Source organism: Apium graveolens, chromosome 8 (genome assembly GCF_009905375.1).
Source record: "Apium graveolens cultivar Ventura chromosome 8, ASM990537v1, whole genome shotgun sequence".
Lineage (NCBI taxonomy): Eukaryota > Viridiplantae > Streptophyta > Magnoliopsida > Apiales > Apiaceae > Apium > Apium graveolens.
The window spans coordinates 195,511,076-195,583,164 of record NC_133654.1 but is presented as its reverse complement, the minus strand read 5'-3'; the positions used below and the strand labels follow the sequence as shown (position 1 = coordinate 195,583,164).

The window sequence follows — 72,089 nt, the reverse complement described above, 5'->3', positions numbered from 1 at the left end:
AGGTTCAAGCATTAGATATCATCTTGCAGATTTTCGTCGGGGTGATGGCAGAACGTGTACCACGAAATCCTAAAGAAAAATATAATCATCTTCATTCTTCTTGCATAATGGTTATTGACGAACATTCGGGTGTGGAAAGCTAGATTTGCTATTTTGCAAATATGCCGATGTATATATAGATACGCAAACTGATATCGTTCTATCCACGATGGCGATTCATACTACGAAAATCAAATTGTAGTGGACAGCGCATTTCGCACGGCCGAAAGAGAAGTTTATTCCTCCGGATTCTACTACAAACTAGAGTCGAGAATCCGAGATAGATGAACTGATGAAACTGACTATGACGGTAGGTGTAATAACCCCATTTTTGAGAAATTTTGAAACCCTTAGAATAGTGTTTTTTGCTGAACGAGAAACTTTTCATGCCACGCTATGTAGGGGTTCTGTTATTGATCTTATGGGATATTATTAGTACTCTATGTGGTATATAAGTGTATGTAAAGATCGTCAGAATCCAATTCCGAACACTTTGATTTTTCCCGGAAATCCACAAGATACGGAGAGAATTGAGTATAAGGTAACAGGATAAAAAGGATTGAAATTAAAGGATTATAGGAGAGGATCATAAAGGAATATAATATATTGAGAAAGGTTAAGGGAACCTAAGTAATAAGATCCCGGGTATGATCCCTCAAACGATAAACGAGAACGAAAGATAAGCGAACCGTAAAACAAATAAGTGACCAAGAGACAAGCTTGTACAAGAAGCCAGGGATTGTGACATCATCAAACCACAAGGTGTGGACAAGTGGGAGCATAATGACATGTGCAAGGTGACACAAGCATGACATAGAAGGGAAGGAAGTGTGGTTGAATTATAACCACACAAAATCAAGGTTAATTAAGTCATTAACCAAAAACAACACAAAAATCAACCAACCAAGCAAATCATTTTCATTTTCATCAAACAAAACACAAAAATATCTTCTTCCCAAGCTAGCTCTCGGCCCATTTCTTAAAATTTGAAGATCCAAGCTCCACCACTACTATTTAGCAAGGTAATTATCTAAGCTTCCCCATGGATAGTTACATACTTCCTATAAGTTTAAGCTTCTAATTCCAAGCCAATCTTTTTCTATAAATCAAGGAAGAAGATGGTGAATAGTAACCTTCAAGAAATAACTTTAGTTTTCTTGAATTTTTATGAAAGAGTAAGGTTATACAAGCAAGGATCAAGGTTCTTTTAGGCATTCAAAGCTCTTGGGTTGTGTTAGGAAGCTTCAAGGAGGTATAAACAACTTTCACCTTTAACTTATAGTTGAACTTTGAGTTTTGATGAGTTTATGGATGGATTAATGTATATAGAAATATCCATGTATGTATAGCAAGATCCATGTATGATAGATGGTTTGGTTGGATTTGTGGTGATTTTGGATATGAATCTTGGTTAATGGTTAATGAACCTTAAGTTATGGTTAGTAGATCATGTTTGTGGTTGAATAAGTTGGAAAACCTTGAGATTATGGACTGACTTTGCCTTGATATAAGTTGTGTTTGAGGTATTGATGATGGTTGGGTGGTTTGTAGTGAATTGGTAAAGAATTGGAGTGGTATAAATATTGGTAATCGCGTAAACATAGTCGTCGTAACGTCCGATTTTCTTTAGACTGTTTTGTGCATAACATTAGGACCCGAGGACCCCCTGCTAGATTGTGACCACTGCCATGTTTAGGTAGCTCATGTTACGAGATTCGTTTTGATATGTAGTTCGTTCGATTCCGATGCACGGTTTAGGAGAAACGACCGTTTCAAGTAACGGCGTTTCGCGAATGAAACTTTTTCCCTCGCCTTACTTTGAAACATAGGTTAAGACCAAAAAGGGTTAATTAATGCATGAAACATTTATGGTAAGTGTTTTAGGCAGTTGGTAAGTCACTCGCAAAGGAATCGCTTTAAAACTCGTAAAGGTTAAATTATTAAAAATGGTGGAGCCGAGGGTACCCGAGTGACTTAAGCGAATCAGTAAGCGCAGAATAAGCGTTAGAGTCTAAGTTAGTTAAAGTATAGATTTACAAGTGACTTTGGTTTAATTCCAACTTACTTGTTGTTTATAGGTTACCAGACTCGTCCCGAGCCATTCGTAACCCCAGTCGCTCAGGCAAGTATTCTATCCGTTATACTGTTGTTGTGATGTATATATGTATATGCATTATCTTGCGATAGATGCATGATGTTTATATTAGAAAATGTTGCGATATATTGTAGCATGTGATATGGTATATATGCATGCCTGTTTCATATTCTTGAAATATATATCTGTTGGTTCAAATGCTTATTCGTTGCATAATACCTATGCTAAAGATAAGCGGTATTTGCGTATACCCTTAGTATAGGGACCCAAAGGTGAAAATATTTTCTAAAACCGGGAGTCGAGGATCCCGAGTAGATTTTGTATATATATGGATATGGATATATATATATATATATTTATTTATATATGGTTATAGTTTTCCAAACTATTAATCGAATAAGGTTTATTCGATAACTTTAAACTTTATTTATTATTGAATATTATTTCGAATATCATTCGAGGGCTTATGACTCTTTTATATTATTTATTGAATATTATTTGAATATTCATTCGAGGACTTATGACTCCTTTTATTTATTTATTGAATATTATTTGAATATTCATTTGAGGATGTATGACTCCTTTATTTTATTTAATGAATATTATTTATAATATTCATTCGAGGTATTATGACTCAGCGTATTTTATTTATTGAATGTTATCTGAATATTCATTTGAGGATCTATGACTCCGATTATTTGCTGAGGTATATTCTTTATTTTATTAAAGAATAAGGTGTAAATAATCAAACTTATTTTCGGTTATTCAAATAAAGATAATACTTTTATATAAGTATATCTTTGGTTATTTAATATTCGTTTTAAGTATAAGTTTTAAAACTTCTACTTCAATTATTTTTATAAAGATTATTCTTTATGGGAATATTAATTAAAATAATAATATTCAGTCATTTTCTAAAATATTCTGGGGACTGATTTACTTCATTAAATCAGCCTTACTCCAAACACTCTTTAAAGTGTTTTCGAGTCTTCAAATGATTTTTAAAAGTCAGAGCGGATCCCAAAACTCATTTTTATATTTAAGATCTTCCTTTAAGGGGATTTAAATACTCGCTCAAAACCTGGGGAATCCGGCTCTGTGGTGTATTTTATATTCGCAACAAGGTTGCAGATTTGGTAAATGAATTGATTACTTGCCCAACGTTCGGGAAGTAAGCCCCTCTCATTGAGTCGGCATAAGCGACAGGCCGGGGTACGGTCTATTATTGTGTAAGTGGCTCAGTGGGAGTCCATCAAATGCATAAGTGGCTGAGTGGCAGTCCAGCATAGGTCTTAATTATGACCAGGGTGATGACCAGTGGGGAATTCGTCCATCTACTAGTAGAAAAGGTTACTTATTGGTATCTTTGCCTGATCAGCGAGATATCGGGTTTATGCCAAAATTCTTTTCCTTTCCAAAATTCATTGGATGTTTCAAACTCTGTTCATACTTTACATAACAGAGGTTCCAGGAAATGTTTAAGAGATATATATATGTGGATATATATATATCGGGACTAAATAAAGTATCTCGTAACTTTATTTCATTCAATAATATTTCAAAGATTGAATCTATTCAAATCTTGTCTTGTAGTCTCATCTATGTGATGAACTTTTGAAACTGATTATAACTTGAACGGTGGTAGTTCAAGTAGTATTGGGAAAGATATAAGTATATTGGGGTATTTGGTAACCTCATCTTTTAAACTTATATCTAATTAATAATTGTCTTATGAATGACAAAGATTTTCAGAAAAACGTTGAGACAAGGTTAGATATATGAGATCACCTTGCAACGATATTTTTTTTATATATACAGTTATACACTGGGACTTTGTGTATATTATGCATGGAAGAGGACTTCCAATATTTTGAAAAGTATATATGTATATATACTGAATATTTTGCGACTTCATCGCATTAAGATATCAAACTTGGTTCATTTCTTTTGACCAAGACTTTCATGAGTATTATGAGTAGGCTCATATATTGTAAATCATTATACATATTATTTTGGTGGGCTTGCTGCTCACCCTTGCTTTATTTCTTCATCACACAACAACAGTTAGGAAAGATGGCCAGACTCCAGCAGACCCAGCGCAAGCGCGTGGGAAGCGTTCCGCGTCTTCCCGTTGATGTTGTAGCTGCTATAGCTGCAGAGGTAGATCTATTGTAGATCAGACCATCTACTTTTGAGAATCAATTATGTATAATTATAACTTGTGGCAGATAATGGCAATTAAACTGTAAATTTATCAAGTAATCATTTTGGGTTGTAATAACTTTTAAATTGTGGATTCAAAGACTTGTACTTATTTAAATTTCATCTCTGAGACTATAACGGGTTGTGGTGTGTGTTAGTGTGGGGTCACAGCATAAGGTTATTATTATTAATTAAGTGAAGTGATATTGTGGAAAGAAAGACCGTGACGACCCCGGATCTGGGGGTGTTACAGAAATGGTATCAGAGCTAAGCGTTATAAACCTCAGAGATGATGGGACGTAAAGATAATAAGTTCACTAAGATAATAAGAACTCTTGCCAAGTTCATAGTCGGACTACCTAACGTAGTACTGACAGTTAAAACCCTTATGGGAACCCTTATAAATGTAGCGATAGAAGCGTAGTTCGTTATCGTATAGAGTAGCGGGACTCCGAACCCTGAGGTTGAGGAGCAACAGCGCGATGATATTTTATTACTAATTGGAGATCGGATTGTGGATCCGATAGAGTGTCCTAATGCAGGACCGGATGATGTTGATATTAAGGATGTTGTCCTAGAAGGGATAGTTGCTGAGGAGGATCCCATGGAGGATCCTGACAAGAATGGATAAAGGGCCACTGATGAATTGATGACCATGGTTAGGTCAACTACCAGAGGTAGGATTGGTCGATCACTACCGGAGGTTCGTTCAAATTTGTAAAGATAGTAGCCCCCTTTAACGCGGCTTACTCATAAGACTGAGAAGTTCGAATAGACAGAGAAATGCGAGAACAGCTTTTAAGAACTGAAGCAAAGGTTGGTGACGGCCCCTATATTGGCGTTGCCGGATGGAAAAAGGAGATTTTGTGATTTGTAAGTGACGCTTCGCATAAGGAATTAGGGTGCTTCTTAGCGCAGCAAGATAATCGCGTCTGCGTCAAGACAATTAAGGTAATATGAAATTCGATATCCCCGCCCATGAGCTTAGGCTCGTTGCAATAGTTTTACCCTAAAGATTGGAGGCACTACTTGTATGGAGAGAAGTACGAGAATTACCTAAGCCATAAGTGCTCTAGTACATTTTCACGTAGAAAGAGCTCAACATATGCCAGAAGAGGCAGTTAGAGCTAACCAAGAATAATGATTGGGAGATTCTTTATCATTCGGGGAAAGCCAATATGGTGGCTGATGCCCTTAGTAAAAAGGAGAGACTCAAGATGATAATGCCTTTTGGAGAGTTTATAAGAGATTTTGAGAAAATGGAAATAGAAGTGAAGGTAACCGGAGCCGGTACCGAAAAGCTGTTTGAGATTGCAATACAGCCCGAATTATTGGAAAAGATCATATTGTGCCAGAAAAAGTTATGAATGAAGGCAGAGAGCCAACAATTAGATAAAAGATTAATATCGAGAAAGATGATAAGGGAATAATGAGGTATTCCTATAGAATTTGGGTTCCGAAAGTTCAAGAGTGTAAGGATAGGAACTTAGATGAGAGCCATAGTTGAGGAATAAGATTTAGAGCAAACCCTGAACGCGATAGTCAGGGAGGTCGCCATCAAGATAGAAGGAACCCATGACATAATGGAGTGGAAAATGAGGATTTTAAATTAAAAGATGACCCCAATTATGGGGAGTAGGATGAAACATTTCATAATAAGGAAACAAAAAGTCGAGTAAGGAAAGGAGACCCGAGATGGTACCCCTATACGGCAATTCATGGACCTGTCTAGACAGAACTTAGACTATTATCCCCAACCACCACCCTGAGGAGACAGTGCGGTGGGAAATTCTTTCATGACCTTTAAGTCGCTAAGCTCTCAGAGTTCCAAGGAACAAGCTGACCCAGTCGAGGCAAGAGCCTGGCTAAAGGAAATAGATGAATCATTTGAGATTCTAATTGATTGACGAACCACAAAAGACTGTTTTGTCACTTACCCTCCCAAGAGAGAGACCACCCGCTGGTGAAAGGCCAAGGAAGGCACGGAGCAAGAGATTATAATAAACTGATTAAAGTTCAGCCAATTGTTTTCGGGATCGTAATTCCCAAGGTTATGGAATAGTGTAAAAGCTTTAGAGCCAGAACAAAGGCAGACGAGTATGATGAATTATGAATCTAAGCTGTAAAAGTTGTTAAGATTCGTTCTGAAGACGCGAATCCAGAATGACGGGATATTTGAAATCAATGCTTATGTTGTGTTGGTTCATGAAATAATGATAAGAGAAAGGAAAATAAAAAGGAATTGAAGTGGAAAGGAATAAAAAGGCAACAGAGTTTGAGGAATGATAAGGGAGTTGGGTATGAGGAAACCCTAAAGACTCCTATTAATAGAAATAGAAAAGTATATGATCGTCAGGATGAGGGTGATTCACCATGAGTTAAAGTTGACGGTTGAAGGCATAAGAGATGCATATAGTTTATCCCCTGTAAGTTGGGAGGATTCGAGGAAACCTTGAGATAATTCGAAGGATAAATAATGAGACGCGGATAGACTAAGGGGATAAGAAAGTAAGAAATTAAGAAAATTGGATGAAGGAAGTGACCTTCAAGAAGGTGAAGTGTAAGACCGGTGGCATGATACCCAGAAAGGGAGACGCCAGATATGAAAGATATCCCAACATTGAGGTGACTGTTGAGATAAACAACAAAAGTAAATAAGGAATTATTAAGAAGAAGTTCACGTTGAACACGACCAATATCTTCCAGAACATCCATGTTATCGTTACCAGATTAGGCAAGAAAAGCGGATAACCGTTGTTATCTTTTGGAGGCCATTTTGATTAACCTCATTTTGTATACAGATGTTATTGTGAAATTAGGCATTTACTATCGAGGTGGGAATGATTGAATAAGATACCCATATCAGGGATATATGACTTTATTTATCCATGGAAGGATGCTTGTACCTTTTTAAAGGTGGAATTAAGGATAGAACATCGGTAACTTAAAACGAATCCTAGGGGAATGCATAAAGGTTGGCATTTCACCCTTAATAGGGATAGTATGAGTTTTGACAGTATGAATTGGAAAGGATTAAGGTAATAATAACCTTTAAGGATCAGTGGAGAAATTCTTCAGAAGTATATAGACAATGGTTCTACTATTAGTAAATGGTATTGTGATATGCCCTGTATCTAGGGAATACAGGAGGAACGATTGAAGGATAACCTTAGAGGTTTTATAAGGAAAAAGGTAATATTCAAAATTCTCAAGAATGGAAATGGGGATAAAGGAAATATGACGTAATTATAATGATGCCAAGTGGGGCACGTGTTAAACCACGAGAAAGTATGGATCAAACCAGTAAAGGTTGAAATTGTTCTAGGCAATTAGGACTTAAGATAAAAGATGTTCTAAGTATAGTTGAGAGTCAGTCGTGACAGTGATTAACCTCTAAAGACTGAGGCAATAACTTATGGAAAAATGGTGATTTTTTTTTATTCATCAGATTTTAAGGAATACATCTTCACATAAACTGTGATTGAAATGAGGTAGAAAATTATTTGGAGGTGGTTAAAATGACATTGACTGTAAGGAAATTGTACTATCAGGAAAGGCCAAAGAGGTGGCCGACACTTTAAAGGTAAGAGGATAATTATAGGCACTTGTGCCAAAGGAATACAGTGATGATGGTTAAAACTGTGAAGGTTGTATTATGGTTTGGAAGATTGACATTCCTTCTGATGACTGTGCAATACCCAACCGTAATAGTAGTTAGTAAAGGTTTAATTCGTGTAATCGCCATGAGCGGGCTATCTATCTCAGAAGATACTATCTTGAGATAAGCCAGGACCATAGTTCAAAAAGGACTAAACAAACCTTTGAGTTAAGTCTTCTATTGAAGGCATATGATTAAGAATGGTATTAACCTGCTATCGTTGCTTTGAGCGAAACTCTTCTGCAAATTTTATCTGCTTCATGTCATGAAAGTACGTCAGAGTTTGGAGTGTTCTTCATGAATTGTGATTGGTGGTTATGTTAACTCCTTAGGAGAATTAGATACGAGATGTATGGACTCCGTATGGTTAGTTATTAAGACTTCATGGAAAATGAATGACTACAGTAGGTCAGTGGTGGACCATAGTAAGGCAGTAATGATTCTGCGATTAATGAGCTGATTACAACCGTGAGAGTTGTATTGGAATGGGTGTTGAGATTGAGTACCACTAATCGGGTAGTGGTAGTGTATAAGTTATCATTGATAGACTAATTAAGTAGAGTATCTACCTAGTGAATAATTATTCTTTCTTATCAATAGAGAGTCGTATTATTATACGAGGAAGGATGCGGTGCAAGCATAGAATTCTAGTAACGATGATGTATAGAATGAGATCCCAGATTCGATTTTCGATGTCGAGGGAGTTTCAAAGGTGATTATGTATAAGCTCGAGGAAGAGTGTGGGTCCATAGAATGATGGACGGGATAGCGAAAATATTTAAGCATGCAAAATGCGAGGCTATAATGCTCGATGCTGATATAAATACGTATATGTTTTGTTCTCCTATGACAAACCTCTATAGTTCAGAGGTAGATTCCAAGCCAGATATTTTGTGGCAGTATATATATTTTTTTCATATATACAATTCTCTTCAGTTCGTTCTTTTCTCTTCTTTTCATTTCATGTAAGCTGAGAAGAACAACCCTTCCAGAAGGGGAGGTATTGCCGAATGACTATCTATCTTTGTGATAGAAGCCTAGTAGGATACCACATGTTGTTTAATTGCTTGTCAAGTACTAAAGGCTGGCCACCTTCTGTACTAACTATGCAATATAACAAGTGTTCATGATCATAGTGATCTCTCAACAAATTCCTTTACTTCTATTTGATTGATCAAATTTTGGAAAATAGAAACAACTGAAAAAGGAGTAATAAAGTGGTGGTAGTATGCGGAATGGGAACACATTCGTGATACTAAGGTTGACGTGGTTATTAAAAGGTTATAGAACGCTAACGAGCAAAAGTATAACCAGTATAATATTAGGAACGGAAGGTAGTAGCGATTACGAACTGGAAAAGAATGGGTATTGAGAAGCAGAAGCTCTAATGATAAAAGCTATAATGAGAGTCTGTGCAATAGACTTGAAAGAATTTGGAATGATCACTTAATTCGGATTGAGTTATCTTACGACAATAGATCATATGTCATTATCGAGATGTCGCCTTATGAGATCCTTGAGGGAAGATAATGTCGATCTCCCTTATGTTAGGATGAAGTTGTAGAGCGCAAGATGCTCGGACCCGCAGTAGTCCAAAGGACCAAGGATATGATAGATCTAATCAGAGGACGGCTGGTAGTAGCCCAAGATGGACATGATAAGTATGTTGATTTGACACGAAAGGATAAAGAGTATGAAATAGGGGACCTAGTAATGTTATAAGTATCCCTTGGAAAGGATTGATGAGGTTCGGAAAGAAATGAAAGCTAAGTCTACAATTTGTTGGACCCTTGGATATATTAAGACGTTTGGGAAGTTAGCATATAAGCTAGCCCTAACCCCGAATATGTAGCAAGTTCATAACGTGTTCCACGTATCAATGTTAAGGAGGTGTAATTCGGATGCCAGTCAAATAGGGGCATATGAGCGCATAGATATGCAACCCGACGTAACCTATATGGAGCAACCAGGAAGGGTTATAGAGTGAAAAGGAACAAGTGCTTAGGAGAAGGATTATCAAACTAGGCAGAGTTTGGTGGTAGAACCACAATGTGGAAAATTGACTCGAGAATTAGAAAGTGTAATGCTAAGAAAGTATCCCCATTTGTTTTCTATCTGATTCCGGGACGGAATCCTTTTAAGGAGGGGAGACTGTAATAACCCCAATTTTTGAGAAATTTTGAAACCCTTATGAATAGTGTTTTTGCTGAACGAGAAAACTTTTCATGCCACGCTATGTAGGGGTTCTGTTATTGATCTTATGGGATATTATTAGTACTCTATGTGGTATATAAGTGTATGTAAAGATCGTCAGAATCCAATTCCGAACACTTTGATTTTTCCCGGAAATCCACAAGATACGGAGAGAATTGAGTATAAGGTAACAGGATAAAAAGGATTGAAATTAAAGGATTATAGGAGAGGATCATAAAAGGAATATAATATATTGAGAAAGGTTAAGGGAACCTAAGTAATAAGATCCCGGGTATGATCCCTCAAACGATAAACGAGAACGAAAGATAAGCGAACCGTAAAACAAATAAGTGACCAAGAGACAAGCTTGTACAAGAAGCCAGGGATTGTGACATCATCAAACCACAAGGTGTGGACAAGTGGGAGCATAATGACATGTGCAAGGTGACACAAGCATGACATAGAAGGGAAGGAAGTGTGGTTGAATTATAACCACACAAAATCAAGGTTAATTAAGTCATTAACCAAAAACAACACAAAAATCAACCAACCAAGCAAATCATTTCATTTTCATCAAACAAAACACAAAAATATCTTCTTCCCAAGCTAGCTCTCGGCCCATTTCTTAAAATTTGAAGATCCAAGCTCCACCACTTACTATTTAGCAAGGTAATTATCTAAGCTTCCCCATGGATAGTTACATACTTCCTATAAGTTTAAGCTTCTAATTCCAAGCCAATCTTTTTCTATAAATCAAGGAAGAAGATGGTGAATAGTAACCTTCAAGAAATAACTTTAGTTTTCTTGAATTTTTATGAAAGATTAAGGTTATACAAGCAAGGATCAAGGTTCTTTTAGGCATTCAAAGCTCTTGGGTTGTGTTAGGAAGCTTCAAGGAGGTATAAACAACTTTCACCTTTAACTTATAGTTTGAACTTTGAGTTTTGATGAGTTTATGGATGGATTAATGTATATATAGAAATATCCATGTATGTATAGCAAGATCCATGTATGATAGATGGTTTGGTTGGATTTGTGGTGATTTTGGATATGAATCTTGGTTAATGGTTAATGAACCTTAAGTTATGGTTAGTAGATCATGTTTGTGGTTGCATAAGTTGGAAAACCTTGAGATTATGGACTGACTTTGCCTTGATATAAGTTGTGTTTGAGGTATTGATGATGGTTGGGTGGTTTGTAGTGAATTGGTAAAGAATTGGAGTGGTATAAATATTGGTAATCGCGTAAACATAGCCGTCGTAACGTCCGATTTTCTTTAGACTGTTTTGTGCATAACATTAGGACCCGAGGACCCCCTGCTAGATTGTGACCACTGCCATGTTTAGGTAGCTCATGTTACGAGCTTCGTTTTGATATGTAGTTCGTTCGATTCCGATGCACGGTTTAGGAGAAACGACCGTTTCAAGTAACGGCGTTTCGCGAACGAAACTTTTTCCCTCGCCTTACTTTGAAACATAGGTTAAAGACCAAAAAGGGTTAATTAATGCATGAAACATTTATGGTAAGTGTTTTAGGCAGTTGGTAAGTCACTCGCAAAGGAATCGCTTTAAAACTCGTAAAGGTTAAATTATTAAAAATGGTGGAGCCGAGGGTACCCGAGTGACTTAAGCGAATCAGTAAGCGCAGAATAAGCGTTAGAGTCTAAGTTAGTTAAAGTATAGATTTACAAGTGACTTTGGTTTAATTCCAACTTACTTGTTGTTTATAGGTTACCAGACTCGTCCCGAGCCATTCGTAACCCCAGTCGCTCAGGCAAGTATTCTATCCGTTATACTGTTGTTGTGATGTATATATGTATATGCATTATCTTGCGATAGATGCATGATGTTTATATTAGAAAATGTTGCGATATATTGTAGCATGTGATATGGTATATATGCATGCCTGTTTCATATTCTTGAAATATATATCTGTTGGTTCAAATGCTTATTCGTTGCATAATACCTATGCTAAAGATAAGCGGTATTTGCGTATACCCTTAGTATAGGGACCCAAAGGTGAAAATATTTTCTAAAACCGGGAGTCGAGGATCCCGAGTAGATTTTGTATATATATGGATATGGATATATATATATATATTTATTTATATATGGTTATAGTTTTCCAAACTATTAATCGAATAAGGTTTATTCGATAACTTTAAACTTTATTTATTATTGAATATTATTTCGAATATCATTCGAGGGCTTATGACTCTTTTATATTATTTATTGAATATTATTTGAATATTCATTCGAGGACTTATGACTCCTTTTATTTATTTATTGAATATTATTTGAATATTCATTTGAGGATGTATGACTCCTTTATTTTATTTAATGAATATTATTTATAATATTCATTCGAGGTATTATGACTCAGCGTATTTTATTTATTGAATATTATCTGAATATTCATTTGAGGATCTATGACTCCGATTATTTGCTGAGGTGTATTCTTTATTTTATTAAAGAATAAGGTGTAAATAATCAAACTTATTTTCGGTTATTCAAATAAAGATAATACTTTTATATAAGTATATCTTTGGTTATTTAATATTCGTTTTAAGTATAAGTTTTAAAACTTCTACTTCAATTATTTTTATAAAGATTATTCTTTATGGGAATATTAATTAAAATAATAATATTCAGTCATTTTCTAAAATATTCTGGGGACTGATTTACTTCATTAAATCAGCCTTACTCCAAACACTCTTTAAAGTGTTTTCGAGTCTTCAAAATGATTTTTAAAAGTCAGAGCGGATCCCAAAACTCATTTTTATATTTAAGATCTTCCTTTTAAGGGGATTTAAATACTCGCTCAAAACCTGGGGAATCCGGCTCTGTGGTGTATTTTATATTCGCAACAAGGTTGCAGATTTGGTAAATGAATTGATTACTTGCCCAACGTTCGGGAAGTAAGCCCCTCTCATTGAGTCGGCATAAGCGACAGGCCGGGGTACGGTCTATTATTGTGTAAGTGGCTCAGTGGGAGTCCATCAAATGCATAAGTGGCTGAGTGGCAGTCCAGCATAGGTCTTAATTATGACCAGGGTGATGACCAGTGGGGAATTCGTCCATCTACTAGTAGAAAAGGTTACTTATTGGTATCTTTGCCTGATCAGCGAGATATCGGGTTTATGCCAAAATTCTTTTCCTTTCCAAAATTCATTGGATGTTTCAAACTCTGTTCATACTTTACATAACAGAGGTTCCAGGAAATGTTTAAGAGATATATATATGTGGATATATATATATCGGGACTAAATAAAGTATCTCGTAACTTTATTTCATTCAATAATATTTCAAAGATTGAATCTATTCAAATCTTGTCTTGTAGTCTCATCTATGTGATGAACTTTTGAAACTGATTATAACTTGAACGGTGGTAGTTCAAGTAGTATTGGGAAAGATATAAGTATATTGGGGTATTTGGTAACCTCATCTTTTAAACTTATATCTAATTAATAATTGTCTTATGAATGACAAAGATTTTCAGAAAAATGTTGAGACAAGGTTAGATATATGAGATCACCTTGCAACGATATTTTTTTTATATATACAGTTATACACTGGGACTTTGTGTATATTATGCATGGAAGAGGACTTCCAATATTTTGAAAAGTATATATGTATATATACTGAATATTTTGCGACTTCATCGCATTAAGATATCAAACTTGGTTCATTTCTTTTGACCAAGACTTTCATGAGTATTATGAGTAGGCTCATATATTGTAAATCATTATACATATTATTTTGGTGGGCTTGCTGCTCACCCTTGCTTTATTTCTTCATCACACAACAACAGTTAGGAAAGATGGCCAGACTCCAGCAGACCCAGCGCAAGCGCGTGGGAAGCGTTCTGCGTCTTCCCGTTGATGTTGTAGCTGCTATAGCTGCAGAGGTAGATCTATTGTAGATCAGACCATCTACTTTTGAGAATCAATTATGTATAATTATAACTTGTGGCAGATAATGGCAATTAAACTGTAAATTTATCAAGTAATCATTTTGGGTTGTAATAACTTTTAAATTGTGGATTCAAAGACTTGTACTTATTTAAATTTCATCTCTGAGACTATAACGGGTTGTGGTGTGTGTTAGTGTGGGGTCATAGCATAAGGTTATTATTATTAATTAAGTGAAGTGATATTGTGGAAAGAAAGACCGTGACGACCCCGGATCTGGGGGTGTTACATCTAACACCAGCAGTGGTGGGTACAAAACAGGGATGGTTGATCAAAGCACCATTCGATGCTTTAACTGCAATGAGTTGGGACACTTTGCCACAGAATGCAGGAAGCCAAAACAAGTTAGGAAGAACTCTTATGATTCTAATCAGAAGAGTAAATCTGAAAGGGCTTACCTGGCAAAGGGAAGAAGCTGGGATGATACTGACAATGAAGATGAAGAAGTTGGGAATCTTGCTCTCATGGCTAGTGATGTAAACACCTCATCGTCAAGAAAAGAGGTAAAATTTACTGATGCTGAATTAGTTTATCATCTAGGAGGTTCCTTATATTGTGCTCATCCTGATAATGAAATGTTAAATCAATAAATCAAAGACCTTGAGAAAGAGGTCAATGAATTAAGACTTGTGCACATTAATCAAGATAAATTAAAAGAACAAGTATCTTTTCTAGAGAATAGAGTTAACTGTTATAGACAACTCGAAACTATTCTCAAAGACAAGATCACCGGTCTTGAGGCTAAGGTTAAAGCTTACTTTAATTCTTGTTCGAAGTCCAAAGAGTTTTACAATAAGCAAGCTGTTAATCAAACATCTGGAATAGGTTATGATTACAATGTTGCTATTGGAAAATTAGGCATAAACTCCCCTCCTCATGTCTTTGCTAAAGGTAGGGAAGTACCACATGTGCTTAAGGGTGTTGATGAACCCCTCTATAAAGAATCAATTGCTGAACCATTTGATGAGACCTCATTTATTATTCAAGAAGAAATCTGTGCTGAAGATCTTGCTAATGAGAAAGTTGTTTCCAAGTCAAGTGTGTCAAAGGTTCCAGTCAAAGTTGTGAAAGCAACTGAGACTAACTCAGACACATATGAGTTGGATAACACAGATGCCATGTCTACCATGCATAAGTTGCCTATTGTTAATCCCTCTAATAAAGCATGTGGTGTTCCTGATTGTATGTCTTGTGCTTTTAATTTGATGTATGCTTATTTTAATGGTAAACATGTTTCTAATGATAAGACTACTCCTCGTCAGCATGTGAATAATAGGAAGCATGATAGGTCTAAGACTGCTAGTCCTCCTAAAGCTAGAAAGGAGACATTTGTGCCTAAGCCTAAACAGAAATTTGTCAAGGCTGTTCACAAGGTCAAATGTCCAGTCATTGAGAAAGTTGAGAACATTAAAGTTAAGAATGTTGTTTTGCCTGATAAAGGCCAATTTTACAAGTATGCCGGACCCAACCAAGCTTGGGTTCCGAAGAAGGTCTAATCCATTTGTATTGCAGGGCATTAAACAGGTACAATCGGTAGTGTGAATTCTTGACAGCGGATCGTCAAGACATATGACCGGAGATAGAGCCCTGCTATCAAATGTGGTTGAGAAAGCTGGCCCAGTGGTTACCTTTGGAGATAACAGCAAAGGTTTAACTGAGGGATATGGCTGTTTGCTAGCTGGAAATGTTATCATTGAAAATGTGTATGTTATGCAAGGACTTGAACACAATCTGCTTAGCATTAGTCAGTTCTGTGACAACGGCTACAATGTTTTATTCGACAATCTGAAGTGTCAGATTCTGCACAAGAAAAATGAAAAACCCTCCTTGATGGGAATCCGAAAAGGAAATCTGTTCGTAGCTGACATGAACTCTGGAAGCAATCCTGAAGTTAATTGTTTCTATGTAAAGGCATCGTCAGATGAGAGTTGGCTATGGCACAAGAGACTTTCTCATCTCAATTTCAAAACAATGAATTCTCTTGTCAAAAGAGAATTGGTCAGAGGTCTGCCTCAGCTGGAATTCTCCCCAGAAGGACTATGTGAGGCTTGCCAGAAAGGAAAGTCAAAGAAAGTAAGTCACAAAGGCACTGACACATCCTCCATAACTGGTGTTCTGCAATTATTGCACATGGATTTATTTGGACCAGTTAATGTTCTTTCGATGGCAAAGAAGTGTTACTGTCTTATGATAGTTGATGACTATTCCAAGTATACATGGGCTTTATTCCTTCACTCTAAGGATGAAACACCACAAGTTGTGATTGATCATATCAAGTTGATCGAGTTAGATTCTAATGTCCCTGTTAGAGTAATAAGGTCAGATAATGGAACAGAATTCAAGAATTCACTTCTCAATGGATTCTGTACAGACAAAGGGATTACCAGACAATTTTCAGCTCCTAGAACCCCTCAGCAAAATAAAGTGGTAGAAAGGAAGAATCGTACATTGATTGAAACTGCAAGAACGATGTTAAGTAAATCAGGTCTTCCAATGTACTTTTGGGCTGAAGCTGTCAATACTACATGTTATACTCAGAATCGAACTCTAATCAACAAAGACTTCATGAAAACTCCTTATGGGATTTTGAATGTACAGAAACCTTCTATCAAATACTTTCATGTATTTGGTGCCAGATGCTTCGTGCTCAAGGATGGAGATGATCGTCGTGGTAAATTTGAGGCAAAGGCATATGAGGGTATTTTTGTTGGATATGGAAGAAGATCATACAGGGTGTATATCATTGATCAACACAAAGTAACTGAAAGTGTCAATGTTACATTTGATGACACTAAACTCCCTAGTATCCAAACTGAAGATCCTTCTGAGAAACTGAAGTTTGATGATATGTCAGATTCAGAATCAGAACATGATCAAGAACCTGAGGTTGTTGCTGGTGAAGAACCTGTTAATCATGATGATACTACAGGTAATGGTGATGGAAACTTTGGCAACAATGGAGATACCACTACTACTGACGGAGAATCTTCAAGTCAACATGGCAACAACTCAGGGGGAGATGCTGAAGGATCAACTAGTAGGACACAACATCCCAATGAATTTCAAGGCGAATCATCAAGATCAAATCTTCCAAGACAGACTGTCTGGAATAAAGCTCATCCTTTTGAGTTGATTATTGGTGATCCAGATGTTGGAGTCAGAACTAGACGTGCTACTCAAAATGAGTGTCTGTTCTCAGGATTTCTTTCTGAGATGGAACCTAAGAAGATTGAGGAAGCACTGACTGATCCAGATTGGGTGATTGCTATGCAAGATGAACTCAATTAGTTTGAACATCAACAAGTCTGGAAACTGGTACCTAGACCTACACACAAGAAAGCTGTTGGTACTCGGTGGGTATTCAGGAATAAACTAGATGAAGATGGTGTGGTTACAAGAAACAAAGCAAGACTGGTAGCTAAAGGGTATTCTCAAGCTGAAAGCATTGATTATGATGAAACCTATGCTCCAGTGGCTAGACTAGAGGCCATCAGGATATTTCTGGCATTTGCAGCATTCTCTAACTTTAAAGTTTATGAAATGGATGTCAAGAGTGCCTTTCTGAATGGAAAGCTGGATGAAGAGGTATATGTAGAGCAACCTCCTGGTTTTGAAGATCCAGATCATTTGGATTTTGTCTAGTTTCTTTTCAAGGCTATCTATGGACTCAAACAGTCTCCGAGAAAATGGTATGACACTCTCTCTGAATTTCTTATTGAAAATAGCTTTATTAGAGGTGTCATAGACAAAACTCTCTTTTCTAAAAAGCATAAGAATGATACTATATTAGTCCAAGTCTATGTGGATGATATAATATTTGGGTCTACTAATGATAATCTCTGTAAGAGATTTGCTAAGTTAATGCACAGCAAATTTGAAATGAGCATGATAGGAGAGCTGAAGTTCTTTCTTGGATTACAAGTAAATCAAAGGTTAGAAGGAACTTTTATTTGTCAATCCAAGTATCTCAAGGAACTCCTCAAAAAGTACAATCTAGAGGATTCTACATCAGCAAGGACTCCGTCAACTACAGCTGTCAAGCTTGGACCATGTGAAAACTCCATTAAGGTAGATGTCACAAGCTACAGATGTATGATTGGCTCGTTACTCTATCTTACTGCAAGTAGACCAGATATTATGTATGCTACATGCTTATGTGCAAGGTTCCAAGCGAATCCTAGAGATATTCATCTCGTTGCTGTTAAACGAATCTTGAGATATCATAAGGGAACACCAAATCTAGGTATTTGGTACCCTAAAGAATCTAGTTTTAACCTTGTTGGATATACAGATTCATATTACGCAGGAAGTGTTGTTGATAGAAAAAGCACCTCAGGGAGTTGTCAATTCTTAGGTAGCAGACTAGTCTCATGGTACAGCAAGAAACAGCAAACAGTTTCAAATTCAACGGTCGAGGCTGAATAAATTGCTGCTGGAAGCTGCTGTGCTCAGATCTTGTGGATTAGGAATCAGCTACGGGACTATGGCTCTGTATTGAACAAAATACCTATTCTATGTGACAATACAAGTGCAATAGTCATCACCAACAACCCTGTGCAGCATACAAGGACCAAGCACATTGACATCAGGTATCATTTTATTAGAGAGCACGTCATGAATGGTACTGTTGAACTATTTTTTGTTCCAACAGAAGAACAAATAGCGGATATTTTCACTAAACCTCTTGATGAATCCACATTTACCAGATTAGTTGGTAAATTGGGTATGTTGAATAGCTTTAGTGATTAGACTTGTGAATATCTGAAATCTGTTCTTTAATTAATTTACAAATGAATTTTTAATAAATGAAAAATTCATTTGCAAATTTATCTTATCATATTTTCCATAATTTCTTGCTTATTTCTATGTAAGTTTTATTATCTTATTTTTTTTATTTTTATTTATTCAACTTGTTAATTTTAATGTCTCAGAATATTTTATTTTCTCTAAAAATATTTTTCTATGAATTTTATTTGCTAAAATTCAAAAGAAATCTATTTTTGGACTGAAAATATAATTATCTCTGAAATATTTTAATTGTGTAAATATTTTCTGCCATATCTATATTAGTATTTATTGTAGTTTTCTGTAATTTTTAATATGTTCTGTATTTGTTAAAAACTGTTTATATTTGTTTTATAATATATATATATATATATTTCTTTTTATTCTATACCTGAATGACAATCGGCAAGATAATTGAAATTGTCTTGCTGAAAGTCATTTCAGTATATATATATATATATATATATATATATATATATATTTGTTATTGTTTTTATTTTATACTAGAATGACAATCGGCAAGACAATTGAAATTGTCTTGCTGAAAGTCATTCTAGTACATATAAGTGTTTATTTTTATATATTCGGTTTAATTTTATAACTGGCAAGACAATCGGTATGACTATTGATTGTCATGCCAGTAATAAAATTTATTTCAGATAATATTTGTTTTATTTAGTACTGGTATGACAATCGGTATGACTATCAGATTGTCATAGCAGTTATATTATTAGTATGTTTGTTTCTCAATTGCCTGGTATAACAATCGGGAAGACAATCGGTATGACTTTCCTCGATTGTCATAGCAGTTGTCTACTTAACGTTTTTTTGTGTTGTAAAATCATTCAGTTCTCTTGTTTTTTAAATTCCAACAGTTTTTTTCTCTCTTATTTCACTCTCTCTCTCATTTCGAACAGATCAAAACCGCCTCCATCGATACTTCTTGCTCGAGTTTTTACTCAGCAAACAAAACTTCACTCCTGTTATATATACATACTGTTGGGTCCCAATGTGTTTGTAGAAGGGGGGTTGAATACAAACGTTACCAAATAATCGAATAAAATGCGGAATAAAAAATGTGAAACAAAATTCAAGTTAAATAAAAATATTATTAAACTTGAAATGTGTTACAACAACTGTATCGATTACAAGGTATTAATCTCAAATCAATTATCACAAATCTAGAATAAATTCGACATGAACTTTTTCTATTTTTGCAATAATTAGAATCAAATGCTAAACGCGATTTGAGATTAAGTTCTAGGGATTTTAATCCGCTAGATTGATACACAAGAGCAAGATAAAGATTTCTAGTGGATTGGATTTAACTTTACAATCTAGAAATTTAATCTTGAAGTATGCAGATGAAAAGATGAAATATTTCTTCTTGATTTTCTTTTCTGCCTTGTTTCTTGACTTCTGTGTTCTCAATAATAAGTTGCTGCTTCTCTGCTTCTTTTTAAATCAACAAACGAATAGAATTGACTTGGCATGACAATCCTATAGCTGGCAAGACTTTCGGTGAGACAATTGAATGAACTAGCAAGACAATCTGAATGAACTAGCAAGACAATCATCCTCCTAGAGTAACTTTCGGTGTGACAATTGAATATGGCCTAGCATGACAATCGGTATGACAATCCTGATTGTCATGCTAGTTCATTTTCAATTGTCTTGCTGATTTAATGCTTGAATTTAATCCAATTAAACTTCTGAAAATTCCTAAAATTAATTCAGAATTAATTAATCAATTAATTCAATTAATAAATAAATTATTCTTTGCAGATATAATTTATTTTCTTAATTAAATTAGATGAATTAATTAATTAATAGAGAATTAATTCTAGTCTTGAGCAGCAACCATTCTTCTGCAAATCTTCTGAAAATCACTGAAAATTATGAATCAATTCCACCACTTCAACGTTGACACTCGATGTACTGTCTGGTTCATGAGTGACTAACTTCCGTGACGTTTCTTCATGTCTTGACTCTGACACTTTGATTTTCTTCAGATTAAATCCTTGTAATTAATGATACTCTGACGAGATCTCTGTCACTCGATTAAATCCACGATCTTGATTTATATCACTGAGGCATGATCAACTTCTTGAACTTCTTCCAGTGAATTAACTCCTCAAGTCTGTAGATGAACCTTGTTTCTGAATCCTTTGACAGATATTACTTTGCGAGATCTCTCTGACGGTCGATCCACTATTTACTTATTACATTCTTATTTGAGTTGAGTTGAATCCTCGAATATACAAATAGGCTATAACATATGACTTACAATCTCCCCCTATTTGTTTGTTAGACAATAACACACAAATACCTAGAGGATAACTCAACTAACAAATAAGAAAAAGATATAAACATACATGCAAAGTAAATAGCAGAAAAGTTCTGGATGAGATTTAACATTTTCCAGATTCCAAGTAGATGTTCCTCTAGACTGAACATATCTTCAAGTAGTTCCATCTTCATTTGTACAACCACATTTCCTGTTGAGAAGCCCATATCTCTTGCTTCTCCCCCTATGAGAATCAACTGACTAAAGAAGATCACCTTCGTTTTACCACCTCTCCCGTACAATAGGATCCGCAGATAAAAACCAATGGTACTCCCCTAACAGCTTCTTCCCTTATCAGAAAATCACCTTGTGTTTACCACCTCTCCCGTACAATAGGATCCGTAGTTAGAAACAACAATGGTGTGGTGTAGTGTACATTTTTAGGATCTTTTTCTTCCTTTTTAGGATCTTTTTCTTCCTCCCTGCTATTTCTCCCCCTTAGTTGAGGAATCCTCCAAACTATTACTTAAGCTTTTATCTCCCCCTTAAAGAAGGAATGTATGCCGTCGTCTGAAGGAGTTCTCATATTTCACTTGGTTGGAAAAGAAATAACAAGTAGTTTCTTTTTCTACCTCACTGTGAGTGTGTGATTGTGTTTTAGTGTACCTCACATGTGTTTCACTCTTCTCTCCACTCGTGTTTACACTCATTCTCACAAGTGTATCACTCTTCTCTCATAGCTCCATAATCCAGCTGTACCTGCAAGGAAAATCACCTTAGCCATCCTTTAAGGAGGTCACAGGTGGTGCAATGGGAGTTCACAAATCCCCATCCTTGTTAAACTCGTCAGATGAATCTGAGTCATAATTTACAAGTTGCTAGTTTCCCTTTTAGGGTTCCAGATTTGAATTCTGGGAAGGTAAACAATGATCCAACGAATTTAGCATAAAGATCAAAGTTCCCTTCTAATGTATATGAAGACATTTCCTTGTGACTTATCAGGTAATATCTGAATCATTGTCAACAAGTTGCCGATCTGCGCCTATGTCAGATCCATTATCCGCAGATGCATCCAGGGGCTTTAAGCCTGGGGAGGTAGACACTGACCACTGACATATGGCTTTTGGATCAGTATCCTCTCCTAACACCTGTAAAGGCAATTGGTCCACTAACGAACCTTGAACAATCGAATCTGACCTTAAAATGGTCGAAACTCTTGTTTCCGTCAACTCATCCTTTGTGTGTGTAACTTCTCCTTGTGCATCAAGAATTGATTATGTTTGAAGTGGTGACACTACATCGGATACCTTGGCCGACAGGCAAAATTCAATAGACTCACCCTTTTGAGAGAATGAATCTAGTAACTGTTTTTGTGCCTTTTCAGCCATTACATCTTTTTGAGAAGATGTATGGGGGCTAGCAGTTGTCTCGTTTAAATACTACTCATCTATGTAGGAGACAGAGCTACTGGGTTGACTACAGAACCTTCCTTATGTGGTGCACTAAGGCACTATCTCCCTCACGCTCATTCATACTACATTTAGTGGTAAGAGAGTGTTGGTTGGTTCTGTTTTTGTGTTTGTCTTTACAGTCTGGGATAGACGTTGTGGGTTTTCAACCTCATGACTGTCAATGAAAGAAAGTCATTGGAGACTGAACCTGTAACACAGAACATATGGTAATAGAGAGAAAATGATTTACACTAGTGATTTCAAAAGATTTTACATGAAATAAGAAACCACTAATGTAGAAAGAAGTTTGATTTTATTTTTCAATATGAATGAGTTTTTGATAAAACATTGATCACTTAGGGTAAAGTCTAAGTAATTCTCATTCATATCAAAAGCTTACAAATATCTGCAACATAATGTTAACAAGATATCATTGACCGATACTTGTCAAGTACTTTTAGATACTAATTGTTATGTTGCATAATCAATATACCACTGCACATATAAAACAATATGATTGTGCTTAGTGATAAGAGAGTTATAAATATGACGACTCTACTTATTCATATAAAACTGTAACTGCAGTTAGAGTGCCATACCATGTCCTTGACGATTGCTTGAGCAGTATACTAGTTCATACCAACCTGAAGTGAGATTGTGAAGAAGAAATTGCATAGTCCAATAGATCTGCAGCTGCAAAGTCCATGAACTGTGGTGCATTGACTTCCTCTTTTGACTTACCAATCAGGAGTACACTTGTACACATCTTACTAGAGTACAATTCCAAGTGTAATGTGCAGCAAGTGTCTGATATGTCGTAATATTCTCAAGTCTCGTCACTGGTGCTATATGTTAGATGATGCTTTCTGATAATAACCTAGCACAATATACAAAATTATAATGATAACATTCCCAGCTTGCAAACAGCCATATCCCTCGGATAAACCTTTGCTGTTATCTCCAAAGGTAACCATGGGGCCAGCTTTCTCAACCACATTTGATAGCAGGGCTCTATCTCTGGTCATATGTCTTGATGATCCACTGTCAAGAATCCACACTACCGGTTATACTTGTTTAATGCCCTGCACTACAAATGGATTAGACCTTCTTCGGAACCCAAACTTGGTTGGGCCCGGCATACTTGTAGAATTGTCCTTTGTCAGGCAAAACAACATTTTTAATTTTAATTGTCTCAACTTTCTCAATGACTGAACATTTGACCTTGTAAACAGCCTTAACAAATTTCTGTTTAAGCTTAGGCACAAATGTCTCCTTTCTAGCCTTAGAAGGACTAGCAGTCTTAGACCTATCATGCTTCATGTTATTCACATGCTGACGAGGAGTAGTCTTATCATTAGACACATGCTTACCATTAAAATAAGCATACATCATATTAAAAGCACAAGACATACAATTAGCAACACCACATGCTTTATGAGAGTGATTAACAATAGGCAATTTATGCATGGTAGACATGGCATTATTGTTATCCAACTCATGTGTGTCTGAGTTAGTCTCAGTTGCTTTCACAACTTTGACTGGAACTTTCGACTCACTTGACTTGGAAACAATCTTCTCATAAGCATGATCCTCAGCACGTATTTCTTCTTGAATAACAGAAGAGGTCGCATCAAATGGTTCAGCAATTGATGCTTTATAGAGGGGTTCATCAACACCCTTAAGCACATGTGGTACTTCCCTCCCTTTAGCACATACATGAGGAGGGGAGTTTATGCCTAATTCTCCAATAGCAGCATTGTAATCATAACCTATTCCAGATGTTTGATTAACAGCTTGCTTACTGTAGAACTCTTTAGCCTTCGAACAAGAATTGAAGTAGGCTCTAACCTTAGTCTCAAGACCGGTGATCTTGTCTTTGAGAATAGTTTCGAGTTTTCTATAACAGTCAACTCTATTCTCTAGAAAAGATACCTGTTCTTTTAATTTGTCTTGATTAATGTGCACAAGTCTTAATTCATTGACCTCTTTCTCAAGGTCTGTGATCTGTAAACTTAACAGTTCATTATCACGACGTGCACAATCTAAGTTACCTCTTAGATGATAAACCATTTCAGCATCAGAAAGTTTTACCTCTATTCTTGACGATGAAGCTTTTCCATCAATAGCCATAAGAGCAAGATTTCCTTCATCTTCATCTTCACTGTCAGTATCATCCCAGCTTCTTCCCTTTGCCAGATAAGCCCTTTCAGAGTTCTTTCTTACTTGCTTTGGCTTCCTACATTCTGTGGCAAAGTGTCCCAACTCATTGCAGTTATAGCATCTAATGGTGCTTCGATCAACCATCCCTGTTTTGTACCCACCACTGCTGGTATTAGAGGATGAAGATCCACCTTTCTGGAATTTGTTGTAGTTGGACTTGTACTTAAGCTTGGGATTCCTCCTGAATCTGACATGGGAGAATCTCTTGACAATTTGGGCCATTGATTCATCTTCCAATTGCTCCAGCTCTTCCAAGGAATAAAAATCATCACTTGATTGATTTGTAGTAGGAGGATCATATTCTGCTACTAACTCATTTTCCTCACCCTTGGAAAACTGTACCATTCTTTCTAACTGTTGAGATTGTTGTTGTTGTTGACCTTCAGCTACAAGTGCAGTAGATGTGCTGACCATTCTATCATTCCCGTAGACTTCCTTCTGTTGAATCTGCTCCAACTCATAGGTTTTTAACACTCCATAGAGCCTGTCCAAAGAAATCTCACTCAGATCTCTAGCTTCTCTAATGGCAGTGATTCTATGTTCAAGATGAGCTGGCAGTGTTAAAAGGAACTTTTTGTTGACCTCCCTGATTGAATAATACTTTCCATTGATGTTCAGGTTGTTGATCAACGCATTGTACCTCTCAAACACTTCAGTAATTCCTTCTCCTGGATTTGATTTGAAATGTTCATATTCAGAGGTTAGGATTTCCAACTTGTTCTCCCTAACTTCCTCTGTGCCTTCATTAATCACCTCAATAGTTTCCCACATGTGTTTGGAATTTTTACAGTTCATCACATGTCTGTTCATCAGGGGATCAAGGGAATCAATTAATATTAATTGAAGGCTGGCATCCAAGGAGGCTTCTTCCTTCTCAGCAGGAGTAAAATCTTCAGGCTCTTTTGGATAGGTTCTAGCTTCAGTAGTCACCACACCATCTATTATTACCTCCGGTTCAATAACCATCGGAGTTTTTATACCCTTCTTTAACAAGTTTGAATATTTGGGATTTGCAACTTGTAAAAATAATAGCATCTTCTTCTTCCACATGATATAATTCTCTTTATCAAATTGTGGAATTTTAACGGTTCCAACTTTATGTGAAGTCATTATGAATTTTTGAATAAATAAAAATTCAAGGAGTTGAAAAATCACAAAAGTCTAGGATCTTGATTTGTTCGTTAATCAGAAGGCTCTGATACCAATTGTTGGGTCCCAATGTGTTTGTAGAAGGGGGGTTGAATACAAACGTTACCAAATAATCGAATAAAATGCGGAATAAAAAATGTGAAACAAAATTCAAGTTAAATAAAAATATTATTAAACTTGAAATGTGTTACAACAACTGTATCGATTACAAGGTATTAATCTCAAATCAATTATCACAAATCTAGAATAAATTCGACATGAACTTTTTCTATTTTTGCAATAATTAGAATCAAATGCTAAACGCGATTTGAGATTAAGTTCTAGGGATTTTAATCCGCTAGATTGATACACAAGAGCAAGATAAAGATTTCTAGTGGATTGGATTTAACTTTACAATCTAGAAATTTAATCTTGAAGTATGCAGATGAAAAGATGAAATATTTCTTCTTGATTTTCTTTTCTGCCTTGTTTCTTGACTTCTGTGTTCTCAATAATAAGTTGCTGCTTCTCTGCTTCTTTTTAAATCAACAAACGAATAGAATTGACTTGGCATGACAATCCTATAGCTGGCAAGACTTTCGGTGAGACAATTGAATGAACTAGCAAGACAATCTGAATGAACTAGCAAGACAATCATCCTCCTAGAGTAACTTTCGGTGTGACAATTGAATATGGCCTAGCATGACAATCGGTATGACAATCCTGATTGTCATGCTAGTTCATTTTCAATTGTCTTGCTGATTTAATGCTTGAATTTAATCCAATTAAACTTCTGAAAATTCCTAAAATTAATTCAGAATTAATTAATCAATTAATTCAATTAATAAATAAATTATTCTTTGCAGATATAATTTATTTTCTTAATTAAATTAGATGAATTAATTAATTAATAGAGAATTAATTCTAGTCTTGAGCAGCAACCATTCTTCTGCAAATCTTCTGAAAATCACTGAAAATTATGAATCAATTCCACCACTTCAACGTTGACACTCGATGTACTGTCTGGTTCATGAGTGACTAACTTCCGTGACGTTTCTTCATGTCTTGACTCTGACACTTTGATTTTCTTCAGATTAAATCCTTGTAATTAATGATACTCTGACGAGATCTCTGTCACTCGATTAAATCCACGATCTTGATTTATATCACTGAGGCATGATCAACTTCTTGAACTTCTTCCAGTGAATTAACTCCTCAAGTCTGTAGATGAACCTTGTTTCTGAATCCTTTGACAGATATTACTTTGCGAGATCTCTCTGACGGTCGATCCACTATTTACTTATTACATTCTTATTTGAGTTGAGTTGAATCCTCGAATATACAAATAGGCTATAACATATGACTTACACATACACGTATATACATACAGAAGTGCTGCCCATTTTTTTTTGTTTTTATACTTCAATTCGTTTTTTTCCCCAAAATTAGTTTTTTTGTGTATTTCAATTTGGTTTTGTGTCTTGTGATTATGCATATCTGCATTTGTGAGTTAAGAACATTAACGAGATTCATTACTTTCTAAATTTTTCGGATATAATTGATTTAATTCGAATTATTAAATTAATTAAATTAATTCGAATTTTCTTAATATTACTCTTAAAATTCTGAAAGTGTGTGTCTTATTATATTTTTTAAATGGCTCTCAATTTCCAAATTGTTTCGCATAATCTTGTTGGTTATTTCAATCCAGATAAATGTGATGTGGAAAAATTTAAGCCGTGGATTAGATTTTTAAATGACCATTCAATTGTTAGCTCTGCTATTAAATCAAATGTGATTTAAATGTCGATCTGCTCAGACTGATTTGCACAACCTCTACTGTGGCCGATGATTTTAAATCTTTTTCATTCACCGTGGCAAACACACAGTATGTGGTTGATGAAACAGTCGTCAATCTAGCGTTAAATTTTCCATTGGACAATTTCTGTAATTTGCCCTCTGAAAATGATATTTCAAACTTTTTCCAAGCTATTCACTATCAGGGGGTGATTAACTTAACCAAGTTGTCTAAATCCAATTTGGTTTCTGAATGGGAGATTTTCTTCGATACACTTTCTAAAGTGTTTGCCAACTGCACTAAATCCAACTTTCACAACATCACTTCCACTCTGCAGTATATTGGTCTTGTGGTTGTTTTCAATCAAAGGATCAATTTTGGCAAACTACTTTTACCCATTCTTCTGAGACGTCTCAGTTCTGCTTTACGTGATCATTCTACTAATCGTAGGGTTTCGTGCTACTACGCTCGTTTTCTCATGCTCATAGCAGAACATCTTCTCTCACCTGAGCATAATGCTCTTTTTGCTAACTCTTCAGTAACCGAACCCCCTCCAGTAAGCAAAAAGATTTACACTCGCCAAGACACAACCTTCAAATTCATGCAAGTTTCAGTACTTGTATCTTCTTTCATGGCCACTTATATTCCTTTACCTATCTTCAATCTTCCCGGTCATGAACAGCAAGCTCAACCTCCAGTGGTTCAAACCACCCAGGCTCAAACATCAGATGTTCTTCCTCTGCAGGTAATAATTCCTCAAACTCAAACTATTCCTCCTTCTGTTGAAAGACCCCCAGTGGTTGATAGGACTGACCATGAAGTTGTAGAACCACAACTTCAATCCCAGGTCATAGAGCCAAACACAAAGTCACAACCTATCTCAACCTCTCCCCCACTGTCTAAAATGTTGCCTAGAAGGTTAGTAGGAAGTAGTATATTATTGGATGTGAATGAACCCTTAGCTCTGCCTCCACCCAAGAAAAGAAGAACATTTACTGAGGCATCTGAAAGCCCATCCTTGTCCTCCCAACAGGACATGGACTTTGAAATGGCCAATGAACAGTTACTAGAGACATTCTCTCAACGGGATGAATCTATTGAAATTCGCCATAGGGCCATGGCATCCTGTACTGAGTCAAGCACACTTCCATTACTCACAATGGAAGCATACAGACCAATAGATGATACTCAAGACACGGAGCGAGGAGTGCACATTGAGTCGGTTACAGTGCCTGCCATAGTTACGGCAGAAGAGCAGTCACATGCTTCTGAGGGAAAATCTGACTCTCAGCCACCTTTAATAGAGTCATTTTCTCCCCTCCCAGATCCAACACCTCTGGCTCCCTCACGGGATTCTCCACTCGCAGATTTATCTGGAGAAAGTGGAGGGCAACTCGGTCAATCTATCCCTGAAGCAATTCAGACATCTATTTCACATGAAAAGATAGGTTTGACTGAGGATCGGGACTCGCGAATTCCCATTGCACCACCACTGACCTCTCTTGAAGAGGCTAGGGTGATTTTAAATGCAGGTACAGAAGATCAGCATTAGGAAGACTCCTCACGAGCAATTATATTGAGAGATACACAAGCACGTGAGTTGAGTGAATCAAACATGAGAGATATTCAGGTGAGCGCACACACAGACACAAACACTGAAAATCTGTTAGCTCAAATTGCTGAACTGAAAGAACAACTTGCAAAAAGTCAAGCTGAGGCTCAATCATTCAAAGCACAAGTGGTTGAACGGTCTTCTTCTTCCACCTCTGTCAATAATCAGCTGGCTCTCATCGGGACTGAAATATCAGATTTGAAGACATCTGTTGTACCAAAGCTTAACTCAATCCAGGCATCTCCAACGTTATCAGCTGAAGACATTTCAAACTTCTGCTTTCTCCATATAAGAATGACTTCTCTTGAAGACTTGGTTGAAATGAATCATTCACTGGATTCCTCCAGATTTCTGAAGATAGAGACAGGTATGGAACATCTGAATGAAGGGATGAAGCACTTGTACTTCATGATCAAAAATTCTCACTGCCCTAATGAAGAACAAAGGACTTTCTTTGAAGGGCCGTCTGGTGGAGGCTCAGGCTCTGGAGGTGATGGAGGTCATGGAGGATCTAAGGGAAAGTCTGTAGAGGATTCCTCAACTAAGGGGGAGAAGAAAGGGAGAAGTGGAAAGGGAAAAGAAAAAGATTCTTCTGCTGGAGGCACAGGCAAGCCTGATGATGTCTACTATAGTGGAGAACATGATGACTTTGATATTTATGACGTTCCCACTGAATCAGTCTTGGAAGATAAAGATGGTTTCTTTGAAGCTGAGGAGGAAAGTGATTTTGGAGAATGGGAAGAGGAAGCGCAAGTGGATCCTATTTTTGAGAAAGAGTTTCAGCAGCAGCAATCAGAGTTGAAAAGAAAAGAAGCTGAACTCAAAAAGGTATCCCAGATCATTGACATGAGGAAAGACATCCAAAGAACAGAAACTCTTCAAAAGCAACGTCTTCATGACATTAAAGCTAAAGAAAGGAGAAGAGATGTCAGACTGAAGATTGGTGAGAAATGGGATGAAGCTAGGAGAGTACTTGATATGCCTCAGCTGAGCACAAATAATGATAGGCAGTTTCTACATCTTCTGGACAAGCTGGAGATCTCTAATCCAAACAATGACGTGTACATGAATGCTATAAAGACTGAAGTCTCAAGGATCACAGCTGCCTTTGACAGATCTCTAAATGAAATGAGCATATTTGTATATTGTCAGAGCGAAGGATCTTTCAAAGTATCACTTCATCTGTTTGAGAATCGTTCTTTATCAGAGATTTGGGTTCTTCTCAACAAAGTCAAAAGAAGCTCAGAATTGAATGAAGTTCTTCGAGAAAGGCTCAAAGAGTTTGCCAGCAGGGCTAGTCCTCAAGTGGTCAACAATCCTCATCAGGTAAGATTCTTTAAGTCTGACTGTCTTCAAATCTGCCAGCTCGATTCACAATCTCTTAAAGACTACTCAGCTAAGCATCTTGTCTGGATGGAACATCACTTAAGAACTGCTGGATATTCATCCATGTTGAAAACTCAAGCAGCTGATCTGATTCAAGCTTATTGTGAAAAGAATATTAAAAGGTACGATCAGTTCAAGAATAAGCTAAAGTCAGTTGGAGTTCAACCAGTCAGACCAGCCAGCTTCACTTCTGAAAAGGATCGTGTCTTTGACAAGGAGTTGCTTGAAGATTTGGAAGAAGGTGAATTCGGAAGAGAAGACAACTGAATTCAATAAGCTCAAAACTTAATGTAATATGATTAGGGCTTTATGAATCAAGATAGACTAATGTAGTTATATGTTCAGTCTAGAGGAACATCTATCTTGTATTCACTTGTAAATTTCTTTTGGAATCTGGAAAATGTTAAATATAATCCAGAACTTTTCTGCTATTTACTTTCCATTACTGTTTATTTCTTTTTCTTATTTGTTAGTTGAGTTATCCTCTAAGTATTTGTTGTTATTGTCTAACAAACAAATAGGGGGAGATTTAAAGGCATATGTCATAGCCTATTTGTTTATTCGAGGATTTAACTCAACTCAAATAAGGATGTAACAAGTAAATAGTGGTTCTATCGTCAGAGAGATCTCTCAAAGTAATATATGTCAAAGGATTAAGTAACATTGTTCATCTACAGTCTCGAGGACTTGATTCACTGGAAGAAGCTCAAGAAATTGATCATGCCTCAGTGATATAAATCAAGATTGTGGATTTAATCAAGTGACAGAGATCTCGCCAGGGTATCAATTAATTACAAGGATTTAGTCTGAAGAAAATCAAGAGTATCAAAGTCAAGGTATGAAGAAATGTCACGGAAGTTAGTCACTCATGAACCAGACAGTACATCGAGTGTCAACATTGAAGTGTGGAATTGATTCATAATTATCAGAAGATTTTCAGAAGAATGGTTGTTGTTCAAGAGTAGTATTAATTCTCTATTAATTAATTAAGTTGTATAATTTAATTAAGAAAATAAATTATATCTGCAAAGATTAATTTACTGATTAATTGAATTAATTGATTAATTAATTCTGAATTAATATTATGTATTTTCAGAATTGATTTTGAATTAATATTCTATATTAATTCAGCAAGACTATCTTTTGTATTAGCAAGACAATCGGTATGACAATCAATAGTCATACCGAAAGTCATGTCAGTTCATTTGATTGTCTTGCCAATTCAGATCTACTTTCACTTTAGTAGATCATATGGATGTAGAAAAAACTTCTCATTTTGATGAATTGGAAACATCTCTTTTCAATTTTTATTTACGGATTGTCTTGCCGAAAGTCTTTCTAGTTCAAATGAATTGTCTTGCCGAAAGTCTTTCTGGATCAAGTGGATTGTTTTGTTTACTTAACAACAGCAGCTGATTCTCAACAGAAAGAATTGAATACAGCCAACTACTCAAGAACACAGAAAGAAAAATAGAAAGCAGTGAACTTATTATTCTCAACTGCAATATCTCTGGACATTCATTTCTAGTATTTATTGTTAAATCTTAACCACTAGAAATCCTTTTCTTGTTCTTGATCTAGCGGATCCAAATCCCTAGAACTTAATCTTAAATTGTATTTAGCATTTGATCCTTTTTATTACAAAAATAGAAAAAGTTCATGTCGAATTTATTCTAAATTTGGAATAATTTATTTGAGATTAATCCCTTGTAAACGATACCGTTGTTGTAACACCTTTCAAGTTTAATAATAGTTTTATTTAACTTGAATTTTGTTTCACCTTTTTTTTTATTCCGCATTTTATTCGATTAAACTGTATTGTTTGTATTCAACCCCCTTTCTACAAACATATTGAGACCTAACAATTACAAATATAAATCTATATATTGATATTATGATGGGGCAGTGAAGATCGATCAGAAATTGAAATTTTAGTGGTTTTTTATAACGAAGTTCAGTTGAATTTCGTTCTAAAACTTTGTAATTTGTACTCCTCATTCTTTTTACGAGTAGTATTTGAAATATTAAATTGGGTATTAAAATTTTATCGTGACATTATTAATTTAATAATTCTGAATATTTTTATTGAAATTATGTGAATGCACCAAGTCTCTTATTAGTAATTTGATTTATTATCATAAGACCACGTTAAGTGACTTTAGGATACATTTTGGACTCTAGAATTATTCTTTTCTTTACTAATCAATCAAAATCTATCTTTCATTTAATCAAGTTAAATAATTAATAATACTTATAAATTTGAATAATAATAGTCACCTTATTTTTTCCTTTAATTCACCTTTTAATTAACATAATTAATGAACGTGGACAACTTTTTTAGGACAAAATTACTAAAAATAGTGTATAAAAAAAACGGTACATATCTACTATTATATATATTTGTCGGTGAATGAAAATCAAACCCAAAATCGGAATAGCGATGGATAAATTATGCTATAAAATATATAAATTTGTAATATATGTCATTCTATTCTTTTCCTAACTTTTCCCTTTCAGATGTTCTCTTATATTTCAAAAAAATTCAAAATAAGTAAAATTTTATAATACAAAAACCTAACAATATCATCATTTACCTAAAATTTTCTTACATTTTCATGGCTAACTTACAAATCTTCTTAAATTGATGTCCAATCCCATTATAAAAAATAGGGGGACGCAGTAACAATTTATATCATGTCCATGTGACTCCGCACTTGTACACACAGAAAGACAAGTTTAAATTCTGGTGCCGCCACTATCTTTGGGACCATCAACCATGGCGTTCGTATTAAGGAGAAAGTTAGGTATATACAAGCACAGTATTTGTAATTTATTTTCTGATTAATTATGATGATAGGTATTCTATGAAATACTTAATTACATTCCATATATTGCTACTATATATCATATATCCATTGATTTTTTGCTTAATAAAATTTGTTTGATTTTTATAATATATTTTTATTCTAAAATGATTTTATAATAATATAATTTATTCTTAATTATAATAAAAGATGAATTTATATACATAACAAATAAACAAAACATGAAAACTATTAATGAATTTATTTTTTTGGTGCCACGTTATAAAAAATGGCATCGTTTTAACTTTTGAAACTAATATAACCTGTCAGACCTCCGACCAACAATTTCATTATGCGAAAATTTTTTCGTTCGATTTTACCAGATCGAATATAACGAATTATTTATGTTGTAGCCATTGATTAAATTGAACCAAGACCTAGTAGTATATAAGATTTGTGTCTTCGTTACCTCGTCAAAGATAATCATTGCATATATTACATGCATCGACCAGTACAGCAGCTAATAAAGGTCAAAGTTATGGCAGTACAGGAGGTAATCCGTTTAATGGCATAAATCACTCGCACCGCTTATAATTGTATAGTTCTTTACGGATAATCGCCAAATATAGATTGAATATGAACTGAAATTACAGGAACCGCATATCCGTGAATTGACTGCGGACTGTGGATTTAATTTTTAAATAATCGTAAAAGTCGAATCGCAACCGCAAACCGCTATATATATAATATAATATAATATATAATATATATCATCAAACGGAGAAACAACCATATATATGAATTAAATGATAAAGAGTTTGGGATTTTGGGATATAATATATACTAGCGTAAAAGCCCGTGCGAGGCACGGGCCTGTATTTATATCGAAATATTATCTCGAATGAATTTATGTTTATAAAAAAATAATTTTTGAATACAATAAATGATTTTTTAACTCTATTTTATATTCATACATCAATTACGTAATAATGAATAATATATTTTATAAATTTAATTACATTTCATAAAAATTTAAATAAATAAATATGCAATGAAAATGAGATAACATAAAAGTCATCACTGTATTTTCTTATTTTTTTTCTTTTTGAACATATAGACAACTTAAATGGTGAAAACTTATTTTTGTCGTAAAGTTCGACTCTCGCTCAACCCCGATAATTTTGATATTAGATACTTAGCTTAAGATAGATAAACTTAATTACTAAAAAAAATTCAAACTCTATTATTATAACAAAAATACTTGTAGTGTGTTTATAGGGATATGCATCGGGTCATTTCGGGATCAGAAGGTGATATCTGATCCCCAAAGCCACCCAGCACCCCGAACGAAGATTTTGTCATTTTCAGTCCTCACTCGATGGGAAATCCTACGAGAATTCTAGAAATAATTAAAAATATTAATCATGTATTTTTATTTTTATTTTTTTAAAAAAATCTACTAATTCATATTATACAAAAACATGAGTAATATCTCATATTTTTAAAATAAAATCATATTAAAATTGATTTAAAATATAAAGAAATGATAAATTAAAATTCAGACAAATATTTTAAATTATAATGTAAAAAAATTGATCAACATAATTTTAGATTAATTTAAGAATAAAATAATATTTTATTAATATTTTTATAATAATTAATTTAATAAAATATATAAATATGTTGTTATGCATATATATATATATATATAATCGTGGTCGGGGAAAAGGGACGGGGAGATACTAATCCTAAACTCGCCCGATCTCCGAAATTTTATAAAACCTTCCTCGTTGCTAGGCCCGTCCCCGAAAACTTCTCGAAATCCCTAACCCGAACAGGTTAGGATCGATCGGGATCAGGAGGGCGTTCATTACCATTCCTATTGATTTCATTGAGATTAAAAAAATGAAGAGTGAAAAAAGAGAGCAGATTCATTACTAATTCGTCTCAATTCTAAATTATAAAAACACTTAGGTTGACTAAGCGTGTAAATTAATAAGAGTGTAAAAATTTTAAAACTAATAAAAAACTAACATTCTCTTTTAGAAGATAATAACAAATGAAGTACACTCAAAAAAATATCATGATAAAAAATAAAATTTTAAAATGAGGGTGTAAAAATGAATGTTGTCTAATTTAATAAAACTTCCGGCACTAATTTTCTTATTTTACAAATATACTTAATACAAGTAATGAAATGCACTAAATTTAATATATTATTTATATTATATCAAATTTTAGTATTTATTTTTCTGTGTCACTGCTCGACTAACCCAATTCATTGTTCTAAAACTCAAACATTTTAGCCAAGATATCGACCGAGTACACATAATTGAACTTATTCACGAGCTGATTTTTCTTTAGTCGAATAAAACCCGATTTTGAGTCTAACTCGGATCAAACTTATATCTACTCAGATTATTAGGAAGTCTAAAAATAAATAGAAAGTAAGAAAAATATTGAACCAACACAATTACTTAATTATTTAAGAGTCTTTCAAAATTTACTTGCTCATCTCGTTGTGTAATCTATATATGTTTGATTTTATACAAAATTAATATTTTTACCTCTGTAATATAATTAATATTTTTCTGTTATGTAGGAGTATGTATATAATAATGATAAGAATAAGAGTAATGCATATATTTACGATTGGTTTCATCTTTAAAAGTAATATCTAATTTTTTATATGATACATATGTATAACAAGGGTATCTCCCATCACATTTTTATATGTCATATTACTTCATTTCTTACTCTATATATGAAGTTGTGGGGGCTCCAATGATGAATTACCCTATCTTTATAAATAAAGGAAAGTACCGTGCAACTTCAAATTTGGAGTTACACCGTAAATATGAAGATATTGGTTTTATAATAAACCCTCTCACATGTTTCTATATCATGTAGGTCCAACTCTTTGTGTATTTTAAAATTATTTAATTATTGTACATAGAGATTAAGTAGATTTAAAGTAAAATTTGAAGGCATGATTGGAGATGAAATGGTAATATAAGTAAAAAACTGTGAAATCTGAAAATAAAATTATTTTAAAATAGAGCAATGCTTGGAGATGACCTAATGAATTAGTTTTTAAAGTTAAAATTTTAATATATTTGATTTTTTAGATCCAAGTACTCATTTTAAGTACTCCCGGATTAAACCGAATATTTTTGACTCGACAATCACACAAGTCAAACTGCATAAAATAGAATTATGATTTTTCGAAAATAAATCCAAAAAAAGTATAAAAAATATTTAATTTTATATATATTTTAAAACATAATTGAAATGTGTGTGTGTCTAACTACAAAATTTAAATTGTAACTATATAATTATATAAACTATCATTTTATTTACTCAAAAGTTAAAATTAGAAAAAGGAGAAAATATAATTTTTTAAACAAAACTTTTAAAATAAAATAAAAGTTCATTATAGCACCATTGTTCTAAGATATAATTTAGTCACAAGTTCGATTCTCGTATATTTGATTTTTTTTATCTGATTACTCATTTTAAGTATTTTCGGATTAAACCGAATAGTTTTGACTCGATAAACATATAAGTCAAACTGAATTAATGAAATTATGATTTTTTGAAATAAATCCAAAAAACGTATAAAAAATATTTAATTTTATAATATATATATATCATAACAATTATAACATAATTGATATATATATATATATATCTGTGTGTGTTTGTCTAACTACAAAATTTACATCACAGCACTAAAATTTTATTCACTCAAATATTAAAATAATAAAAAAAGAATTTGATAAAAGGAGAGCATATGGCTTATCTAATTTGGACTCAAAAAGTTGTGTGATAGTGCCATTTTAAAAAAATTTCAAAACAAAAGGGCAAAATTGTGATTTCACAGCCATTAAAATGGCTTTTTTTACCCTTGGTTGACATATAATATATAGTAAAAGATTATCAAACACAGAAATAACCACCATATATAATTTGCACTAACTACTTGTACAATTTGTAGTACATTTTATTTTACAAATTGTAAGATTTGATAAGTATAATTGTAATTGAATTATTTTTATTTATCATTTATCGTACAAGTCGATGGTTGAACCGCAAGTCGATCCTCACCAATCACAACCGCGCGGTTGAAAAAATCATGATTAATCGCAATCACAAATACGACTGGGGTTGAGATTTAAAAAACCGCTATACATAATTTGGTGCGATTTTAATCTTCTGATTGCACCAAACCTAACCGCGTACAACCCTGATCAAAGCTGAACCAGCTAATGATATAAAGTACCATCTTTTTCATCTCAAGTTTAATTTAAAACATAAATATTTGCCAGTAAAGTGTTATATATATATACTAACAAAATAGAGCGGACATGCATGAGAAAAATGATTACGCTACCCGGAAATATGTGTGTGTGACAGTAATAAAGTTGGAGAAGATAGTTTTTTTTTTCCTTTTTAAATTGTTTGTTTTTATTCTTGTTTGCTGTAAAAGTAAATTTTAAATTACTATATTCTATAAATTATAATAAATAAAAGTGGTTTAACCTCCCGAAAGCTTGTACTCTACTGGATTTTAGCTTTATAGGACTTTCGATTACGCGTGTTTGAAACTATGAACATACTATGATAGTTTTAAACTTTTATTTAACCAAACGCGTTTGTGATTAATGTTAATTGAAAGTAAATGATTCAGCACCACGGAAAGTATAATCACAAAAAGACCATAATTTTTAAACGGAAGATTATCATAAAGTTAAGCACATGATCAGTATCTTATTTAAAGTTAATGTGGATTGGTATATTTCAAATATGCAAACCCAAATTTTATTCGAAACCAGCAGTATAGATATATAACTTCAATGAATGTAGATTGGTCTAAACACGGGTAATGCCGTATATTTTCCAAAATAATTACTGAATGATGTATTCTGATATTCATTACATTTTAATTTATGACCGCATATATATTTACATGGGATCACATTTCATTACTAAAAAAATTACTAAACACAAGTCTTACATATCAATATTTAAAAATATTTTAGAAAATCGTTTTGAGATTTTAACATTTTTGTAAATAAGAGTCGTCCACATCAACATTTTAAAAATATTTTAAGAAACCGTCTTGGAACTCCGCCGCGTACCACAAGCATTCACTTTTTATAAAATCTGAATTTGTTATATTAAGGTTAAAAGTTTGCTTCTTGAACACACTATCGCTATATGAAAATTGCGATTTTAGTGCTTCTCGCCCAACCCGTACCTTCTATAAGATGATCATTCACATGTATCATTTCCGACGAGTAGTTCAACCAATCTTGTATCAATGATCAAAATATTAGTTTTAGTTATGATAATTAACCTAATAATTATGAGATCAAGCCATATCGCAATTTGGTACATATCGTCATTTACGATCATGTGTTGATATAATTATTTATAACTAATCAATTTTATGTCATATTTCGAGAAAACATAAATAATATTACCCCCTTCATTTTTTTACTTGCATATTTCCTTATATTTCCTTTTATAAAAATTAAATTGACCAATTTTTTTATTAAAGATTAAATATTATTCTTATATTATTTTAAAATTTTAAAAATTATATATTATACTAGATTAAATCAACTTTCAGATGATGTAATTTTTTTTATTTTGTTTAATTAAAAAATATTAATAAATTTTGATTAAATTTTAGTCAATTTAACTGGATTAAAATCAAATGTGACAATTAAAATGAGACGGAGAGGAGTATTAATTTATAAAATGAACTCAAAGCGCACTTTGAAGCGATTCAATGTGTTGATGTGATTACCCATAACTAACCGATTTTATGTTTCACCATGTTTCGATGCAACATAAAACAGTACTGTATTATTAAATTCAAAAATGGATTCAAAGCGCACTTGGATAATTTAAACAACAATCTCAAACTCTTGCAGAACATGCACCAAGAGGGATGCAATACCGATGTGAACCAGCATTCTTCTAAAGTCGAGGAGCTCAGAATTCTAAAGCTCTCCTTCCTATCAACATGATTTATAAATCAAGAAACACCCCCCCCCCTCCCTTCTTGTGTGTGCACGCTGCATTGAAGCTCCTTGTAATAGTATAACATATCTCGAAGAGATGATGACAATTTGGGGATGATGATTGCTCACTTTTCCCAAAGCCATTGGTAAAAAAACATAAAAAAGAAAAATATCTCAAGAATAACCAAACACTACTTTCTCATTCCATGAAAAGAAGAGACTATTTGGCCAAGGTTCCATGCATGCAAGCACATGCATTTTCTCCTTCCCCCATGACTTTCCAAGCAACCCCCTCTGGCCCTCTTTTATTCCACATGAGAATATGTTTCAATAAGTGCAAAATTTGCAACTCCAAGTTGAGTTTACATTTATAAATGTCAAAATAAATTTAACTATGTGCCATGCTCCAAATTCCAATGGGAATGAGTGAAGTTAACTTGTTTTTCGGGGATTTAATACAATGGTCCATAGTTGTATGCAACTTAATACTAGTAGTATAACATCAACAATCTCAATGCTAGGAACAGGTATATCTTGAAATGGCAATCTCAATATGATAACGAAACTTGTAGAGTGATGGCGGTGGTGGTGGTGGAGCTAGGTGAAGGCGTTGTGTTTTAACCGAGGGGAAAGTGAGCCTACTCCTCATTTCCACGTGGGTACATTCTGCATCTCCTCGTCAGCATTGTTGATCTCTCGGGAATTAATTCTTAAGCAACAGATACTAGATATTTTTTTCTTCCAAGAAGAAAAACTAGACAAACAAGTTTCAAACTTTCCTTTCACAATTTATTCTACTTCCAAGTCATTTTCAAGCTTAATTGTGTTCCTGCTGCTTACTGGAACCCCCTAGAGCTCACACCAAGCTTTGCATATGCTGATGCACGTAAAATGTATATTAAAGCCCGTAAAATAAAAAGGCCCTGTAAAATGTATTTATCTAGCACCTATGTTGTATAAATAATCTTTCTAATTGTGTCAGTTCCCACAGCAATATTCAAATTGTTATCAGTATTTAACAATTTTTTTTAGTTATCCTGTCATATATTTCATGTCAATCTTTTAAAATTTTAAGATCAAGTGAGATTATGAAAGATGTACATTAAGCAAAGACATTGAATTGTTGTCAGGAGTACTGAAGTACACAGTATACTATAATTGACATAGCAATAAATATTACAACCATCTAGAAATGTTTTATTAACTGTTGCACAGACCCTGCTTACCTATCCTGACCGAGGGGCTTAAACCAGCTTGCTGGAGTAGTCCTCTCCTGCATAATCCAATAAAAGGGTGTAACTCACTGGTCTAGGCAATATTCAAAATAAAAATAAAAATTATCAGCTTAATTTTTAAAACCCTTGAATCCATTATCAACTTTATAGTGTACATACAGAACTCTGCTAATATTAAAGTAACAATATTTTACACAGTTCCGGAAGCCTTCATATGCAACTTGAATAAACTTCAATTAGAAAAAGGTGATGTAGAGAATCATGATGCGCCCGGGTAGTGGCAAAGGCACTCCTAGTGCGAGAAGAAGTTCAGGGTTCAAAATATATGAATTCTAAAAAAAAAAATATGAGGTAATTAGTATTGTAAATAAACAGAGGTAATTTGTAAGGTAAAAGACTTGATCCTTATAATTGGAAGAAGAAAACAATTATGATTTCCACCAATAAACATCTTTTACATACAAACATATGTGATTGCGTACTCTGTGTGTGTGCGCAAGTGTATAAACTAATAAACGTATATGTAGAGGAAAACTACAGCTACTGGTCCAGGGTACCAGTTATTTCTGTATATGGACAGCAAAAATCACTGATAGGGAGTTTCCCTTGGGTTTGTATTTGCAACATTTGTTGCATTGGTTTCCCTAACTATATGTTATCCGCAGAGTGACATTTATTACAGGGATTACGAAATTGATCCAACAGAATTTGATACTGCAAGGACCAATACACAAAATAAAACTTCCACGGGAAGCTTGCAGGTCGACCATGTGCCCACCTAGGTTGATGCAACTGAGTATATAGATTGGGGTGGCTAGCTATCTTCCTAGGTGGCAAGTATACATAATAAATTTGTAGTAGGATAACGTATTATATCGCAAGAGTAAACATCAGGTATGTGTGTATGCAGACAGACAGAGACGTACTCAGCAGAGTTTTAAAACATAACCAAGCATTTCCAAACAATGGCTACCATTCTTTTGTGTATTGAGAGGTGTGTTGTTCAAAGAAAATTCTCTGTTACAGATGAATTTCATGTTCATACGGAGTGTGTTCTGTAATCTAAAGTCAATAAGCAGATTAATTATTAAATCGATGTACTTATATCTAAATTTGTAAATGTACATATTAAACTAAGGGGGTGACCACATACTTATGATTTGCGAAAGAGCTTCAAAGCATCATTTTCGAATCCATATCACATGGTGTACTCATGGCTAGTTCCCCTATTTAAACCTCTCCATCCCTCTAACCCCCTCCACACATTTGCTTCAAACAAAATTAACTACACATTCATCTCTTTCTTGTTCTATATCTCTCGTTCAACAAAGACAAGCTATTTCTTAAACCTTCTTTTCTGTCTGATCTTTTAATGCTACTTTGACTTCATTCAAGAAAAACCGGCTTCAAGTTAATACTCATATATAAATACACTCTTGATGCATTGTACTAATCTCCATATTCCAAAAATGGTTAATAACCTTGAACATGAAGATCACTTCTTTGCTGGTCGCTGCATATTGGTGAATGGACCTGTCATTGTAGGTGCTGGTCCATCTGGCCTTGCAGTGGCTGCTGGCCTTAAACAACAAGGAGTCCCATATGTAATCCTAGACCGAGCAGCCTGCATTGCCTCCCTATGGCAAAACAGAACTTATGACCGCCTCAAGCTTCACCTACCTAAACAATTCTGCCAATTACCCTATTACCCATTTCCGGAAACCTTTCCTGAATATCCCACAAAATACCAGTTCATAGAGTATCTCGAGTCCTATGCTAAACACTTTGAGATTAGCCCGAGGTTTAATGAGTCTGTCATGTCCGCCAAATATGACAAAACTTGCAGTCTTTGGCGAATTAAGACTACAATGCCTAACTGTCCGGGCAGGGGTGATATTGAGTATATTTGCAGGTGGCTTGTTGTGGCAACAGGTGAAAATGCAGAGAAAGTTGTCCCAGAATTTGAAGGCTTGGAAGAGTTTGGTGGCAATGTCATGCATGCTTGTGACTATAGGTCTGGTGATGTTTACAAGGGCAAGCGCGTTTTAGTTGTTGGCTGTGGCAATTCAGGCATGGAAGTATCTCTTGATTTGTGCCACCACGATGCAATTCCATCCATGGTTGTTCGAAGCTCGGTGAGTAAACAGTAGAGAACATTCTGTTTTAGAGAAACTACACTAGCAAAAATATATGTTTACTTGTGATCATAAAAAAATATGTACCTAATCATAACAAAATATGTTGGTTTTGATTAACAGGTTCATGTGTTGCCTAGAGAGCTTTTTGGAAGATCAACATTCGAGTTAGCTGTTGCCATGTTGAAATGGTTACCAATATGGGCTGTCGATATAATCTTGCTGGCTAGTGCAAGGCTGGTACTTGGAAATATAGAGAAACACGGTCTGAAAAGACCAGCAATGGGACCTTTACAGCTGAAGGACTCGGCAGGAAAAACACCAGTCCTGGATATTGGTGCATTACACAAGATCAAGCGTGGGGATATTAAAATAGTGCCTGGAATCAAGAAATTTTCACAGGGTATAGTGGAACTTGTGAATGGAACAAACCTTGAAATTGATTCTGTTATTTTGGCAACTGGGTATTGCAGCAATGTTCCTTCATGGTTGAAGGTAAGTGTTGATATTTCTTATTTTTTATATGTAATAAATTTAATACATTATCAGTTATATATATTCATAGTTAGTACTCCTAACATGGATTTGTGTGACAGTTATGGAAGTTAACCTTCTAGATTCTCTGTTACACACATGCGTACTCTGCCACCCATTAGACTGTTGTTCTATGAGGTGGTTGAGATGCTCTTTTAATTTAAATGAAAAATAATTATTTCTTCAGAGGTTTCTTCAGTGTCTAAAATCTATGACAGATTAAACACAGAAAAACTTATACATCAGACCCTTTGACTTTAGTTATTTTGGTTTTTTTAATAATTCTGTTGAATTATTACTATTCCATGCCAAGCTAACTATTATTTTTTCAGCAGGAAAATGAATTTTTTACAAGAGAAGGCATTCCAGTGGCTCCCTTTCCGAATGGGTGGAAAGGAAAACTCGGGCTATATGCAGTTGGTTTCACAAGGAAAGGTCTCTCAGGAGCATCTTTAGATGCAATGAGAGTAGCACAAGCTATTGGCAAACTCTGGAAAGAAGAAACAAAACAGAAGAAGCATTCGGTAGCAGTTGCAGGCCTCAAAAGATATAAATCTTAATTCTGATACACTGGATTTGCAATACAAGTAATTCTGAAGAAAAAGACAGTAGAAATTAGGGAAGCTACCAAGTACTGCATTTACATTTATCTGTTTTGTTTTGATTTCCTATGTTTTGTATTTAAGTTCCGGTAATGGTAGTTGATAAAAATGTAACCAGAAAAGGGGATGTGAATCTGAGAGCAGCCCTCTTCGGATAAAATCCCAGGTCTTAGAATGGTTTTGGGAATTCTGTACAAAGGAAGACGAGGCTTTCGACTTTTGTGTTTACCTGATAATCATTGTATATGCAATAATCCTTATGTATTACAAAAAGTTTCTTTATCTATACAAAGATGCTTGTGTTTTTATATCAAAATGTAAGAAGCCAAAAGTGTGATAATTAGAGTTCATAGCTAATGATGAGCTAAGTTTGATTCTGACTTAGATTATTTGGATCTCAAAGATTCTCAATCCTAGAAACTTATAATTTCTAACAACTAAAACTTGTAGTGTTGTACATTATGAACTAGTATAATATTAGTTCAAAACAACAGGTTATAAGAAACTCTCTCTTTCCGCATCCACATTTTGGTCCACCCTAGTATTGAATACAATTGATGGGGCTCACTCTCCATATTCTAGTTTTATCAGGGACCCAATAAATATTGTGGACCTAATGTTCATTATTCCCCAACATATAAATTCTTCTTATTGTTATACTGACTCTTCACTGATTTTGCATAGGAAATGTATATAAACTCTAGATCTTGGTAATTGGATGTAGACTAGCACATGGAAAGAGAGCCCACAGGGGCTGCAAGAATTAACATGCACATAAGAAATATATGTACAATCCCCATCATAGGTAAAAGAAATTCCTAGATTTGGAATCAAGTCACAAGAAGTTGTTAACTGTAAATTTGACATTCTTTTTGTTAGTTGTAGAGATACAAACCATAAGGTCTGATCATAGAACTGGAGTGATGATCCCCCAGGTTGTTTACGACGAAAATAAGTGTTGAAATACGATATAAGATCCTAGTAAGTCCCTTCACCAAACCTTAAGGTTTATAAGCAAAGGAAAATATTGAGAATAATAGTGATTTCCATATAACATTACTTCAGTATTCTAAAAACTTAGTGTAAGATATTGTATATCTGGGATCAAGGGATGGCAGAGAAATTGTAGTATCATAATCTGGGATGAGATAAATTCTTGGTTCTTGTAATTTATTGAACTTTCCAATGCTTGAATGATTGGTACATATGTGCGTATAACTAAATATATCTAGCCAATTATTACCACCACCACCTATGACATTGGGATATCTTAAATTCCTAAGAAACATATACAAGTATATAGGCTGAATCATTTGTACATAGATGATCATCACCATTTGCAACCATCCCTAGAAAAACTTTTCTTCAAAGTAGCATAAAGGAACAATCATTCTCAATCTCTGGGCGTATAATGTTGAGTTACAAAAGTCACACATGTTCTCTAGGCTTTAATTCAGACACATGCAGGACAATTAGTAAACTAACAATACAAGGCCAGAAGACAAACTGATAGTAAGAACAGGAAAAGAAAGAGAGGAAAGATTAATGCAGTTAAAATAAACAACAAGGAGAAAGAAAAGTAAAGCCATTCTAATTATTCCCAGATAATAAGTATACATTTGTTCTACTACAAACCTTTCTAATATTCAAAATAACTAGAGAACCTGGTCATTTAATTACGTAATCTAGTAAGTATAGTTAGTTTAGTAATAATGTTGTAAGATTGTGAGACTCTCCCTTCCTCGCTCTCTCCCTACTCACACATTTTTGGTAACACTAACTTGAGATTAAGTAACATTACTGTATATGACATGAGTTCAGCCTGATAAAACTATGATTATTTGTGTAGTGGAGTTTACACGGTTGTAGCTTATGGTACAACATATAACTCGAGATTCAGAATAGTTTCTGTATTATAAATATGGTTTGAATTTGAATGTTTTTCCAAATTCATTAGGAGACATAGAGGAATACATATATATTCACATAGACAAGACATATGAGTCTCCATGCTGTTGATTTAAACAAGCAGAAGACTTTCATCTCAGTGGCTCATCCAGACTCACTTTACAACCAAACACTCTAAAAACGTCATAAACAAAAACTAATGCAGGCCAATTTGTAAGTTAAATGATTTTACAAGTTAATGCTTATTTCATCGACTTATTTCGTTCATGCAAAGATTGAGTTTGTTCACACTTCCAGCTTGTAACATGGGAGCTACAGTTGTATCTGTCCTTTTCATTTGGAATTTACATGTACTAATACCCTCTTATACAGAAGACATCTCTTTAATCGAGAGAAAAAAACACATGGGGTGGCCACGGCCTATCTATAAATATTCAGGTCCTCAAGGGACTGCCCATTCCATCTTGTTCTCATCTCAGTTCATCAGTCCAAATTTATTATTGCTCATCTAGACATGGCTATGTCCTTATTAGAGCTCTTTCTATAAATTGCAATGGCCTAATAAACTCTTTCATATCCTCTAAAGATTAAATAACTTTCAGGAACTATAAACGTGATCAACTTTGGTATATCAATCAGGTTGCGTACGTTCTCGTCATATTCCAGACGGACCAGACATAGTCTTGACAAAGCATAATTCGTTACCTAAATAGAATCAAGTAATTAACAATATCTGAGGCTGAGAGTCATGTGTAAGATCAGATTAAAGGCATTTTTCAAAACCCTGCTTGCGTTATCTAAAAAAGCGTAATGGACTTTAAACAGTGTTATAAAATATCCAAAAAGAATGCCAAGGTTCAGAGTATATTTTAAAATCCTAATTTAACCTTAAGCTTATAGAGAGAACAAAAGATAATCATAAATAATAAGCAGATAACATCAACAAGTAAACACAGAGTGGTATAAAGATGTCAAAAACATTGTGACTCATAAGATAATGACAAATGTGACTTGGAATACAACATAGTCAAACAAAATACTTTTCTAGAAGTAGTTTCCTGCCCATGCTCAGAACAATATAACAGTTCACTTGCCTTATAGACAGCCGGCGAAGATAAACAACAAGCTAGTTTATCATATTTGTACAGAGTAGCTGGCAGAGTACAAAGGAATTGGCTACCCAGTCAGCAAATGAGTTCAGAAACTTCATTCCCTAGAAACAAAAGAATATTTACAAAATAGTGATGGAGAAACAATTACTGGCAAATAAGAGAAGATGTTGGGGACAGAAGCTCTGACACAGATACAAATATCAAGACTCAGATATATCAAACTAAGCCAAACACATCTGGCATATCACACTCATTAGCAGGATATGGTGAATCTGAGATGTATGCGGACCTTGCCCCACTCTCAGAAGTAGACGGCTATTTTCTTTAAATAAAAGATCGGTTTATGAGAAAATTTAGTTATAATGTCTGAAGAATATCCGACCTTTCTAATAAACATTAGTTCGACAAGCATAAGAAGTAGACCGACAGTTTGCAGACCTCTATGGACCAACATAAACAAATCAATTGCTTTAGGTTGATAGTAAAGTCATGCTCTTTTAATCACCTAAACAGAATTAATAAATAGTTTATATACTGAATCTAAGAGGTTAGTAGCATATAAATCAACTAAACCTTCGGGAACTTTTTCTCATAACCGAGGAACATCAACATTTTTATTAAATTAATAACCAGAGTGTATCCAGGATATATATCTAGTGGTTGCTTAGTGGTAAAAAATAGTTGAGTATAACTCTAACAACTATCAAACCTAATAAGCTTTGTATAATAAGTTTTTCTTGCTGTGCTAGCACATAGCCTGTAAATAGGTAGGATAGAAATCTATTACTACTTACTATCAAAATCCGAGAGATTGAAGGAAACTTGAACAAGATTAATAGATCATTTAACCGTCCCACATCGAGGACGCAAAGAAGAATTGTTCTAGAAACAAATCCGTGCAGATTCTTTCCACGGCCCAAAGTGGACAACGTCAATACTAATGTGGAATTGAGGTGTTTTGCGTGATCCATAAGTTGGGCCCGTATTACATCGGTACCCACACACCATTACCATTTAAATAGTTTTTGCCAATAATAGAGTCATTTTTCTACATAAAACACATTCTTCAACACCAGTTCCCTATACCTTGCACTTCCAAAAGACTACTAAATTATTGTTTTTAACTTCTGAAATTCCAGACCCTATATAGGTAGAATTAGTTCTGTATCATGTTTTTGACAATAGACTTGGATATTTAATGATTGACATATATGGAGTTCTTCACAAATTGTAGTTTTGTTTATTTTTTACTTAATAATTCAGAATCATAATATCAACTAAACATCTTACTTATATAAACTAAAATTTGTCACCCTGTTGTAGAGAAGGCCTCGTCCCGCCCAAACGAGCAAATATTCTATCTTACTAAACAAAGTACAAATTCAACTAATTATATTAACATAACTTATCCCGAGCAATGTGCGTTATGGTCAAGTAGATATTATCTTAGTAACATGATGTTTATGTTCGAGTCTTATTAGAGGCATGGTTTTCCCTCATCTAAACAAGTTGATGGTTCATATCTCAGTTTTAAGTGTGAGTATTTAAATTTCTACGATCAAAAACAAATATTGGAATTTCATATATCCTTAACAAATAAATACAATTATGTGACTCGTAACATCCTGAAAAACAAAAAATTAACCGATTTCTCTTTCGGGTGTTGGCCTTTTATGGCCAAAATAGCTCTAAAAACATAACTTAAAAGATGTATTTTTAGAGTGCAGTAACGTTTCCATTACAAAATTCATTTTATTTAAAAAAAATCCATAAACACCACTTGGTTTTGTGTTTTGATCTGCTTCGCTTACATTTCTCCATGCTAATGTAACTTGAAAAAGCGTTTATGCATTTTAAAATATACAATCCACTAGCCCAACATCATCAAGCCCAACTTGAGAGTGCAACAGAGGGCCTTTTCTCTTTCTTTTTATCATTCATTCATTCACCCCTAAATCCCTAATACAATGTTTGATTTTGGAGACAAATTCCTCCAATATAAAACCTGTATCAAATTTGATTTCGTGTTTGCATATGTTATATGTATGACTTGGAACCAAGGGTACAAGAACACAAGTATAATAATATAAATAATGATATGCTAGAAACTATGACGCGTGCATAGGCAATTTCAAAACAATTTTAGAGACAAATATAGTTTATACTTTATTATATCTATTTATCATGCATATGTAGTAGGGTTTTGTGTTTATATAAATATACCTAACATAAGGGAGAGGAGACAAAGAGGATACCTTCGGAGTTTAGTTGGGATCGATCAGGAGATAATAAATACTGTAAGCAAGACGAGGACCGGAGCTCCTAAATACTACTCCCGGAAAAGAACCAGGAATGATTGTATTTGTGGGCTTATTCATATCTCTACGCTCACATTCATTTCATTTTAAATCTGAAATTCTTGTACTGACATTGTTGAAAATAAAAAATTATACTTTTAACTTAACTAAGCTATATTGGCAGGTTATTTCAGTAATTAACCGGTCAAAATTCAGACAAATTTGAAATTGTAACTTGGAACTTAGAGCAAGTCCAACATACTACTTATCCAAGTTTTTAAGTTAAAATTTAAGGAACGAGGACGAAAAATATGCTCCAACGGCCTCTTAGTGATTCCTCAGATAGAGCAAGTCCAACAGCTCCCTTATATTGAGCTCTTAACTTTAATTATAAGGATTTTGACAAAAAATAGCACTCCAACGGTGTCTTAGTACTTCTGTAAATCTCTAAGACAGGAGCATCATTTTTTATCTTTAAGGAACTTCTAGTGCTCACTTATAACATTTTTAGCAATAAAAAATTCATTTCTCTATCTTCTTTTTACTTTTCTCTCTCTTTTTGTTCCACTTTTTGTCCATATTTTTTCAAATTTATTAATATAATAATAATAAGGAAAAAAGATAAGAATCATTGTTGGAGTTGAAATTCAAAATTATGTCTTAAATTACTAAGAACTAATATTTTATAATATTATAAGGAACTAACTTGAACACCGTCGGACTTGCTCTTAAATCATTAAGATCATCCATTCGTTCTTTATTTTTAAGAACTAGCACTATCTTTTTAAGAATTCCCTAACCATTATTTTATAATATATTATGGGGACCACTATCTCTTTCTCTCTCTTTTACATTATATTTAAATTTATTCAATGTACTTTTAATAGTAAAATATGATAAAAGGAATAAATTGAAGTAGTATTGTTGTAGACAAACATACTTCTTCATGTCTTACCTTACTAAGAGCTAATTTTTTATATTATATTTAAGGATTAAGTTAGCATACTGTTGGACTTGCTCTTAAGGTTTGGAATGTACCCGTGAACCCCCCAAAATCAATATGGATATAAAACAAACTATTAACATGTTATTAGGATCGTTTGGTTCGCTGGATGGTATTGAGTTGAAATCGGGAATCATGTTAATGTGGCATGGGGTTGAGGTTTCATTCTTAATATTATGTATTTGGTTCAATAGCGGAATAGATAAGATTTAATCAAAATATTTTTAGTTATAAATTTTAATCATTTAAAATATTAAATATTTAGTATTTTTCATATAATTTTAAGTTTTTAATTTAATTTTGAATTAAGTATTTACATGTAATTGTATAAAAAAGAAAATTTTATTTGATTCCTCGTGCCTTTGTTTCATACTTACCTCCCCTATTATAACAAAAACCCATGAGTTTAAGGTATGAGTGTATATGATAAAAAAAATTTAGTCAAATATTATGTATGTGTTTAAAATGAATAAAACCCATACCTAATATCAACCAAGATTTTCTCCCTAACCCTACATAAACCGTGTTACATACACAAGTACATTATTAGGGAGAGATTGCAGTTTGAATCAAGATTTCAATTTCTTGTATCACACACAGTAAGGGACAAATAAGTAGGATAAACTAATATGGAACAAATTTTCTTCAAAAAGTCATGGATAGATTTTCACATCCTATCATGTCAATCCGTGTAATAGATTTAAGTGTATCCTAACCTTGAATCTTAGCCAAACTATTACAATAGGAAAGATGCAAGCACCTCAAGTGATTCAACTTTGATGCATCTAATGATTTAACTGATGTACAGTTAAACGCATATAAATGCCTCATCTGGGAGAAAGTTCGTGAATTGTCCAAAGATACATGCACGCTGTCAATGTAAAGAGATTACAGATATATCAACTAACACTGGCTGGGTGTTAATTTGTCGAGGACGTTATCAAACAAGTTTAGATATTGCAATGACAATACAGTAAATAACTAATAGAATCTGAAATATCAACCATATAGTAATAGCTAAACTTTAGATTCCTCAGAGAGTACAAAGCAAATGCTGAAGATGGTGTAAATTCAATAGTCGTCAACATTAACAACAGATTCATATCGAGCCATTTTATTGTAAATTTCGTAACCAGAATTTTAATGTTCCCTAGGTGTCCAAATTAGGAATTTCTCTAAAGTTTAAGTGGCATACCCGGAAAAAAGGTCCAGAATCTCACATTTTGGAGGGGATTGGCCCAAAACATCACAAGTCGGGAATATAGCCCGACCCAAACTATCACAGAGAAACGAAATGAAAAAATGCGTTTATATGAACTGTCAAAACTAGCCCTACGAATAAAATATAAGTTTATTAGGCTGAATAAAAACTTTATTTCACTTGAGTTTTAAAATTGGGGGCGACTAAAACAAAGGAAATTAGGGTTCGTCGGTTCATTTCCATCCGTTACTATTCAACAAGCTAAGGAAATTCTTTTATGTTTTCTCAATTCTCTTATATTTCTATCCTTTTATATACATACATAGATCTCTTTATTCATATTTTATGTGTTTTAATGTTATTAATGTATTTTTTGTTATTTGTAAGACATATCTATGTATTTGTGACACTCTCAATCTTGAGGTTAGGAAATGAGGACCCACACACCATTGAACTAACAATAAAATAACATGAACCTTGATGAACTACTAACAGGATCCAAACAGGATTAAGTATGAGACAAGATAAAACTATCAACCAACATATTATTATTTCAACCCAAATTATATTATCAAATTTACACAATCGCTTCCGACTTGGAACCGACAGATAACCCATTGTATCATTACAACCTTCCCAACTAAGCGCTTTCTCACACAACCTGTACTACCTGCTCTGGCATCTGGAAGCCTACGACACGATAGGGACCACCAAGTACGCTCTTACGAGCAGTGCGCCTAAGTCTAGCCATCTTCTCGCTTAACTGCCGTGGTTAGAACAAAGCAAACTATATGAGCATAAAAAACTCAGCAAGTAACTATATGACAGTTCTATGATGCAATAATAACAATTATCCAAAATCACTTTTAAGGCATTCTACTTTAAATCTCTAGGTGGCAGATTTCTGTCTTTGGGTATGAAATGGTTATGAAGAAAGGTTTGGGCTTTCAGGAATCAAGGCTCAAGATAGGGTGAAAGCCGACATTCATCACAAATCATTAACATGATCTCAAAGATCTTTCAAGAGGAAAGCAAAAATCTATTCAACTATGGGAATCAATTATATGATTGATAACAATACCAGAGATAAGAATTAGGGTTCTCAAAGCTGTATGCTAAACAATAACACAATCAAATCATCTCAATTCATTTTAAATCATTTCATTTTCAAGGAAGCAATTGCTAAGGAAATGCATTCAATTTCTCTTTATAAAGAGATAGGGAACCCTTGATTGGACTACTTTAACTTTCATAAATAATATGGGTGATTAGCCCGTACCGACCTCCATCTGGTCGTTAAGGTACCTATGGCATAATTTCAGCCTTAAATTGGACTAGCCCCGCTAGCCTCTTATATGACTGGACTAGTCCCACTAGTCTCTTACGTCTAAATCCAATCAATCAGGAATTCATTTGGAAAACCTTGTGTTGGAAAAGAAAGGTTTGACTAAGTTAATTTTATCATTACCAAGAATATGAAATCATTCGGACTCTTTCAAGTCGAAAATCATTCTTAAGTTCAATTCAAGAATTCAAAGGAATTGAATGAATCAAAGGTAATCAAAGATCAATACTATGATCGAGATCAAATGATAATCAAGGTACGTAAGTTAGGGAATCAAAAAGTTCTAGAATCATTACAGAATAAGATATAAAAAGGAAGGATGTAGGTTAATTAAAACAATACGCAAGGGAGTTCATAAAAGTTCTTATAAGGTTCACGAGAATTCAAGGTATCCAAAGGAATCAATAGGTACTCGGGACATGAATCAACAGGGTTACTGTAAGGTTTTGAACAATAATCAAGTCGTTACAAGAACAATATCAGGGTATTTCAAGGAATCAATAACAAGTATGGTACAAGAATAAATATCAGGGTCCTACAAAGGATCAATAACATGTATGTCACAAAAATCAATATCAGGGTTCAAGAATCAGCAACAACTTATCACAAAGAACAATAACAGGGCTTCTCAAGAATCAATAACAGGTTTATCACAAGAAACAATAATAGGGTTTCTCAAGAATCAATAACAGGTTCACAAGGAACAATAACAGAGTTTTTCAAGAATCAATAACAGGTTCACAAGGAACAATAACAGGGTTTCTCAAGAATCAATAACAGGTTCACAAGTGTTATAAAAGATCAATACTCTATCATGGCATCAACAATATCCTCTCTATAAATAATTTATACAAGTAAGCAGAGTTACTTTTCTGGATTCGCTTTCTTATTTTACGGGGTTTGAGCTACTGCCATATAGTATACCTTTCCCTTTCCTAGCCTGAATGCGTTTATGATTCGAATCTATAATTCAAAATCAAAACCCTAATTAGATTCCCACTCGACGTTCCCGGAACGTTTAACACTTAACCCAATCCGCTTTATCGCTTACTTTAAACTTACGAGTATAATTACAAGTATAGTCATATAACACATAAAACAATATACTTCACTTAAAACTCAATACTATAGTCATAACGACCACTTATACAATCTTAGAATCGAAATGACTCAATCCTTCTTTTTAGTTCCTATAATTCGAACCAAATATTAACATAAAAACCATCCATAATCATATGCAACAATTTATCTTAACATGCATGATCTATTTCACACATATTCTCTCATTTAAACCCAAATCAACCATATTTATCATAAAATCAAACCAAAATCATATAAACCGAGAACTTCATTCATAAAATTAAGTAATCATTTTGCTTATAAACAATAACTAAAAACAACTAGCATGCAAGCCATAAAAATCAATTTATTCCCTTTTTAATTACAAAACCCATTCGGGTTTTTCAAATACACACACATGCACACACCATTTTTGACATAAAACCTTTAACTCACATATTTTTATCGTCAAAAATCATTATTTAATCTATCTACTCAAGATCAAACCAAGTTACATCTTGAATACACAAAATCTTATATGCATGCAAAGAATTTTCTTAAAAATAAGATTTCATAGTCCATACCAAACTCAATATTAAATATAAGCAAGTAAATCATGGATCATCAATCAAAACTCATTTGGAAATCAAAACCCCATTTTATTTTTCCAAAAATTCGAATTACACCCAAGTCAAAACCAAAGAAAACACAACATATAACACACTACACTTCTCCTATGATCATACACTAAGAAATTGAGGTTTTCTTAGATATAATCAAGAGAAGTTGATTTTGAAACTAGCTTAAATACTTACATGCAAATGGTATATAAGTTGAAGATCAAAAATGATGACTATAGGTAGCAAGATCTTTGAATTTGGACTAAATCTTGATGTTGCATGCAAGAGAGAGAAAAAGGGAGAATGAGAAAGAATGAGAGAGAAGAAGAGAGGGAGAAAGAGCCGAGAGTGAATAAGGAGAAAGGGGAGAGATGGAAGAAGTGAAATGAATGGAGTGGGGATGGAAATGACAATCACTTGTCTCTTTTTGTTCTCACAAGTTAGTGGAAATACGAATTTACCAATCTGCCCTCCTCTCACTACTAGCACAAAAAGCATGCAAGGATGATATGGTAATTTGGTTAAGTTGAAATGAGATAGTGGGGTAGGAAATGACACAACTATACTTATATTATATTGTGAGTGGAAATGCATGCAAGAGCAATTATGTAATCTAATAATTATTAGCAAACTTTTCTTTCTTCTATTTTCTTTTCTCTTTTTATTCTTAACTCAAAACGAATTTGATTAATACATAACTTTCTCAGAAAAGGTGAAAATATCACGAATAACAATTTTAGAATATAGATATTGAAATTATCTTTCTAGACATATTTTAAAAATAATTTTTGAGCGTACGGTTTATTTTCTATGAATTTTACAAGATTACGCTCAAAATAGAATTATAACTCGATAACATCATTTTAAGATACACCGATCACCAAACAATTTCATCTATTATTTTTATAAAGTCTCTAAGACTATCTTAGAGATAATAAAACAAATTTCACATCTCGACCATACTCAAATAATTTTATAAAAATATATAAAGGTTCAATAAACCTTTATTGAATCAAATCAATTCCATAAAATCATTTAAAATCATCCAGATCACGTAATCATGCATATAGACAGCAAAACACATATATTCACACATCACAACTCATATTCGATCACAAAAATTCTCTTTTATTATTATTTCCCTTTTTCGTGTAATGGGTCGCGTCCTGTCTAACGGCCCGACGCTGAGTGTTTTCAATTACGCTTCTCAATCATTCTCTTTATACCAACTAACACATCACTGGAATATAATACTCACTTAAACATTCCTATTTCACACAATAACACATAGTTCATATTTAAATACCTTAATCTCTTTTTAAGACGGGTTCCGTTCAACCTGACGGCCCGACAACACAGCTTATCCCCTAAGCTGACTCATTAAACTGAAACAGGTCATTTTACGTTCCCATTTACTAATATACAATAAAGACAATTAACCAACAAAATTCAAATATCACATAATTTATAATTACAACACAGAATTATACTTTATTCGCTTAAATCACGTCGCGAAATTCCCAGTCGCTACAATCTACCCCCTTAAAAGGATTATGTCCCCAGAATCTAGTCTAAGCAAATTGATGGGATACTTTTCTTACATTTCACTCTCTAATTCCCAAGTTGACTTGACTCTTTTACTTTAGGATTTCTCCACAACACTCTAACTAGAGATACAACTTTATTTCTGAGCGCTTTCTCTTTTCGATCTAAGATTCGAACTGGTTGTTCCATATAAGACAAATCTTGTTGTATTTCCACTGGTTCTAATTCAATCACATGGCTTGAATCAGCATTATATTTCTTTAGAAGAGAAACGTGAAACACGTTATGAAGATGTTACATATGCGGAGGTAACGGTAACTCATAAGCCATTTTTCCGACTTGTCTTAGCACTTCGAATGGTCCAATATACCTGGGACTCCGCTTTCCTTTCTTCCCGAATTGGGATAAACCTTTCCACGGAGATATTTTTAATAACACTTTATCTCCGGGCTCGAATTGCAAATCTTTCCGACCTTGATCCGCGTACTTTTTTTGTCGATCTTGAGCAACAATCAACCTTTTACGAATCACTTTAACTTTCTCTTTTCTTTGTTGAACTAGCTCTGGGCCAATTAGTTTGCGCTCACCAACCTCGTCCCAATATATAGGGGATCTGCATTTTCTTCCGTACAATGCTTTATAGGGTGGTATGCCAATACTCGCGTGATAACTGTTGTTGTAGGGAAACTCAATCAATAGCAAATGATCGTCCCAATTTCCTTTAAAATCTAATGCACGGGTTTGCAACATGATAAGTGGCATTTTATACCACTTAGAACGTCTTAAAATGGCTTAAATTGGTGTCTTGAAATCAAGTATTTTGTGTATTTGATGCGCTTTTCTAGTGTTTATGCATTTCAGGGTATTAGTTGCATTTCGGGGGAGGAATCATCAAGAATAAGCCTTGGCATGTGTTCACCATTGTGAGAGGAAAGGAACGGGCAGATTACGGTGAAGAAACGGAGCAAACTTGGATTTTTTCCAGTGGAGGCCTGCGCGCCCGCGCAGCTATGCTGAGCGGCCGCGCAGGGTCGGGGAAAAAGATAAATTATTTTAGACTTCTACTTCTGTTTGGCTTCCAACTTCTATGTAATCTAAGTTTTATGGGACTATTATATAGGTAGATTTGAGACGTTTTCACAGAGAGTATTAAGGGGATTATGTTTTAGATTGTGTTTTACACAAGAAGCGAAGGAGATAAGGAAGAAGACCGATTTAGCACACCGCAACGAAGAGGAAGCATATTTTCTTGCGATTCTTGTTTCGTTGTAACGTTGGATGCTAGTTTTCTTGCTTTGACTTATTTACTCTTGTGACGTACTCTGTTTTAATATAATTAGTTTAGTTATTATTTTCTTGTGTTTGTTTGTCATGATTTCATATGAACCCATGATGGCGATAAGTTATATTATGGGCTAATCGTGATCATGGGGTTGCAACGGATTTATTATGGAATTCTTTAGTTAATTGTTTAATACTTTAGTGTGTGATGATTGCATGATATCTAGTATTGGTTGTGCGTATTCGTCTTATGTGCGTCGCGAACATATAAGATATGGTGTTAATCTCTTGTGAAGCGACGGTGGATCTTGAGATTTAGAACTTGCCATGCTAGCATAGGTTCATGTACGTTGAGCATGATTAGTGGGTAACTCTAACAGTTTTATTTGCCCTATGTAATCAAAAGGAATAACTTGAGCTTAAATCGTTGTGTTGTCAATTTCCGTAGACATATAGAAACTCAACATAATTGATGACTATTCAACTTCTATCTTAATTGTGGATGCTTGGTAGAATGGTATTAGTACAATGAAAGTTGGCTTTTATCAGTTTCGTGTTATTCGATTAATATCATCACTGTCACATGCTAAAGGTAATAACAATGGCTATAGAAGGAAGTAATAATGAAGTTGTGATCTCATGAGTGTTCTATTATTGATAAATTGAAGTGTTAGTTAAGTGGTTAATTAAGTAGTTAATTATAGTTAATATTTAATCAACAATTTTAAGTGTTATTATCTTAACATTGAGAAGTAATCATACATTGGTGAGTGAGTTTAATTAGACAATAATTTAGTCTGAGTCTCTGAGGGAACGAACTAGAAAATATTCTATATTACTTGCGAACGCATATACTTGCGTGAATATTAGCGCGTGTTTTCTCCCTAACAAGTTTTTGGCGCCGCTGCCGGGGACTCGGCATATTTGTTTAGTTTATGTACTTACCATCATTGGTCATTAGGACTCAGTGATTAGGACGTAGTAGTTACTTACTCTTTTCGGTTGTGTTTCAGGTACTTTAGCAAGCGTTTATGCAAACTCGTTCTCGTGCTCGCAAGAGGACTTTAGATACAGCTGAGGAGACAGACGAAGTTCTTGATATTCCGGAGAAGTTAGATTTTGAGGATTCGGATTCAGGAACTGAGCAGAAAGAACCAGTAAACATGGGAGATCGTATTGTTCAAGCTGATCCAGCTCTTATGGATTTTTCTCGGCCTAAAATTGATGACATTCAGTCAAGCATCCTTCATCCGGCTATTCAAGCTAACACCTTTGAAATCAAGCCGGGCACTATTCAGATGGTGCAGAATTCTGTTTCTTTTGGAGGAACGGCAACTGAAGATCCCAACATGCATATAAGGAATTTTGTCGAGATCTGCAGCACTTTTAAGTATAATGGCATGACTGATGAGGCTATCAAGTTGAGGCTTTTCCCATTCTCACTGAGGGATAAGGCTAAAGACTGGTTATATTCTGAACCAGCTGGGTCCATCACTACGTGGCAAGATCTTGCACAAAAGTTTCTGGTGAAGTTTTATCCAATGGCAAAGACTGCTGCTATGAGGAATGCTCTTACTCAGTTTACGCAGCAACCTACAGAATCTATGTGCGAGGCTTGGGAACGCTACAAGGAAATGTTGAGAAAATGTCCACATCATGGAATGCTGAATTGGATGGTGATCACTGGTTTCTATAATGGTTTGGGGGCCCAATCTCGGCCCATGCTCGATGCAGCAGCTGGAGGAGCCTTATGGGCTAAAAGCTATACTGAGGCGTATAATCTTATAGAGACGATGGCTGCAAATGAGCATCAAAACCCAACTCAGAGGATGACGTCAGGCAAGGTAGCAGATATTCTGGAAGTTGATGCAGCCACCGCTATTGCAGCCCAGCTCCAAGCGCTATCAATGAAGGTTGATTCTCTGGCTACGTATGGAGTTAATCAAATAGCTATAGTTTGTGAGCTTTGTGCAGGTTCTCATGCTACGGATCAGTGTTCTCTTGTCAACGAATCTGTTCAGTATGTGAATAATTATCAGCGACAACAGCAGCCTGTGCCAGCGACCTATCATCCTAATAACAGAAATCATCCAAATTTCAGCTGGGGGAATAATCAGAATGCTATTCAGCCACCATATCAGCAAGGAGTGAGTAAACAGTTTAACCCACCTGGATTCCAGCAACCACAGCAGTATGCTACAAGGCAATTATATCCTCAACAGGGAAGTACAGCTGCACCCACTAGTGCTGATTTTGAGGAACTTAAGCTGTTGTGCAAGAGTCAGGCGGTTTCTATCAAGACCTTGGAAAATCAAATCGGTCAATTAGCCAATGCAGTGCTCAATCGTCAACCTGGCACTCTTCCCAGTGACACGGAAGTACCAGGCAGGAAGGAAGCTAAAGAGCAAGTCAAGGCTATTACCTTAAGGTCTGGAAAAGTGGCTGATGCTGAAAAGGCAAAGGAAGTCGAAGCTGAAGTTAGAGATGAAGAATCTAAGCAAAAGGAGAAAGCGGCAGAACCAAGGAAGACTACTGTTGAACACACTCTGCCTGAGGCTAATACAGGGGAGAAACAGCTCTATCCTCCACCACCTTTTCCTAAGAGATTGCAGCAACAAAAGCTGGATAGACAGTTCGGGAAGTTTCTGGAGGTGTTCAAGAAACTTCACATCAATATACCTTTCGCTGAGGCTCTGGAACAAATGCCTAGTTATGCGAAGTTTATGAAGACTATTCTTTCAAGGAAGGTGAAACTGGATGACCTTGAAACCGTTGCTCTCACGGAAGAATGCAGCGCTGTTCTGCAGCAAAAGTTACCACCAAAACTGAAAGATCCAGGAAGCTTCACCATTCCTTGCACCATTGGCAATCTAACTTTTGACAAGTGCCTTTGTGATTTGGGAGCAAGCATTAATCTGATGCCGTTGTCGATCTTTAAAAAGCTGGATCTGCCTGATCCAAAACCCACATACATGTCACTACAATTGGCTGGCCGTTCCATTACTTACCCAAGGGGCATAGTTGAGGATGTGCTCGTCAAGGTGGATAAGCTCTTCTTTCCAGCAGATTTTGTTATTCTGGATTTTGAGGAAGATAAGAAGATTCCCATAATCTTGGGAAGGCATTTCTTGGCTACTGGCCGTACCTTGATAGATGTGCAAAAAGGTGAACTTACTATGCGGGTCCAAGATCAGGATGTGACCTTCAATGTATTCAAGGCAATGAAATTCCCTACAGAAGATGAGGAGTGCTTAAAAGTGGATGTGATTGATACTGCGGTTACTTCGGAACTCGATCACATACTAATGTCTGATGCATTGGAAAAGGCCTTAGTGGGGGATTTTGACAACGATGATGAAGATAGCAAAGAGCAATTACAATATCTGAACGCTTCTCCATGGAAGCGAAAGCTGGACATACCATTTGAATCTCTTGGTACTTCTGACATTAAGAATGCTGAAGGGAAGCTCAAACCATCAATAGAGGAAGCACCTACCTTGGAGCTCAAACCATTACCTGAACACTTGAGGTATGCTTTTTTAGGTGATTCATCTACGTTACCTATTATTATTTCATCTGACCTTTCAGGTAGTGAGGAAGACAAGCTCTTAAGGATTTTGAGAGAATTCAAATCGGCTATAGGATGGACCATAGCAGACATCAAGAGGATAAGTCCTTCATATTGTATGCATAAAATTCTGCTAGAGGAAGGTAGTAAGCCAACTGTGGAACAGCAGCGAAGACTGAATCCCATCATGAAGGAGGTGGTGAAGAAAGAAATTCTGAAATAGCTAGATGCAGACATCATTTATCCTATTTCTGACAGCTCGTGGGTGAGCCCCGTACAATGTGTACCTAAGAAGGGAGGTATCACTGTGGTCGCAAATGAAAAGAATGAGCTCATCCCTACTCGAACAGTTACATGATGGAGAGTATGCATGGATTATAGAAAATTGAACAAAGCCACAAGGAAGGATCACTTCCCCTTTCCATTTATTGATCAAATGCTTGACAGATTGGTGGGTCATGAGTATTTTTGTCTTCTGGATGGTTATTCCGGGTATAATCAGATTTGTATTGCACCAGAGGATCAGGAAAAGACTACCTTCACTTGTCCATTTGGCACATTTGCTTTTCGCAGAGTTTCGTTTGGGTTATGTGGCGCCCCGACCACTTTTCAGAGATGTATGATGGCTATATTCTCTGACATGATTGGAAATAACGTCGAAGTGTTCATGGATGACTTCTCCGTCTTTGGACACTCATATGATGAATGTTTGAATAATCTGCGCGCCGTACTCAAAAGATGCGTGAAAACTAATTTGGTGCTTAATTGGGAGAAATGTCATTTTATGGTGCGTGAAGGCATTATCCTTGGGCATAAGGTCTCTAGCAAGGGTCTGGAGGTGGACAAGGCCAAGGTGGGAGTCATTGAAAATCTTCCCCCACCTAATTCCGTGAAAGGAATCCGTAGTTTTCTTGGTCATGCGGGTTTTTATCGGCGATTCATCAAGGACTTTTCAAAGATATCTAAGCCGTTGTGCAATTTGCTTGAGAAAGATGTGCCGTTCAAATTTGATGATGAATGTTTGGCAGCATTCGAGACTCTCAAGAAGAGTTTGATCACTGCACCAGTTATTACAGCACTAGATTGGACAGAACCGTTTGAGATGATGTGTGATGCGAGTGATTATGCGGTAGGTGCAGTTCTGGGACAACGCAAGAAAAATCTCTTCCATGTGGTCTACTATGCGAGTAAGACTTTAAATGGTGCCCAATTGAACTACACCACTACTGAGAAGGAGCTTTTGGCTATAGTCTTTGGCTTTGAGAAATTTCGATCTTATCTGCTTGGTACGAAAGTAACAGTATTCACTGATCATGCAGCTATTCGCTATCTGGTTTCTAAGAAGGATTCGAAGCCGAGACTCATTCGTTGGGTGCTTTTACTTCAGGAATTTGAGTTAGAGATCAAAGATAGAAAAGGTACTGAGAATCAAGTAGCTGACCATCTCTCTAGGTTGGAGAATCCCGATTCTACTTCACAAGATAGGACGTTAATCAATGAATCTTTTCCGGATGAGCAGTTGTTTGCAATTCAGGAGGAAGAACCATGGTTTGCAGATATTGTAAACTATCTCGTCAGCAATATAATGCCTCTTAATTTGACATCCGCTCAAAAGAAGAAGTTTCTGCATGAGGTGAAGTGGTATATGTGGGATGAACCATATTTGTTTAGACAGGGAGCTGACCAGATCATCAGGAGATGTATCCCGTTCTGTGAGACGGAGGGGATATTACGAGACTGGCATTCCACGATTTATGGTGGACACTATGGAGGTGAGAAGACGGCAGCTCGTATTCTGCAAGCAGGTTTTTTCTGGCCTACTTTGTTCAAGGATGCTCATCAGTTTGTTTTAAGGTGTGATCGTTGCCAAAGAGTGGGAAATTTGTCAAGGAAGGATGAGATGCCATTAAATGTGATGCTTGAAGTTGAGGTCTTTGATGTGTGGGGAATTGATTTCATGGGGCCTTTTATCACGTCTTGCAATAATCAGTACATCTTGCTGGCAGTCGATTATGTCTCAAAATGGGTCGAAGTTAAAGTTTTACCGACAAATGATGCAAAGGCAGTGCTAAATTTTCTTCATAAGCAAATTTTCACAAGGTTTGGAACACCTCGGGTAATCATAAGTGATGAAGGATCGCATTTTTGCAACCGTAAGTTCACTTCTATGATGCAGCGTTATAATGTGAATCATCGAGTAGCTACTGCCTATCATCCGCAAATAAATGGTCAAGCGGAAGTGTCTAACAGAGAGATAAAGCGTATTCTAGAGAAGGTTGTTTGTCCGTCAAGGAAGGATTGGTCTTTAAAGCTCGATGAAGCTGTTTGGGCTTACAGAACAGCATACAAAACTCCACTTGGGATGTCACCGTTTCAGTTGGTGTACGGTAAGGGATGTCATCTACCGGCGGAGCTTGAGCATAAGGCCTACTGGGCATTGAAGAAATTGAACCTGGATTTAGATGCAGCTGGTAAGAAAAGAATGCTTCAGCTTAATGAACTTGATGAATTTCGACTTCAAGCGTACGAGAATAATAAAATGTATAAGGAAAAGGTGAAGAGGTGGCACGATAGGAAGCTACATCCTAAGTTATTTGTGTTAGGGCAACAAGTTATTTTATTCAACTCTCGGCTCCGACTTTTTCCTGGGAAGTTGAAATCAAGGTGGTCTGGACCTTTTATTGTCAAAACTGTGTTTCCACATGGAGCGGTGGAAATTTTTGAGAATGATTCGGACCAAGCATTCAAGGTTAACGGTCAGCGGTTGAAGCACTACTATGGGGACATGGCAAACCGAGAGGTGGTTAGTGCCATTTTGTTGACTACTTGAGAAAGGTACGGAACGTCAAGCTAATGACGAAAAAGAAGCGCTGCGTGGGAGGCAACCCATGAATTGTTGTTACAAGAACCCTTAGAAGTTAATAACCTATCCAAAAACACAAAAAAATCAGAAAACAGGGGCTAAAATTTTTTTTTTCCAGAGACCCTCTGCGCGCCCGCGCAGCTATGCTGAGCGGCCGCGCAGGGGTCGAGTTCCAGAAAATTTTTTACAGTTCAAAAAAAAAAAAAAACAAACAAAAACACAAAAACAGTTTTAGCCCATAAACCCACGAATTGTTCCCACTACCCCATCATTTTATCCCTTAATTCCCAAACCCTAATCTAATCCACACCCTATATATACATACACCTATCCTACATATCTCCCACAAAACTTCCTACACTTAAACCCTCTCACAAACATCAAAAATCAGTTCTTACACACTTTTATTCACGAATCAATGGCACCCAAGAGAGCACGCACTATTGACAGCAGCAGCACAGTTCCTACTGCTGATTCATCGAGGGGTACTGCTGCAAGGCCTCGGTTAACTGACAGAGCTGCGGAGGAGGAGTACACTAGGCTGTTGGGGAAGCCGATTCTGAAGGAGAGGGGGTTTTTACCATCAGGGAGGGATGGTGAGTTGTTGCCCATGATTGTAGAGAAGGGGTGGATAGCTTTTTGTGAGTCACCCGAAGCAGTACCGATGAGCGTTGTTCGCGAGTTCTACGCGAAGGCTGAAAAGAATGGGTTTTCTGTAGTCCGTGGGCTGACGGTTGATTAACATACTGCGGCGATTCGCCTTGTGATTGGACAGCAAGTGAGGAAGCCCGAGGAGGAGAACTGGAATGAAAAGACTGCTGAGGATTTTGACTTGGATTTGATTTGTACGACTCTCTGTCGACCGGGCACAGTTTGGACCCGCAGTCCAGGCAATAATGAGTATCGTCACTTTCCGGCGATCGCCATGAACAGGTATGCCCGTGCATGGAATGCATTTATATGTGCTAATATTTTGCCTTCTTCACATGCACACGAGGTCACAGTTGAGAGAGCACAGTTGTTGTGGGGAATTCTGCATGATGAGTACTATGTGGACCTTGGTGAGTTTATCTACCAAGGAATTCTGAAGTTTTTGAGGGGAGCAAAGCATATGAACATCCCTTATGCATCCACGGTTACGAAGCTATGCCGAGCAGTGGGAGTGAACTGGCCGGCTCATGAGCAGTTGCAGTTGCCAGCAGCTCCGATTGATTCTGGCACTCTGAATGGGATGCAGGAGTGGACCGGTGGTGAGCCTGAGGAGCATGGGCTGGGTTATCGTCTTCCAGGAGGGCGTCCAGCACGAGGTGCTACTATGGCTAGGCCAGGGTGTGGTGAGGCTGGTTCTTCGAGAGCTCAGGAGGGTGCTGGGATGGGTGATGCCCAGTATAGGAGGCTTTCACGGCGGATGGATGCCATGTATGAGACGCAGAGCAGGTTTGCTCAGGAGCTCACCCTTGCGTTAGGGACTGCTTTTCGAGGCCTTGGAGCTGATTTCCAGTGGCCAATTTTTGGTGAGAACTCTGCATACCCACCGCCTGATACTCCACCCACTGAGGGTGATGATGATGATGACTCCGAGTAGGTATACCCTGTGTTCCTTTCTACTACTTTCACCGAGGACAGTGAAGATTTTTAGTTTGGGGGTGGTAGTTAAGGAATATTGTGTGTGTGTCATTTAGTTGCATATTCATGATAGTTTAGTTCATATAGTTGCATAATTTATGCCATTTAGTTTTTTTTATGAATGTCATGTAGCTCATGCATTTACCATGATCCCTTTTGCAATAAGTTATCGACTGAATTGTGATATTGATGCGAGTGTAGTGATAGCATTAAAGTGATATTAAGTTGTGTAGGTTGATATGCATGCTAGAAACAATTGTAAGTCCACTAAGTCTTAAAGAATGCGTAAGGGCTAGATTGTTGTTATGATTTGGTTGTTTTCAAGGTCAATCTACTTATTATGCTTAGAATTCGATTATAGGTTCTTAGTGATAAAGACATGAAAAAAGAAAAAATTTTGGAAAAAAAAATATGGAAGTTGTTGCTAGTTATGGCTAGGCGTCAAATGGCTAGTAGCCGGCTCGCATATGTTGCGAGTAGTCTAGGGTTGAGCAAGATGGAGCGAAACGCACTTGCTCAGAAGTTATTAAAAAAAAAATAAAAAAAAATAAATTAAATTTTGGCATAATTGATCAAGAGTGGGCTCTTTGGTATTCGAGTTATTAAGTTCTTAGGGGACTTTGTGCCTAGTGACCTAAGGCTTTTAGAGTCTGGGATCCGCTAACCTAACGCTCGTTACATGGATATCATTGTATAAGTCTTTTGTGGACCTCACTCATTGCACGGTCAAATAAGCATTTGAGTTGTAAATAAAAAGCACGATTCCGTAGTAAGCTCCAGAGTTCTTGTAGTGTTGTATATCACTTTGTGCCTGGAATTTTTATTCTTTGTATAATCGTAGGATTGCCTTGAGGATAGTCTAGTCATAGTAATTGGTCTAGTTCCGAAGCATATCTGTTAAGCATTTGCACACACCACGTTTCTGGCTGTATGTCCGTTTGCATGAGTTTATTGATCTTTAGTTGTCTAACTGCATTCGTTGAGATGTGGCAATTTGGTTGATTAATTGTAGTAAGGGGGATCGCTGCATTTTCATATAGATTGCATTCATGCATATTTTTATTTGTTTTTGAGTCTGTGACGCTTGAGGGCAAGCATCGATTTAAGTTTGGGGGTGTGATAAGTGGCATTTTATACCACTTAGAACGTCTTAAAATGGCTTAAATTGGTGTCTTGAAATCAGGTATTTTGGGTATTTGATGCGTTTTTCTAGTATTTATGCATTTCAGGGTATTAGTTGCATTTCGGGGGAGGAATCATCAAGAATAAGCCTTGGCTTGTGTTCACCATTGCGAGAGGAAAGGAACGGGCAGATTACGGCGAAGAAACGGAGCAAACTTGGATTTTTTCCAGTGGAGGCCTGCGCGCCCGCGCAGCTATGCTGAGCGGCCGCGCAGGGTCGGGGAAAAAGATAAATTATTTTAGACTTCTACTTCTGTTTGGCTTCCAACTTCTATGTAATATGAGTTTTATGGGACTATTATATAGGTAGATTTGAGACGTTTTCAGAGAGAGTATTAAGGGGATTATGTTTTAGATTGTGTTTTACGCAAGAAGCGAAGGAGATAAGGAAGAAGACCGATTTAGCACACCGCAACGAAGAGGAAGCATATTTTCTTGTGATTCTTGTTTCGTTGTAACGTTGGATGCTAGTTTTCTTGCTTTGACTTATTTACTCTTGTGACGTACTCTGTTTTAATATAATTAGTTTAGTTATTATTTTCTTGTATTTGTTTGTCATGATTTCATATGAACCCATGATGGCGATAAGTTCTATTATGGGCTAATCGTGATCATGGGGTTGCAACGGATTTATTATGGAATTCTTTAGTTAATTGTTTAATACTTTAGTGTGTGATGATTGCATGATATCTAGTATTGGTTGTGCGTATTCGTCTTATGTGCGTCGCGAACATATAAGATATGGTGTTAATCTCTTGTGAAGCGACGGTGGATCTTGAGATTTAGAACTTGCCATGCTAGCATAGGTTCATGTACGTTGAGCATGATTAGTGGGTAACTCTAACAGTTTTATTTGCCCTATGTAATCAAAAGGAATAACTTGAGCTTAAATCGTTGTATTGTCAATTTCTGTAGACATATAGGAACTCAACATAATTGATGACTATTCAACTTCTATCTTAATTGTGGATGCTTGGTAGAATGGTATTAGTACAATGAAAGTTGGCTTTTATCAGTTTCGTGTTATTCGATTAATATCATCACTGTCACATGCTAAAGGTAATAACAATGGCTATAGAAGGAAGTAATAATGAAGTTGTGATCTCATGAGTGTTTTATTATTGATAAATTGAAGTGTTAGTTAAGTGGTTAATTAAGTAGTTAATTATAGTTAATATTTAATCAACAATTTTAAGTGTTATTATCTTAACATTGAGAAGTAATCATACATTGGTGAGTGAGTTTAATTAGACAATAATTTAGTCTGAGTCTCTGAGGGAACGAACTAGAAAATATTCTATATTACTTGCGAACGCGTATACTTGCGTGAATATTAGCGCGTGTTTTCGCCCTAACACAACATATCCTCGATAATTATCCTTTAGCTTTGTCTGTCAGTTTGTGGATGATACGCTGTGCTCATTTTCAGTTTCGTTCCCAAATGATCATGAAATTGTCGCCAAAATCTCGAGTTAAATCTCGGATCTCTATCGGACACGATAGATACTGGAACTCCGTGACACATCACGATCTCGTCCAAATACATTTTGACTAACTTTACCAATGAAAATCTTTCGTTGTAGGCAAGAAATGTGTTGATTTTGTCAGTCGATTGACTATCACCCAAATCACATCATGATTAGACTTGGTCTTTGGCAATCCTACCATAAAATCCATCGTGATATGTTCCCATTTCCATTCGGGTATGTCTAGTGGTTGAAGCAATCCACTCGCCCGCTGATGTTTTGCTTTTACTCTTTGACACGTATAGCATTTACTTATCCAATCTGCGATTTCCTTTTTCATGTTTGGCCACCAATAACTTCCCTTTAAATCCTTATAAATCTTTGTACTTCCAGGGTGAATTGAAAATCCGGAGTTATGCGCTTCGTGCAAAATCTCATGCTTTAGCTCCACAATACTAGGTATCCAAATGCGTGAGTTAACGCGATATATTCCCTTTTCATCCTTTTGAGCTTTAACTTCCTCTCCTATCAACTTATCTATCTCGTGGTTCATTACTTGCTCTTGACCACATCGAATCTTTTCCAAAATTTCAGGTTGAAATGACATTACATACATGGCCCCTCTTCCTAGTTCTGGAATCTGCACTTCTATTTCTTACTTCTCAAAATCCCTTATCAATTCCTTTGATGAAGTTAACATACTCAATCTTTCTTTGCGGCTTAATGCATCTGCTACCACATTTGCCTTTCCAGGGTGATAACTTATCGTACTGTCGTAATCTTTGATCAATTCTAACCACCTTCTTTGTCTCATATTCAACTTCTTCTGAGTAAAAATATACTTTAAACTCTTATGATCCGTATAAATCTCACACTTTTATCCATATAAGTAATGCCTCCAAATTTTAAGAGCAAACACAATCGCTGTTAATTCCAAATCATGCGTGGGATATTTCTGTTCATGCGGCTTTAGTTGCCTTGATGCATATGCTATTACTTTCCCGTGTTGCATTAACACACATCCTAACCCTTTGTACGAAGTATCGCTAAAGATCACAAACTCTCCTTTTTCATTTGGTAACACTAAGACTGGGGCGATTACCAATCTCTTCTTCAACTCTTGAAAACTTTCTTCGCATTTATCTGTCCATGCAAACTTCTCGTTCTTCCTTGTCAACTTAGTTAATGGAACAACAATCTTAGAGAAATCTTGCACAAACCTTTTATAGTATCCTCCTAATCCCAGAAAACTTTTGACCTCCGTAGGAGTCTTGGGTCTTTCCTAATTCATCATAGCTTCTATCTTGGCTGGGTCCACTTTAATTCCTTCACTATTAACTACATATCCAAGAAACTGAACTTCTTTCAAACAAAACTCGCACTTTGAAAACTTGGCATATAACTTTTCTTTTCTCAAGATCTCTAAAGAAATCCTCAAATGCTCCATGTGATCTTCCTCCGTTTTGGAATATATCAAAATATCATCGATAAATACTATAACAAACTTATCCAAATACTGCTTGAACACTCAATTCATAAGATCCATAAATGCGGCTGGCATGTTCGTCAACCCAAACGCCATTACTAAAAACTCGTAGTGCCCATATCTTGTTCGAAACGCTGTCTTGGGTATATCTTCCGCTTTAATATTCAGCTGATGATACCCAGATTTTAAATCAATCTTGGAAAAACAAGTAGCTCCTTTTAACTGATCAAAAAAGTCATAGATTCATGGTAGAGGGTAATTATTCTTAATCCTCAACTTATTCGATTCACGATAATCAATGCACAGCCTCATACTTCCGTCTTTCTTCTTCATAAATAACACTGGTGTACCCCACGGGGATACACTTTGGCATATTACCCCTTTATCCAACAATTCTTTCAATTACGTTGCTAATTCCTTCATCTCAACTGTCGCCATTCGATATGGAGCTTTCGATACTGGTTCCGTTCCAGGAGCCAAACCAATCGTGAAATCAATCTCTCGATTTGAAGGTAGTCCAGGTAGTTCATGTGGAAACACATCGGGAAAATCTCTTACTAATAGAATACCCTCAATCCTTTTCTTTCTCTATGTTTTTGACATGAGCCAAATAAGCTTCGCATCCTTGACGTAACAATCTCCTCGTCTGAATTGCCGTTAGAAACTTCTTTACTTGTCTTTTTCCCTTGAATATTACTTCAACACCATCCTTGGTATTTAACTTCACCTTCTTACTTTTACACTCTATTTGCGCCTCGTGGTTTGACAACCAATCCATTCTTAATATAACGCTGAACTCTCCTAACTTAAAAGGAATTAAGTCAGTGGAAAAGTGTCGACCTTCGATAACCACATCACAGTTGGGACAAATCCTACTAGAAATAACTCTCTCTTGGTTTGCTACTTCTATAATCAAATTGGGTTCAAGAGGGTACGCAACACATTTTAGTTTATCAAGAATACTTTCAGCAATAAAGGATCTAGTTGCTCCAGAATCCATTAACACTTTTACTTTTACTGAGTTTATAACGAGCATACCTGCCACCACATCCACATCTTGCACAACATCTTTCATTGACATATTGAAGGTTCTAGCTCTGGGCTGAGCTGTTGGTGCTGGGAAAAGCGATGGTCCAGTAAACCTAAGAACATTTGCCTTCTGAACAGGCTCCTTACAACTCCTAGCCATATGGCCCGCCTTTCCACACTTAAAACATGTTAATTCTGGCTTCCTTGCTCCACTTGGGCACTCTGATGAATAATGCTCTTTCTTATTACACCTAAAATATGTCACATCCAGATTGTTACATCTTCCCGGGTGTCTCTTCCCACAAACTTTACACTCTTGAATTTTAGCTATACAGGAGGAGCTAAACCTATTTGAGAGGAATAAGGTATGGAAGCTGGTGCCCAAGCCTAAAGGAAAGAATCCAATAGACACCAAATGGGTATTCAGAAACAAGATGGATGAAAATGGCATAGTAGTTAGGAACAAAGCTAGATTGGTTTCTAAGGGCTATTGTCAACAAGAAGGAATATATTTTGATGAAATATTTGCTCCTGTTGCAAGAATTGAAGCCATCAGAATCTTCTTAGCCTATGCAGCCCATGCCAATTTCAAAGTCTAACAAATGGATGTCAAAAGTGCCTATCTAAATGTAGATTTGGAGGAGGAAGTCTATGTCAGTTAGCCTCCTGGTTTTGAAGATCCAAATTTTCCAGAATATGTTTACTATCTTTTGAAAACACTCTATGGACTGAAGCAAGCACCTAGAGCCTGGTATGACACTTTGTCAAAGTTTCATTTAGAGAATCACTTCACTAGAGGTACTGTAGACAAAACTCTTTTCTTTAGAAATGTTAATGGCTCTAGTATACTTGTTCAAATTTGTGTAGATGACATTATTTTTGGCTCTATAGATGAAAAACTTTGCAAAAAGTTTGCCAAATTGATGCAAAGTAAGTATGAAATGAGTATGATGGGGGAACTAACTTACTTTCTTGGTCTGCAAGTTAAGCAAGTTAGTGATGGAATATTCATTAGTCAAACTAAATACATTTATGATCTTTTAAAGAAGTTTGATCTAATGGATTGCACATCTGCAAAAACTCCCATGGCCACTGCAACTAAGCTTGAATTAAACACTACTGAAAAGTCTGTGGATATTTCAAGTTATAGGGGCATGGTTGGCTCACTTCTGTACTTAACAGCTAGTAGACCAGATATAATATTTGCTACATGTTTGTGTGCTAGATTTCAGGCCGATCCTAGAGAATCTCACTTAGTAGCTATTACGAGAATTTTCAGATATCTCAAGGGAACACCAAAACTTAGCATTTGGTACCCTAGAGATTCTAGTT

At 35.4% G+C, this 72,089-nt stretch overlaps 1 protein-coding gene, 1 long non-coding RNA gene and 1 other non-coding gene across 4 annotated transcripts; 1 reads left to right on the top strand and 2 right to left on the bottom strand.

The window, feature by feature from the left end:
• The first annotated feature begins 42,105 nt into the window (after positions 1 to 42,105).
• LOC141678144 (putative indole-3-pyruvate monooxygenase YUCCA3) lies at positions 42,106 to 44,476 on the top strand. 2 transcript variants are annotated; one of them, XM_074484390.1, is made up of 3 exons: positions 42,106 to 43,030; positions 43,154 to 43,525; positions 43,900 to 44,476. In XM_074484390.1, exons 1-3 carry the CDS (start codon positions 42,335 to 42,337, stop codon positions 44,122 to 44,124), a joined length of 1,293 nt encoding a protein of 430 aa, XP_074340491.1. In that variant the 5' UTR covers positions 42,106 to 42,334; the 3' UTR covers positions 44,125 to 44,476. The 2 variants fall into 2 exon arrangements, with proteins under 2 accessions (XP_074340491.1, XP_074340490.1); XM_074484389.1 differs by having other exon boundaries at positions 43,897 to 44,476.
• Positions 44,477 to 47,013: 2,537 nt separating this feature from the next.
• On the bottom strand, positions 47,014 to 49,596 carry LOC141676577 (uncharacterized). Its single transcript, XR_012557078.1, has 2 exons — positions 49,442 to 49,596; positions 47,014 to 47,287 (listed from the first exon to the last, which is right to left on the bottom strand). It is a non-coding gene; the product is annotated as an uncharacterized LOC141676577 (long non-coding RNA).
• Positions 49,597 to 59,093: 9,497 nt separating this feature from the next.
• Positions 59,094 to 59,200, bottom strand: LOC141681292 (small nucleolar RNA R71). The gene has a single exon (XR_012558733.1). It is a non-coding gene; the product is annotated as a small nucleolar RNA R71 (small nucleolar RNA).
• Between the last annotated feature and the right edge of the window lie 12,889 nt (positions 59,201 to 72,089).

What these genes read in the sequence shown, in the direction of transcription:
- LOC141678144 (XM_074484389.1), top strand. Translation starts at nt 42,335, where the DNA reads ATGCATTGTACTAATCTCCATATTCCAAAAATGGTTAATAACCTTGAA. An exon ending in CCATGGTTGTTCGAAGCTCG is followed by an intron (nt 43,031 to 43,153) that starts GTGAGTAAACAG and finishes TTTGATTAACAG; the next exon opens with GTTCATGTGTTGCCTAGAGA. An exon ending in ATGTTCCTTCATGGTTGAAG is followed by an intron (nt 43,526 to 43,896) that starts GTAAGTGTTGAT and finishes TTATTTTTTCAG; the next exon opens with CAGGAAAATGAATTTTTTAC.